Raw genomic sequence first — 60,948 nt, forward strand, 5'->3', positions numbered from 1 at the left:
CCCAATCAGGTCCTGAAAACATACAGGGGATAAGACCGATTAGGGGGGATCAATGGGAATATTCCTTGATTTGCTACCACTCAATTTTGGCTGTAAATTACAACTATAACTTGCAAGTTAGGAAGCTATAAAGCAAGCGGCCGTGACAAGAAAAACTATAAGAAATGAATTAAGGGGCCGAGGAGGAGGCGCGGATTGCTGTCCTGTTACGAGGCGAGATCACTCTTCCTCCACATCCGGCGTGTCTGGCCGGGCCCGCCACTGCTGAGAGGGAGGGAGCAGAAACCTCGAGGTGCAGAAACCTCCACTCTGATTGGGGGCGGGGGGCGGGGGGCGGGGAGGAAAAAGAGGGTTGCGTGGAAAAATCTTGTGTGTAGTGGAGACAAGACATAACCGTCCTCTCCCTCTAACAGGCGGGTTTGAACACTGAGTGGTCAACCCAGGTTCGTGGCTGCAAAGCAAAAGGCATGTAATTTTAGGCCCGAAACCCCAAACCTGTTTGTTAAAACCCTCACCTACCTCACAGACACTTCCAGATGCTGATGTGAAAGTCACACTTCTGTACTGCTAATTCCCCCAAATGCAGCCATAATGAAATGTAATTTTAGATCAGAACTTCACCCTCTCACACTGGGGATGGAACCTGCCACCGAGGGATGTGCCCTTGACGGGAATCGAACCCGGGACCCTTTGGTCCACAGGCGGACGCTCACACTGGCCAGGGCTGGGAACGTATTTTTTTTTTTTTTTTTTTAATGATCGTGATCTGATTTTTAAGTGAATAAACACTGCCTATGGAAACTTGGGGAAATTCGGGAAATTAAAATCCCATACAGTCCTAGAACTCCAAAGCACTGCTGTCTTGATGTATCCCCCCCCCACACCCCCGCCCCCTGCTTCTTTCCAGTCTTCGGCCTCGGTGCGTCTGTCTGCTGCCTGCTTTTTCGTTTAATCTCGCATAATAGACATTGTCTCATACCATTAAACTTTCCGAATAACCACCGCCACAGGTGTGACTCTGTGGCCAGAGCGGGTGGCATCCTGGCCGCCTGTCTGTGACGGCCCGTGGCGAGGCCCCATCGCCGTGGCCGCTGCCTGGGGACCGGCTGGGACACCGGCTCCTGCGAACCCGCAGAGGCGGGACCCGCACCGGCTGCTCAGGCTCTGGAGCTCCAACCGACCACCGCGGGACTTTTTAAAATATATATATTTTTGTTGATTTCAGAGAGGAAGGGAGAGGGAGAGAGAGAGACACATCAGTGATGAGAATCGTGGGTTGGCTGCCTCTTGCACGCCCCCCACTGGGAATGGAGCCCGCAACCTGGGCCTGTGCCCTGACCGGGAATCGAACCCACCACCGTTTGGTGTATAGGATGATGCTCCAACCCACTGAGCCACCTGGCCAGGGCCTGTTGCATCCCCCACAGGCACCCCCAGAAAACCCTGTATGAGCCCTCGTTGGGGAACCCCTTCGGCCTGTCCCTACAGCCCTGCTTTCGGGGACCCCCTCTCCGCACGTCTAAGCGAGAAAGCCGAGCACCGAGAGGAGGCGAGGCGAGGCGCCCGGCCTGTGCCGCTGCCCCGGAGCGGGCGGAGGTCCGGGCCGGGGGACGTGGCTGCTCACCACCCGCCTCTCATCTCTTCCCACGCGGGACGGGCAGGACCGCGTGCAGCCCCGCCTCGCAGGAGCCTCCCGACCACGTGCCCATGCGGGTGCCCGGGCGGGTCCGGAGGAAGAGGCGGCCAGGGCGGGCCTGCGGGCCCCTCCCCCCGGCCCCCGAGGCCCCGGGCGCGTCCGTTGGAGGGATTGCCTGGCGGTGCCTGGGGACCCGCGCCCGCTTCATCACCGTCCGAGGGGAGAGGGCAGACCGATCCATCAGGAGAGCACATTCATGGGGCCGGTCAGCAGCCGGCGGCTCATCCCCTCCGTGTGCGGCCGCCGCGCCCTCATCCATCACGCGGCCCCGGGTCCGCCCGCCATCGCTCCCCCGGCTCCTCCGCCCGGATTAAATCCCGGCCGGCGGCCCCCTCCCTCCCGGACGCACAGGGTGACGGGGCCGCCCAGTCATTTGTCCTCGCCCAGCCCGGCAGGCGGGCGTGTGCATTAGCGAGCAGATGGCTCCCAGGCCAGACGCGGGCGTCACCTCCGCTCGCCACCTCTCCCTCCTCCCGGTGCCCCCGGTGTCCCCGGGACACGGACGGAGTGGTGCTCCCCGAGCGGTCCTCACCCGCCTCGCCAGCGTCCGCGGGCCAGCCGGTGCCGGGCACACCCTCCCCCCCTTCAGTGCTCCACTTCATCGGTGTCAGGGCCCTTCCCAGGAACCCGGGCCTTCGGGCCAGCGGGGAGGGCACGGCCGGGCCTGCACCCCTCCCCGCGCCCCCACAAAATGCCAGAGCGGGGGCACTCAGAGAGAGGGCTGTGCGGGCCACACCCCCAGGCGGCACAGGCAGCCACAGCGAGAGCTCTGGACACAGCAGAGCTGGCGAGACCCCGGAGGAAGCCCATCACACAGGCGGAAACACTGAGGCCCGCCGAGGGGAGGAGATTCGTCAGGCTCCCTCAGGCGCATGGAGAGTGTCAGGCAGAAAAGGGACTCGGGCTAAAACGAAGCTGTGTGCACCCTAGGGTGCCGGCCCTCCTCCCTGCCCAGCGTCCCAGGAGGACAGAGCCAGGCCCGGCCCGGGACCCAGGCTCAGGGCCGATGGGGAGCGGAGAGAGCCTGCCCGGGGACCCTGTAGGCCGGCCTCCGCGGACCCCGGAAAGGCTCCTGAGCTGTCCACAGTCCCCCCAAATTCCTGGCAATGCCATCCGGTGCCAGGTGCGCCGTGCCCGCTCCCCATTTCATAACGAGCGTGGCGCAAACGGAAAGCGGCCCAAGGTGAGTCACTCATTAATCAAAACCAAAACAGGCCCCGACTGAGCTCGTCTCAGCACAAGCCCGGAGCGGGAGAGTGGGGGCAGGGTTGCCCAATCGCTGCATTTAATATTAACCACCTCGTGTTTCCCCCTCCGGGTTCTGAGAAAGCTTGCTCTCCGCCCCCCGGGTCTGCATGAACGCCATCCAAAGTCAACCTCCCTTGGAAACATGGGTGCCTGCTGCCCGGGTGCCAAGGGGAGGGGAGGGGAGGGCACGCTGGGCAGGTGCCCACGGCGGGGCTGCCTCCTCGGGGCCGAGAAGGCCCTCGTCCTCAGCCACGGGTCCTGTGTTGCCCGATGGGTACAGAGGGGAGGCAGGGGCCGGCGTGAGGACCGCCCTCAGGGGTGCACACACCCTGGGGGGGAGAGGCAGTGGCTGTGGCCCATCGGGGGCCCACACGATCATCTTCGGGGACGGAGGAGGGAGCGTGAGGTCCATGCAGCTGCAGACTCCCCTCGATCGCAGTCCCGGCTCTCCTCCTGTGCTCCTCACACGCGCCCCACGATGGAGACAGATGGAGGCGGGCCCTCCCGTTCTACAAACGGGCGCACCGAGGCCCCGAGCCTGAAGGATGCCCAGTGCTGGGCCCTTTCCACGCCCCGTATCACCTGCTACGCAGGGGCCCCTGCTTCTAGAGGTGGATGGCACTTCATGACTGAGCCTCCTTCCTTCCTTCCTTCCTTCCCTTTTTTCTTTTTCCTCCCCTCCTTTCCCCTCCCTCCCTTCCCACCTTCGTTTCCTCCCCTTTTTTTCCCTTTCCTTCCGTCCCTCCCTCACTTCCTTCTCCTCCTCCCTCCCCTCTCCTCCTCTCTTTCTCGTCCTTCCTCCTTCCTTTCCCTCCTCTTCCCCCTCCTTCCCTTCCCCCTTTTTTCCCTCCCTTTTTTTCCTTCTTCCTCCTCCCGCTCCCTTCCTTCCTCCTCCTTCCCCTCCCCCCCTTTTCTTTCCCCTTCCTTCCTCCTTCCTTTCCTTCCTTCCTTTCTCCCCTTCCCTTTTCCTCCTCCTTTCTTCCCTCCCTCCCTCCCTCCCTCCTTCCCCCCCCTTCTTCCTCCCCTTTCCCTTTCCTTCCTTCCTTCCTTCCCTCGCTTCCTCCCTCCCTCTCTCCCTCCCTCCTTCTCTCTTTTCTTCCTTTCCTCCCTCCTTTCCTTCCTTCCCTCCTTCCTTTCCCCCCTCCTTCCCTCCTTTCTTCCTCCCTCTTCCCTTCCTTCCTTCCTTCCTTCCTTTCTTCCTTCCTTCCCTCCTTCCTTCCTTTCCTCCCTCCTTCCTTCCCTCCTTTCTTCCTCCCACCTGTCAGCCATGCATTCATTCATGAACATTTGTTGATTGCTGCTGTGCCGGGCACTGTGTTAGGTTCTAACAGCCCGGATCCCTCCCTTGCTGGCGAGAATGCTCTTGCGGGAAAGACCAGTGTGAATCGAATAATCACACACATAAATGTAAAACTGCAGCAGGACCAGGGAACCGTGAGAGGCTGGGGGAAGGGGAGGGCGGCTTCCATGTGGCACGGTGTTCTCATTTGTCAAATGGGGTCTCCCCGCTCGCCCTGCCCCCTTCTGCACCTTTCTGTGGGAGGTTAGCAGGGAGCAGATTTCCCAAACATAGAAGCGATGCTTCCAATGCTGACGGCGATAGGCACTCAATAAATGCTTGCAGCATTGAATGGCTGAATTGAGTTATTCTACAAAAATAAAGCAAGGATTAGCAAGAATCCCTGGCACCAGCCCAGCATTCATTCCATTTTCCTGTTCCTGCTGACAAGCCACGTCAGAAAGACCGCCGTCTAGAATGTCAGAGTGCAGGGACTCAGAGTCATACCTGCCCGCAACTTCCCAGGACGGAAAACAGAGGCCCAAGGAGGGGAAAGGTTATTCAAGGTCACGCACAGGGAAAGGGGCAGGAGCAGGCATCCGGGGTCCCAGGACAATGGAATAGAGGCCAGACTAACAGGAAAACGAACACGTCCCAGGTGCCCGGATGCAAGGGCTGTTATCCCATCTGTGGAAAGTCCCAAAGTTAGAAATGGCCTCCAGGTATTAATGTTCTCCCTGGGGTGAGTCCTCAGGTCCCAGGATCCCTTCTCCACAGGCCTCAGCCAAGAGTAGATGCCAGGGCTGTTGTTCGGGCATTAAGAAGATTCGGCAATCGGAGGAAGGCTGTGTGTGACAGTAGTAAGCGTCCAGAGGTGAAGGATAAGTTTGAAAGGCTTTGGGGGTCAGAGGAGCCTGGCTGAAGAAAACTGGGGTTCTCCTTGTCTCAGGACCCCTTGCTTTTTATTAACACAAACTGTCCTAAGGCAAGGTGGAGAGTACACTTCAAAGGCAGGGCTTCCTACAGAAGCATTGTCGGATTGGGGAATAGCCTATGGCTGTTCAGGGGTTTGGCCAACAGGAGGCAATACCATGTAGATTAAGATCCCCTGAGCTGTCTGGCAGCAAACAATCAATTGAGTGCATCTTTTTCAGGTTTGGGGAAATGCCTTTAGCCATTCCCAACAGGCAATCACATATGTGACTCAGCAACTTGTTTGAGACCCCAAGAGACATAAACTTTTTCATCAGTTTTTGATGAAACGCTTGCAATTATGACATGCTGGCACTGGCTTCTGGCCAGTAGCTGCCTGCGTAGGTCTGATAGGCACTGACTGGGCTCCCTGTTTTCTGTTCTGATAACAGCACCCAGACTCCTCTTTGTGGGGCACCTTCTCCCTCCCCCCCTCCCCCCGCTCTGTCTAGGAGGCTTAGATGAGGTTGAACCTATCTGCTTCTGGGAAAGGTTAGCACAGGTCTCAGGTTTAGCAAATCACCGTATTCCATCTCGCTGGCCACTGTGATGGGCTCAGGGGAGGAAAAGTGACTCAAGGTGCTCCAATCAGAGTCTGCCCTGGGATATTGGCGGGACCTGTTGGGAAAGAGGCAGTATCTTTCTGTTGGGTTTTGCTAAGCGGGAAAGATGTGATCCTGGAGCTTCTGGCTACCGTCCTGCATCAAAGCCAGGGAGCTTTTCTGCTCATGAATCAGGGAGGGCCACGGGGTGAGGAAATGCTGGGTCTTCATGATATAGTTGGGCTCCTGGATACAGCCATTCCTGAAGCTGTAGACACTGAACTTTTCAGTGATGGGCGGTAATGAACTCCCTGTCACTGGTTAACCTGGCGTGGCAGAGGCAGCTGCCAGGGATTTGTGGAGTGTTTCTAGGAAGCAGTTGCCCAATCGGGGACTCTGTGCCCCAATGTCCCTTACGAGGGCCCTGGAACAGAGTTCTGGCTGATGAAACCCAGGGCAGAAGCGAAGGACACCACCGCCTCAGGAACCCTCCCCAGCAGCCCCCAACCTTTCCGACGACCCAGATCGCCGGTGGTCCAGCGACTGCTGCTCCGCGCCATCTTCCACACTTTACTTTCCATCCACTGGCTGGGAGGGCCAAGGCCAAAACCCTCACCATGACTTCGGGAGCCATGCATTGAAAGTGGCACCAGGCAGGGCCCCCGAATGATGACAGGGAAGTGGGTACACCCTCCCCCACCGCCACGTGGACTGGGATGATTGACAAGGCACCTTCTATTGTGTGGTAAGCCCGTGGTTGGCAAACGGCGGCTCGCGAGCCACCTGCGGCTCTGTGGCCCCTGGAGTGTGGCTCTTCCACAAAATACCACGGCCCGGGGCGAGTCTGTGTTGAAGAAGTGGCATTAGAAGAAGTTTACGTTTAAAAAATGTGGCTCTCCAGAGAAATGTCCATCGTTGTGCTGTTGGTATGTGGCTCTGCGGACTCATGAGTTTGCCGACCGCTGTGTGAAGCCATCAGAAAAATTCCCGGGCTTCTGGATGGTAACAACTATCATCATCATCTTCCCTCCCTCACCTGGCGTCTCCATCCGGGTCCTTAGTCATAAGAGAGAGCACTTCCTTTTGATGATGATAGCCTGCGCCCAAGGTCCTGGCACCATTCTCCGCCTGGTCGCCCCGCGTGGCATTGCTGCCATGGTGTCTTCTGGCAGGTGGTGGCGAGTGAACGGAGCAAGGGGTGCCCGGCTCCAATTCACCTCTTTCCCTGGGCCCGGGGCCTCCTCCTGAGCCACCAGAGCGGCAGGGCTGCTGGAAGCCCAGTGGGGGAATCGTTCCGTCTTCATTCTGGGAAAGGATGGGACTCGCCCCCGCCCCCCAGGGCACCCAGGCCACCGGGGCCCGTGGGCGTGGCCTCCTCGCGCACAGTCTCTCCCCGCAGGGTGGCGGTGGCGGCCGCACCGGCGAGGCCTCGGACCGGCACTCCATAAATTCTCCTTTCGTCGGAGGCCCGGCAGATAATAATTTAGGGAACTAGTCACTGCTTGCAATTAAGCACGGAGAAAATAGATCAGGCCCCATAATTTATGTCCGCGCGAGGTTAGGCCGGACCCGTAATTAATGTTTGCTCCCTTTAATGGAATGCTCCAAAGGTCTGCACTTCTGTCCTTCACCGGGGTAATTTCTCAATTGATTAGTAAAATAATACTCGAAAAGTAAATCCACCTGCTTCTTGCCCGAATGTCCCAGACAACGGGACGCGGGCGGAGACGCTAAAAAAAAAATGCCACGCGGGCCCCGCAGAGCCCCGGGCCACGCCATCAGCATGCAGAGCGGCCGAGGCGGCGGCCGGAATAGCAATCAGAGCCGCGCGGCGACGGGTCCCCGGGCGGCGGCCACCGGCCTCTGTGGCCGCCCGGCCGGCCGGCGCCCGCCTGTGCTGCCTGCCGGGCCGGCGGGTGTGAGGGAGGGGCCGGGGACCCCGCATGCAGCCCGGGGCCCGGAGCTGGGCGGGGAGGTGTCCTCGGGGAGGGCGCCCCGGAGGCCCAGCCGGACGCAGAGCCCTGGTGGAGCGGCTGGCGGGGGAGGCGGGCGGGCCAGAGCAGCCGGCAGAGGTCGGGCACCGACTCGAGGCCGGTCCCAGACAGTCCCACCGGCCCGGGGCGGCCCGTCCCCATGAACAGCCACTGAAAACGGGAGCGGACATTTCCCAGGAGTCCTCGCACGGAAGGGGTCGCGGAGCCTCCCTCATCTTGCAAACCAAGACCAGAGCGATGGCCCTGACCTCGCTGTGTGCTCTGTGACAGGGGATGGAGGCGGCACGTAACGGCGTTCAGGCCTCGAATAAAGAAACACGTGAGTGGTGATGGGAGGGCTCCTTCCGGGTTAAAATTGTTGAATTAGCCCGGCCGGCGTGGCTCGGGGGGTGGAGTGTCCATCTGTGAGCCAGGAGGTCACAGTTCGTTTCCCGGTCAAGGGCGCACGTCCAGCTACTGGCTTGATCCCCAGTGTGGGGCGTGCAGGAGGCAGCCGGTGATGGAGTCTCTCTCACCGTGGATGTGTCTATCTCTCTCCCTCTGCCTTCCTCTCTGAGATAGAGATAGATAGATGATAGATAGATGATAGATAGATAGAAATGAAAGGAATTACAAGTAAATCCAATTCGAACCTGGGTTCCTCAGTCACTCCAGCCCCATGTCAAGTGCTCAAAAGCCACCAGTGGCCAGTGGTTGCCACATCGGTGGCCCAGTGTCAGAGACCACGGCCATCACCAGCCAGCATGGCTCTAACCCCTCCCCCCCCCCAAGGCCCCCTGTGGCGCCGCCACGGTGCCCGGCTGTCCCTTCCCTAGCAGCCGGCCTGCTGCAGGCGCCTGAGCTGCCAGGACACCGTGGCCCGGCCGGGCCGCCTCCGCCCTCCGCCGGGCCTCCCGCCGCCTCCACGGAGGCTGCTCTGTGTCTGCGGCTCCTTTCTTCACAGACAATGAGGCGCAGCCGGGGACGTGGCCGTTCGCTTTCCCAGCTCCTCCCGCAGCCCCTCGCCCCTCACCGGGGGGGAGGCTGGGGGTCTCAGGTGAACCCACGTCCGCAGCCTGGCATCCTGTGCCTCCTCCGTGGGCGCGGGCAGCCCCTCTCTCTGGCTCCCTCCTCCCGGAGAGGCACTGGGCCACTCTGAAAAGTGAAATTCCTGCCCTGGCCGGTGTGGCTCAGTGGACAGAGCACTGGCCTGTGGACTGAAGGGTCCCGGGTTCGATTCTGGTCGGGGGCAGGTGCCTTCGTTGCGGGCACATGCCCCATAGGGGGTGCGCAGGAGGCAGCTGATCAATGTTTCTAGCTCTCTATCCTTCTCCCTTCTTCTCTGTAAAAAATCAATAAAAAATATATATATAAGAAAGAAAGAAAGAGAGAGAGAGAGAAAGAAAGAAAGAAAGAAAGGAAGGAAGGAAGGAAGGAAGAAAGAAAGAGAGAAAAGAAAGAAAGGAAGGAAGGAAGGAAGGAAGGAAGGAAGGAAGGAAGGAAGGAAGGAAGAAAGAAAGAAAGAAAGGCAAGGAGGAAGAAGAAGAAAGAGAGAGAAAAGAAGAAAAGAACAAAAGAAAGGAGAGGAAGGAAGAAGTGCCGGCAGGAGGAAGAAAGGAAAGAAAGCAATAAAGAAATAAAGAACTAACGAAAGTAAAGCAATAAGGCACTTCCTCCCCGGACCGTAGGGCAGCACAGCTCCCGCCCAGGCTCCCCCTCGGGGTGGGCGCGGTGCCACACGCAGCCACGGCGCTGGGAGCTGAGCCGCGGGCCCCCGGCTCCCCAGAGCCTCCTCGCCCGCCCATGACCCAGACCTGCAGCCGGCCCCCTCTCCCTTCTCTGCACCTCCTACCGCAGAGCCACCCCTGGGACCTCCTCAGGGCCCCCTCCCGCCCAACCCCAAAGGCCCCCCCCCCCATGGTCCTGCAGCCGCCGGTACCCTCCGTCACGTAATTGTGGAGACGGCACAGGCTGAGCCCTCACACTGACCAGAGCTCAAATCCCAGCTCTCCCCCTCGCCAGCTGTGTGGCCTCTGCCCTTAAAGGAAACCGACTGTCGCTAAAGTTCTGTAAGAACCACTTCCCGCCGAGACCGGTGTGGCTCAGTGGATAGAGCATCGGCCTGCGGACTGAAAGGTCCCGGGTTCGATTCCGGTCAAGGGCATGTACCTTGGTTGCGGGCACATCCCCGATAGGGGGTGTGCAAGAGGCAGCTGATCGATGATTCTCTCTCATCGATGTTTCTGACTCTCTCTCTATCCGCCTCTCTTCCTCGCTGTGAAAAATCAATAAAATATATATTTAAAAAAAAAAAAAAACAAAAAAAAAACCACTTCCCCTGGAAAGGATGGACAGACAGACGGCCGTCATCTGCTTCTGTGCAGCCCACCCGCTCCCACCCCCGCTCGTCCCCCCGGCCCCCCACTGAGAACCATGCTGCCTTTTTTTTAAGAAAAAAAAATGTTTTAATCTTTTTTTAATATATATATTTACTGATTTCAGAGAGGAAGAGAGAGAGCTAGAAACATCCATGATGATCGAGAATCATGGGCCGGCTGCCTCCTGCACGCCCCACACTGGGGTTCGAGCCCCCAACCCAGGCCTGTGCCCCGACCGGGAATCGAACCGTGACCTCCTGGCTCACAGGTTGATGCTCAGCCCCTGAGCCTCGCCGGCCTGGCTTAACCCTTTACTGTTGAGGGTATCACCGATGCCCTCCCTTTCCCCCTCCCATTACCCCTTTACCCCACCCCCCCCTCACCCGGGCCTTCACCACCATTGGTTTTCACTTCGCCTTTCTTGATAGTCCTCGTCTAAGCGCCTGTGTAACACCCCTGACCTGCAAAGCCCACACCGCGCACTCTCTGCTCTTTACAGAAACAGGCTGCTGCTCCCCAGCCTCGAGGGACGCCAGGCGGGCCATCCTCCCGGGGGCAGCCGATGGGCTCAGCATCAGGGGGGACGGGGTTCGGGGCTGGGGGTGGGGGGTCGGGGGGAGCCATTCTTCCCTCTGAGGAGCAAACCAGCAGAACCGCCAAGCGGTATTTGTTAAAAACGAAACACACCGCCTCAACTCTCCACTCCGTCTCACAGGCCCAGGGGAGACTGGCGGGGCCCCTCCCCACTTCCTCCCGCGTCTCCCCCACAACTCCTCTGCGGCCGTCTCCCCGCTCCCGGAAGCCCGGTTTCCTGGTTTAGGCCCTGATGACAGAAAGCCCGCTGCTCGGCTGCGGACTCCAAGGCCTACTTCGGCCCCGACTGTTTGCCGTGCTCAGCCCGCAGCAGCCTCACCAGGCCGTCCTGAAGAACGTGTCTTTCATAAACTGCAATATTAACCCGTCGTACATAATGGCTCTTTCCTAACCAGCACCCGCCCGGGGTCCTCGGGGTGTCTGGACATGGGGACCCGCCCGATGGGCCGACCAGCTTCGGGGGGTGCTGTGCGGGGGCCGGACGCGCCTCAGAAAACCCTCATGACGGTCCCGCCATGGACGCGAGCAGTTCCATCGGGGTGTCCCGTTAAGCGCGTTAAGTGCTTTTTGATAATTGCGCTTTGTGGTTTTTACAGCACTCCGGCCTATTCCCAGTCCAATCTCCCCTTTCATCCGGTGTTTGAGATATTGATTCCTGACAGATAAAAGCAAACCGCATAATCTCGGCCGCGCGTAATAAGTGAGTGGGACGCGGCCGGGGGGGGCCGCGGGGGAGCGGTCCCGGGCGGAGCCGTCTTTGTTTTATCACACTTCGTCAACAGGATTTACTCGCCGCTCCGAGCGGGTATTTATGGAAAGAGCCGGCCGCGGGCGGGCGGGCGGGCGGGCGGGGCGGGGGCCGCCGATCGGCTCCGCATTTAGTGAGATGAAAGACCCTCCCCGCAGGCCGGTGATGGCAGAGGCTTAAACTGCTGTCAGCCGCCCGGTAACGGTGATTTATCTCCTCCGCATCGCGCCCGGCGTGGCCGCCGACGCCACCCCCCCCCCCCAAGTCTGCATGGAAGACTGACAGCCCGTCCGTCCGTCCGGTGCTGCGGGCCCCCACCCTGGGCTCGCCGGCCCCGGAGCCCCTCTCGCCGGGGGACTCAGGGAGTGGGCGATGCCTTGGGTCCCTCGGGTGCGTGACTCCCACCGGCTCCCTCGGCCCAGCTGGGAGGGCAGAGCCGGCCGCGTCCAGGGGCTGGGGGCACGGGGATGGCGGAGGAGGGCCCTGCTGGCTCCTGGGACACCCGCGTTCCAGAGGGACGGCTCGTCTCACCATCTCCGGGAGATGCTTCTCTGGGCCAGGGCGCCCCGCGCCAGGCAGCAGGGTCCGGCTCCCCCGCCTGGTCCTGCACCTGCTCTGGTGGGGGCGGGGGATGCTCCCTCCGCGGTGCCAAGGCCGGCGTGGGCCTCAGAGCCCCCGGCCCCTCTGTGACGGCACCGGCCGGAAGTGGGTGCTTCTGACGGGTGGAATAGCGCCTGTCCCAAAGCATCTTTGTTTTTTTGTTTTTTGGTGATTCCTGACCTCAGGCTACTTTTTCCGTCGATTTTTAGAGCGTTGAAGGGAGGAATGGAGAGAGAGAGAGAGAGAGAGAGAGAGAGAGAGAGAGAGAGAGAGAGAGAGAGAGAAACATCGATGTGAGAGGGACACAGGGATTGGTTGCCTCCCGAACACACCCTGCCCACAGAGGCACCCTCCTCCCTCCCCCGCTTCACTCTCCTTTCAGACCCCCTCCCTCCGTCCTCGCCCCCAACTCCACCCGGCACTGCGGAGGGGCGGGGCCGCTGTGCCGGTGTCCCCGCACCTGTGACCGGCCGCTCCCACCCTCCATCCCCGCCCGCCCCCCACCACCCGGGCCCCCCACACCCCACAGCAGCAGCCACGCTGTCCAGGAAGCTAAAGCTCGCTGTATGGCCCCCACTCGTTTGCCGCGGCTCAGCCACCCGCTGGCGGGCCGGACGCAGCCATAATTACAGGAGAGCCGGGGTCGGCGACCTCCTGATTGCAATATCTTGTCTCCTTTGTCCCTCCCTCCACCGCCGCCCGCCCACCTGGGGACGGCATCGGGGCGGCCCCGCGGCCCCAGAGGAGGCGGCTTTGGAAACCAGCGAGGCGTGGCCCGCGGAGGTGTTCTCCGGCAATCATCTCCCCGTTTTCATTTCGTTTGATTTCATTAACGCCGGGGCTCCGGGGACAGCACGGGGGCGGGGGGGGACAAAACAGATGATTTCAGGGGAGACGGCATGTAGATCCCCCCGCCCCGGCCTTGCAGAGAGGAGGGAGCGGGAGCTGCCAGGACTGCCCCCCAGCAGGGCCTCGGGGTGCAGGGGTCCCCCTTTGAGGCTGCTGCACTGGGAAGTCCTTCCCTGACATCCCTCAAACCCGCGCTTGGGGTCACCCCCTTGGCACCACGCGTGTGCCCGTGCTGGTCCGCGTTTCCCAAGGAGCCAGTCTCACCTGCCGATGGAACAAGGTCCTGGCGGTGCTGCTCAATGGTTAGGGACACGGGTACCCAGAACTGAATTCCAGTCCTGGCTCCGCCTCCCGTTTGCTTAGGGGCGTGGCCTGGGAGCTCCGTGGGTGAGCAACGACCTGTGAACCCGGTCACGGTGCGATTCCTGGTCGGGGCACAGCCCCGGGCTGGGGGCTCCACCCGCAGTGTGGGTGGGGCGCGCAGGAGGCAGCCGGTCCATGGTTCTTTCTCCTCATGGGTGCTTCTGTCTCTCTCCCTCTCCCTTCCTCTCTGAAATCAATAAAAAATATATATATATTTTTTTTTTAAAAGCAGCAAATCTCTGAGTTCCATCTACTAGGGGTGTCGAACTCAATCAGAGAAGGGGCCAAAATCTAAAATCCAGCCTAAATCGCGGGCCGAATGGTTTACTGAACAGTCATAAACTGTCATTGTGATGGAAACGCAGCGGAGTGCAGTGATGACAGCGCGGTGCGGGCCACATTGCAAGGCCTGGCGGGACGGATGTGGCCCGCGGGCCTTGTGTTTGACACATGTGATCTACACGCTGGGAGCCACACCTCCAGCCATCCTCACCCCTCCTGCCGTGGCACCATGATCCGTCCTCCGCCCCCAGCCAGGGCCATCATGGAGCCACTGAGAAGGGTCAGAGGGCACTGGGCTTTCTCAGCAAAGCCACACCGCTCTGCCTCACCCCTCCTCCCCGTCTCTTCTCTGACTCCACGCTCACGCCCACTCGGGGCCTGGGCACCAGCTCTCTCTTGCAGACTCTCTGGGCTTGGCTCCTGCACCCCCCGCCTCTGCCCACCGAGGCCTCCTCTGCCCGTCTCACCTGAAGCGGACCCCCCCCCCCCCCCGCACCCCCGGCCTCTCCATCGGGGACTCTGCTCCGTGTCTCCGCGGCACCACCATCCCCTGCCCGCTGTCTGTCTCCCTCACCACAGAAGCCTGTGTCTCTGGGTCCTTCCTGTGCCTCAGTTTTCCTGTCTGTAAAGTGGGCATCCTTTTACTTCTCGGGTACAACTGGGATCATCAAAGGAGTTACCGTGTGCGGATCGCCCAGAGCGTGCGTGGCGCCCTCGTAAGCGCCGTGTAAGTGGTGGTTTTTGTCATTTCCTAGAGGCCCAGTGCGCAACATTCGCGCCCTCCCCAGCCCAGCCTGCACCCGTCCGTTAGCAGCTCAGGAGCCCTCGGGGGCTGTCCAACGGGTGGCTTAGGCCGGCTCCCCCTGTGGGAGTGCACTGACCACCGGGAAGCAGCTCCTGGGTTCAGCATCTGCCCCCTGGTGGTCGGTGCACATCATGGCGACCGGTCGTTCGGCTGTTCGGCTGATTTGCATATCACCCTTCTGTTGTATAGGATAATCGTGCCACGCACTGCGCTGTTCGCAGAGCCCGCGTGTGGTGAGTGACGGTGCAAGCGGCTGCATGAGCTACAGCGAAGCAGAGGGTCCGGAAGCCTGTCCCCTCTCCCAGACCCAGGCACCCCCTCCGCCTGGGCTGCCATCACCCCACAACGAGAAACCCGGCCCCTGAGGGCCCCCAGCGCATCTCCAGGAGACGGGAAGCTCATGGCTTAACGACTCCACAGCAATAATATCTGAAATTCTGGTTGCACTGGGAGGGCGGGTGCCTTCCCCATTCACCAATGATGACAGGCCCCTTTGGAAATAAATAACACGTATAATTTAAGCAACGCAAACAAACAGCGGTGTTTGGCTTCCCCTGGGGAAATGTTTTCCCTCTCTCCCCCGGGTGCCCCTGCCTCGACCTCCCCCGCTGAGCCGCGCTCCCAGCAGGAGGCCGGCCGGGGGTAGCGCTCAGAGCACAGACGGGTGGCGGGGGGAGACCTCCCTGCAGGTCTGAGGCCGGGGGCCTTCTCCCCAGAGCTGGGAAGGGGGAGGCTACGTTCTCTCTGCACCCCCACGTCCACCCCCACCCCTCTCCCTTGGGGCCCCGTCTCCCCACGGGGCGACAAACTCCCATGCCTACGGGGCAGACAGGCAGTGTGCACGGCAAACCCACGTGGGCGAGGAGGCAATAGGGATGGGCGGGGCTTGTGGTAAATGGGAGAGCCAATGTCCCTCCCACGGGGACAAATGGCGGCTCTGCAGGAACGGGGGAGTGGAGGAACTGAGGCCCCGTTTTGACAAATCTCCTGACATTTCAAAATGGATTTAGAATGCCGTGCTTTTCATGACAACACCAGCCATCGGGAGCCGTGGCTTCTCTCCCGGGAAGTGAGAACAGTGACCTAATCTACCTCGTCGGGGTTTCTGAGGATGAAAGGAGATGATGCAAGCAAGACGCTCTAAGACAGTGGTTGGCAAACCGCGGCTCTCGAGCCACATGCGGCTCTCTGGCCCCTCGAGTGTGGCTCTTCCACAAAACACCACGGCCTGGGCGAGTCTGTGTGGAAGAAGTGGCTTTAGAAGAAGTTTACGTTTAAAATATTTGGCTCTCCGTCAGCCTGGGGACTGAAAGGTCCTGGGTTCGATTCCAGTCAAGGGCATGTACTTTGGTTGCGGGCACTTCCCCAGGAGGGGGTGTGCAGGAAACAGCTGATTGATGATTCTCTTTCATCAATGTTTCTAACTATCTCTCTCCCTCTCTGTAAGAAAATCAATAAAATCTATTTTTTTTTTAATTTGGCTCTCAAAAGAAATGTGATCGTATTGTTGATATTTGGCTGTGTGGACTAATGAGCTTGCAGACCCCTGCCCTAAGACATCTGGCCCGTGGTCTGTACTCAAAATCAAGGTAGCTGTTTGCTGCTATTATTACTTTACTAGAGGCCCAGTGCACGGAGATTCATGCAAGAATGGGCCTCCCTCCCCTGGCTGCCGGCACCGCCTTCGCTCCGGCCCAGAGCCGCCTCTCTGCCTTCCCACACTGCCCAGAGGCACAGAGCGGCTGGGGCGGTGCAGAACGCCTTCATCCCGCCCCCGGCTACTCAGCGCCTGTGTATGCAAATTAATCTGCCATCTTTGTTGGGTTAATTTGCACACTCACGCCTGATTGGCTCGTGGGTGTCGCAAAGGTGCACTCATTTTGCCTCTTTCTCTTTTATTGGTGTAGATTCTTGTTATTATTTCCACCCCCTTCCCTTCCCTGGCAGGCCCCCAGCCCGTGCCCGGGCGCGTCCTCACACACACTGCCTGCCCCAGGGCCTTTGCTCAGCCTTTCTCCGCCACCTGGAGAAATGCCCCCCTTCTCTCCCCAATCCAGCCCACTCCAGGCCAGCCCGCTTCTCTTCTCCCCCAGGAAGCCCTGGGCACGGCTACAGCCCGTACCCCCTCCCAGGCAGCCCTGCCTCGGGGTTCACAGGGGCCGCCCCTCGTCCCCCCTCGGGAGCTCCTGTCCTCTGCCCATAGCCATCCCCTCCGCCCGCTGTGCTGCCTGGCTGTCGATGAGATTGATTCCAGGAAACACCACATGTCCTCCTCCCAGGCCGTGGCTCTCAGCTGGGGCAGAAGCTGGGGAGGATCAGACACCCCAGCGCACGGACACACAGACACATGGACACACAGACACACGGACACACAGACACACGGACACACGGACACACGGACACACAGACACACGGACACACAGACACACGGACACACGGACACACGGACACACGGACACACAGACACACGGACACACGGACACACGGACACACGGACACACGGACACACGGACACACAGACACATGGACACACAGACACACGGACACACAGACACACGGACACACGGACACACGGACACACGGCCCGCCATGCGGGCGTGTCCGCTCCCAGCGTCCAGAGGCTGAGCGAGAGCAGCCCGGCTTTCCGGGGTCCCTGTCCCCCAGGCAGCGTGAGCGTTCGGTTCCAGGGAATTCAGTGAGCAGGACTCACCACCCTGCTGGGCTGCCGCCCTCCCAGCCCCGGCACCTGCAGCCCTGCCCACGCCGCCCGCCCCCGCCCCTCAGAGCACCCGCCCGTCCCTGCGGATTTGTCTGGAGCCAGTGACCTGTGACCGAGGCCAGCTGGGCTCGCCTTGTTCCCGCCGAGAGGGACAATACCCCATTAGCCAGCAGGCCGGGGCCCGCTGCAGAGGGAGAGGGGGCGGAGGGGCCGGGGCAGGGCCAGGGCAGCCCCGGGCGGGGTGCAGGGCCCCTGGTCCTCACTGTCATCAGAGCAACCCGGATATCAGCACCTCCTTCCAGATGCCCAGGAAGGGGGGGGGGGGCTCATGCTTTCCTCGCACCCCTCACCAGCTGCCTCCCTCTGCCAGCCTCCTGGTGGCTTTGGTTGTTCTCAAGCCAACCAGACAAGAAAACTACTGAGGCTGAGCCGAAACCGGTGTGGCTCAGTGGATAGAGCGTCAGCCTGCGGACTGTAAGGTCCCGGGTTCGATTCCGGTCAAGGGCCTGCACCTGGGTTGCAGGCACACATCTCCAGTAGGAGGTGTGCAGGAGGCAGCTGATCGATGATTCTCTCTCATCAACATTTCTAACTCTCTATCCCTCTCCTTTCCTCTCTGTAAAAAAATCAATAAAATATATTTTAAAAAACTGAGGCTGAGAGACGTGGGGGATGGGCCAAGGTCACCCAGCAGGTGGACAGAGGGCAGAGGCAGGCAACCGGTGGCCTGCAGTGTGGTGTTTGTCACGCAGCACCCCGGCTGTGCTCAGCATGGGGAGGAGTACAGATGGGGGGCTGGTAACCCCCAGGGGTCCCCAGGCACCTGGTGAAACCCTGCCCACGCCCCTCCTCCCAGCCTCTGAGGCTGAGCCACCTCGAGGCCCCGCCCCCGGGGATTGGACCAAGAGAGTGCCTGACCAGAGTGAGCCAATCAGAACGCCACTCCGCCGAAACCGGTGTGGCTCAGTGGATAGAGCATCGGTCTGCTGACTGAAAGGTCCCGGGTCCGATTCTGGTCAAGGGCAAGTACCTTGGCTGCAGGTTTCCCAGCCCTGGTGCAGGCATGTGTGGGAGGCAACCAATAGACGTGTCTGTCTCTCACATCAATGTCTCTCTCTCTCCTCTCTCTCTGTGTTTCTCTCCCTCTGCCCTTCCACTCGCTCTAAAAATCAATAGGGAAAAAATCCTTGGAGAAGATTAACAACAAAAAGGAAAAACTGTAGACCGAGATGTCTTATGAATACAGATGCAGAAATCCTCAACAAAACACTAGCAAACCACACCCAGCTGCATATTTAAAGAACCATACACTAGGGCCACGTGGGACGTGGGCCACTAATGCAGGTGTGGCTCGCCATTCAGACATCAGTGGGTGTGGCCCTGGCAGGTGCCTCCGCTGGCTGGAGCGTCGTCCCTATACATCAGAGTTGTGGGTTCGGTCCCCAGGCCAGGGCACACACAAGCATCAACCCATGAGCGCATACAGAAGTGGAACAATAAATGGATGTTTCTCTCTCTCCCTTCCTCCCTCTCTCTCTCTAAATCCATCAAATAAAAAAATATATGTATTTTTTTTTAAATTGGTGGATCTAATATGCCACGTTAACAGAATGAAAGAAAAGGAGCCCATACTCATCTCGGCTGATGCAGGACACAAAGCATTTAACAAATCCAAACAGGAAGACAAGGGCACTGGCTGGACATGCGACCTGGCGTTTATGAAAGATTGGCAGCTGATGTCATCGTCCGTGATGAGACACGGAAAGTCTCCCCCGGCAGACAAAAACAGGTGCTTTCACCACTTCTTCTTTTTTTCTTTTTTCTTTTTTTAATATGTTTTATTGACTTTTCACAGAGAGGAAGGGAGAGAGCTAGAGAGCCAGAAATGTGATGAGAGGGAAACATCGACCAGCTGCCTCCTGCACACCCCCCACCGGGGATGTGCCCGCCACCAACGTACATGCCCCTGACCGGAATCGAACCTGGGACCTTTCAGTCCGCAGACCGACGCTCTATCCACTGAGCCAAACCGGCTTTGGCTGCTTTCACCACTTCAACTCAACGCTGGTGTCGTTCCAGCCTGGGCAATGCTACAATTTACAGTGGAATAAATTACAGGAGAGACAATGACATGACGTCATTGACAATGGAATACATTGTATTAAAAACAAAGATAATCCTCAAGAACTCGGCACTTGCTTTTGCTAATTATTTTACTACTAGAGGCCCGGTGCACGGAATTCGTGCACAGGCAGGGAGGGTCACCAGGCCTGGCTGGTGATCAGGGCCCATCTGTGGGATGATCGGGAGGCCCCCCGCTGGCACCCGCCTTCACTGGCCTGGGGCCTGTGGGCTGGGGGCAGCTCCTGCATTGAGAGTCTGCCCCCTGGTGGTCAGTGCGTGTCATAGTGACAGGTCGTTCCAACAGTAATTCTGCCTTTCAGTTGATTTGCCTATTAGGCTTTCATTCTATAGGATTACCCATGCTCTTGTGGCATTTACATCTATTTTATCTTTATGGTAAAATACCATATACCTGGGTGCTACTGGGCATCTCGTCACAGCTCCGAGCTCAGTGACATTGCCTGGCAGCTTGAACTTGGCCGTGGCAGAGGTATTGAGAGAATTATAGGCTGGCTGCCTCCTGCACGCCCCCTACTGGGGATCAAGCCCACAACCCGGGCCTGTGCCCTGACCAGGACTCAAGCTGCAACCTCCTGGTTCCTAGGCTGGCATTCACCCCCTGAGCCTGCCGGCTGGCGATGAACAAGGTTTTGACACAGAAGCTGCAGTTGTTTCACTTTTCCCAAGGACACTCGTTCGTCCGCTGTAGCCGTAGGTGGTCAGGGAGCAGGAGAGTTTGGTGAAGCGTTCTGGGAGAGTCAACGGGCCCTGGCATTTACAGTAAACAGTGCTACATCTGTGTTGTTATTTGGACATTGTGTGCTGTGTCCCTCCATGTACGTCAGCTACACACACACACACACACACACACAGAAACACACACTGACACACACACAGGCACACACACACAGAGACACACACAGACACACACACAGAGAGACACACACACACAGACACACACAGACACACTCACACACACACACACAGACATACACAGACACATACAGAGACACACACACAGACACACACACACAGACATACACAGACACACACACACAGACACACACACAGAGAGACATACAGACACACAGAGAGACACACTCACACACACACACAGAGACATACACAGACACATACAGAGACACACACACAGACACACACACACAGACATACACAGACACACACACACAGACACACACACAGAGAGACACACACACACACAGACACACTCACACACACACACAGAGACACACACACACAGACACACACACACACACACACACACACACACAGACACACACACAGACACACAGAGACATACACACACACACAGACACACACACAGACACACAGAGACACACACAGACACACACAGACACACACACACAGACACACACACACACAGACACACACAGAGACATACACAGACACATACAGAGACACACACACAGACACACACACACAGACATACACAGACACACACACAGACACACACACACAGTGACAGGTGCAGATGCGTGCTGCTCCCCTCACCCAGGTGCGTGCCCTCACACACAAAGGCGTGGGTACACCCGCTCGCTCACACACACATCCCCAGCCGACATCACAGACGCCTGCTGTCCCCCGGGGCCGAGAGACTGGCACGGGCACACACACTCCCATGCCCGCGTGCAGCTGTGTGCACACCCAGACGCGGCGCAGGCCGCACACGTGCTGACATGCAGCCTCCTCCCAGGCAGCATCCTGCGTCCCGGACCCCGTGCTGCCACACGGTGGAGAGTCCGCCCTCCGCGCCCCCCTCCCCCTTCCCCCACCGGCCGGCCTCCCGGGGACCAGGGGGCAGAGACGGGCTGGGGCGGGAGAGGCAGAGGCGGAGTGGGGGGCAGGGGACGGCCGGCAGGCGATGAAGTCACCCTCCCCAGGTCTGTTCATTTCGGGGAGAATTAGCCGTGTTCCCGGCGCCCCAGCGGCCGCCCAGGCAAGCCTGGCTCCGGTGACGGGCGCCCGCTGCTGCTGAATGCAGATTAGCATAATTTCATTACCGAGGGGCCGCACAGGTTCGATTACAGAGCCGTCTCATTAGCCCCCGGGCCTGTTAAACTAACGGGAGGAGACAGCCCGCAGCCCGAGGGGCGGCCACGGCGCCACAGGCAATGCAGGCGGGGGCCGGGGACCTGGGCCTGCCCTGCCCCGGGGCCGGCCCTGTGCCCTGAGGACCCCACCTCCCAGGGGTCAGGGCCCCGACCTCTGTCACTGAAGCCGGACGAGCAGACGCCGGGCAGAGCGCGTTCAGGCTGGATCGGATTTGACTCATCATCTGGTCTGACCTTACAGGTGGGGAAACTGAGGCCCACACAGAGGGAATGACTTGCTGGCCGGCGCGGGTGGGAAAGAGGAAGTGTGGCAGCAGGGGGGACATCCGGGTGGGGCAGGTGATGCCCACCCCTGTTTTAGGGGCTGGCCCCCCGGACAACTTCCTGGGAGCCTGTCCCACGGTGACTCGGTTTCCCTATCATCGTGGAGGTCCACAGAGACACTCGCCATCCCTGCATTCCCCGTAAGTCTTTTTTTAAACATATTTTTGTTGGTTTTTAGAGAGCGAGGAAGGGAGAGGGAGAGAGAGAGAAACATCGATGTGAGAGGGAAACATTGATCCTCCTGCACATCCCCCACCAGGGATGGGCCCTGACCAGGAATCAAGCCAGCAACCTCGGTGCACGGGACCACGCCCAACCCACTGAGCCGCTCCCCATCAATCTTTTTTTTTTTTTAATCCTCACCTGAGGATATTTTCCCCTTGATTTTTAGGGAGAGTGGAACGGAGAGAGGGAGAGACAGAGAGAAATGCCGACGTGAGAGAAACACACCGACTGTTTGCCTCCTGCACGAGGCCCTGCAACAGAAGTACCTGCCCTTGACCGGAATCAAACCCCGGACCCAGGGTTCTCAGCCGGGGAGTGAGGTTGGGAAGAGGGACAAGGCCACCCTGACGCGCCCCGGGGGGCAGCGGCTCTCCCTGCCTGGGCCGGGGGGTGGGAGAGGGGCCCGATGGGCTGTCGGTGGAGCTCTCGCCGCTGCTGGGCACCGGGACCGCGGGATGCGAACGCATCCTTATTCCGCCTCCAACTTCCTCCCATTTTGCAGATGAGGAAAACCGAGGCTCCGAGAGGCCCAATGGTCCCCCAGGGACCGCACGGGGGGACATGATGCTGAGCGACATCAGCCAGGGACAAAAAGACCGAGACTGTGTGATTCCGCCGAAACCGGTGTGGCTCAGTGGGTAGAGCGCCAGTCTGCGGACTGAAGGGTCCCAGATTCGATTCCGGTCAAGGGCATGGACCTTGGTTAGGGGCACATCCCCTGTAGGGAGCGTGCAGGAGGCAGCTGATCCGATGACTCTCTCTCATGGATGTTTCTAACTCTCTATCTCTCTTCCTTCCTCTCTGTAAAAAAATAAAAAATAAATAAAAATTAAAAAAAAGGACTGGGTGATTCCACGTGGATGAGACTCCGCGAGCATCCTGGCACCTCCCCTCGCCCCCACCCCGTTTATGTCTGTCCCCCCAAACAGGTGCTCGGACCAGGGGGGCCCCAGCCTCCCGGAGAGAATCGGAGGTGGGACAGTGGCCGGACCCAGGCCCCGGTGCCCAGCTGCCAGCCCGTCCAGCGAGCCCCGGAGCTAACGAGGCCCGGGCCGGCGCGCGCCCGCTGAAAGTGACAAACGAACGGCCTGCCAGGCCGCTCCCACAATTACTATCAGCCGGCCGCAATATAAATATGCAAATTCCCTGGGCCTGAACTTTAACACCCTCGGTAGAGACCATTCATCTCCTTAAAGTATTAATTTAAGTGGTAAAGGGGCCCATACATCACGGCGTGTCATTTTGAAAACAAATATTAATCAATTTTACCCTCAAGGATCGCCAGGCAGCGGAGGCGGCCCCCAGGCCTGGGGGACCGGGAGGCCCGGGCGGGAGATTTCCATATTCATCCCAGCTTCCGAGCCCGTGATAATGCCTGGACAGGGGCGGCCTGGGCCCCAGACCTTATCGGCGCGCCCGGCCCACGCACGCCGGCCAGCGCCATGCAAATGAGCCGCCCGCTATCTGGATAACCTTGAACGCAGGACGGACAGCGGGCGGAGCGGCTCCCGACTTTGCCGCTCCGGGGAGGGACGAAGTGCTGGGAAAGGCTGGGCTTGCTCTCCCCAACACCCAAACAGAAGTGGGGGGAGGGAGGGCAGCCCTGGCCGGTGGGGTCCTGAGCAGGACACGATGGTGATGACGTGTTCTTTTCCACTAGCTCCGTGGTCGGCAAACGATAGCTCGCGAGCCACATGCGGCTCTCTGGCCCCGTGAGTGTGGCTCTTCCACAAAACACCACGGCCTGGGCGAGTCAGTGCTGAAGAAGTGGCGTTAGAAGTTTACGTTTAAACAATGTGGCTCTCCGAAGAAACGTCCATCGTTGTCCTGTTGATGTTTGACTCTGTGGACGAATGAGTTTGCCGACCGCTGGCCTAGAGAGTGACGATACGGGCTCACGGAGATGGGAGATTCCTGTGAGAAGCACAGGAAGGGTGTATGCTCAGAGCTCCGAAGGCTCCAGGGACCTGTGTGATCCTCCGTGATCACCCCACGGACCACGCTCCCCCCCTCGCCCACCTCCTGGGCTCTCTGGCCTTGTACCTGATGCGGGTTCAGACAGACAGAGCCCCTCTCCCCTCACACCACCGCCAACGCCCACGGCCTGTCCCTCAGAACCTCCTGCCGCCCGCCCAAATAGCCAGCACCCTTCACAAGAGGACAGGGCCCACAAAGTCCTGCAGTGAAATGCGAGTCGGGGTGGAAGGTTCAAGGCCCTAAGTCCACCCCGGCTCTGCCCGCCCCGGCGTCCCCAGCCAGCTGCTGACCGGGCCTCAGAGGGGCGGACCTGGTCAGCCAGACGCGGCCGCTGTGCCCTGATCCGGCCAGCAGAGGGCGCAGTGCACCGGCCCCGGTGCCAGCGAGGGGAGCCAGCCTTCCTCCCCGGGTGCCCATGGTGGCCTGCACACGTGTGTGGGCGCCCACTGTGTGGTAGGCGTGCACACGCACACTCGTGCACAAAGGACATGGATGTGGTCCAAATCCACATCCCACCCCAGAAACAACCACACCCCCCTTCAGCCGGCCAACTGCAAGGTCGGGTCAGGTCCTCCCTGACGGAAGCACGGGGCGGGCCTGCACTGCCAACGGCTCTCCCGGGAGCATTGCACTGACCCCTGACCCTGACCCTGACCCCGCCTTCCAGGAACGCTGGGCACCAGCCAATGTCAACCATCAGAGGGGGTGTGGCCTCAGGTCCTGGCTCAGGGGCGGGACGGGAACCGCTCCCAAGGGGAAGCGCCCTCTCCAGCTCCCCACGTCAGCGCGAGAGACCTTCCCTTGTCACGTCGGAAGGGGGGCGCTCCGGGGACAGCGAGACCCCCCGAACCAATCCCTCCGAGCACACACATCAGGACGTACCACGGGCGAGTGTGTATGCGTCTGCGTACTGAACCACTTGTTGCAATTTAAAAATCAATGTTGAGCCGAAACCAGTTTGGCTCAGTGGACAGAGCATCGGCCTGCCAACTGAAAGGTCCCAGGTTCGATTCTGGTCAAGGGCATGTACCTTGGCTGTGGTCACATCCCCGGTAGGGGGTGTGCAGGAGGCAGCTGATCGATGTTTCTCTCTCATTGACATTTCTAGCTCTCTCTCCCTCTCCCTTCCTCTCTGTAAAAAAAAAAATCAATAAAATATATATATATATATTTTTTAAATGCTTTCAGCTCAGTGCCAACCCTGGAGCTGAAAACAGCAGACACAAAAATATCCAGAATCCCAGTTCCCCTTGAATCCCACGCCTCCGGTCTGCAGGCCAGCACCCGCTCCCGCAGGCAGCTCCGGGCTGCGGGTTCGGGGCTGGTGCCCTCCAGCTGCCCAGTCCCCACCCGCCCACGCGCTCCCCTCTCCCGCTGCCTGGCCTCACGCAGACCTTAGTGTGAGAATTCTGACATCCTCCTCACCCTCAGCCTGCAGCCATGGCCGGGCCCCGGTGGCCATGTGCCCCCAACACCCGCCCAGAACCCCTCACCTCCCCGCTGACCAATTCTGAGGCCACGGACCAGTGGGGCATCCCAGCTCCAGGCCCCGCGAGGCCGGTTCCCTCCCGGCTCCGTCTGGCCGGCCTTGCTCAGACGGTGGGACAGGGTCGGGCGGGGCTGGTGGTGTGTAACGTCCTCTCGCCCTCACCGTGTCCCTGGCGCTAAGGCTCAGGGAGACGTCACTCGCCGGGGAGCGGGGCCGCCCCGCGAAGCCGGTGACGGGATGGTGGTGGCCCGGGAGGATCGGCGCCGAGCGGACCTGTCGCCGAGGCGGCTGACAAACGAGGATGAAGTGACCGCTCGGCCGGTGCGATGGGGACAGACAAGGCGGGCCTCCCACCTAATAAACAGACGAGGGCAGGGGGCGTGGCCCTCCTGGGAGGGACCCCTGCATTGGGGAGGGAGGCGGGGTGGCCGTCAAGGGACAGGATGGGCGTCCCCACCGACGGTGCCCCCCCCCCCGGTGCACCTGCTGAAAAACACCTCCATCACACCCCCCCAAAACCTGCACGCTGAGTCTCAGGGGGCCCCAAACCTGCACACGGAGGCTCAGGGCACCCCGTCCCAGAGCCTCCTGGAGCCGCGGGAGCAATGGCCCCACGTGTCCCATCGGAGGCGAGGGGCCCGGATCCCTATGAAGTAACGTCAGTGGGAGAACAATGCCAGCCCCGGAGACAAGGCGCTTCGGAGGGAAGGCGGACGGTGCGGGGGTGGGGGGAGGACCCCCCGTCATCCGCCCTCGGAAGACAATGCGCCAGCTGCACGTTGATAAATATGTAACGTCTGATGGAAATATGGATAGCACCTTCCCTCCCTCCCCCCCTCCCTCCCCGAGCCCTCGCCCTCCGGCGGCAGCAGACGGGGTCTGGCCCACACCGACGATCCGGTTTCTCTCTCTCTCTCTCTCTCTCTCTCTCTCTCTCTCTCTCTCTCTCTCTCTCTCTCCTCTCTCTCTCTCGCCCGGAAAACACAAACGCGATGTTTCCCCGTCCCAGCTGTTTGCCATTGTGCCTGTTTATCAGGGTGAGGGATGCACAGTGGAATAAAAAAGTAAAAAAAAAAAAAATACACACACACACACACACACACACACACACACACACACACACCCGAGTTCGCGATGCGCCAGGCAGGCGGCATTGTCCGGAAGAAAGCAGCATTGTGCGAGCTGGCAAACTCCTTCTTGGGGCCGGTCCAGGTTTTGAGAAAAGCTACTCAGCTGTGCGATTTGTGTAATGCATGCAGAGAGACACATGTGAAATCACACGTTTGGGGGGATGTGGGGAAGGGGGGGAGGGATGGGGGGAAGGAGCAAGCAGACATTGGAGTTCTCCTCCTTGCCCTCCCTGGGCACCGTCCGCCCTCCTCTGCGGAGGACCCAGCTGTCTGCGGGGACGCGGGCCGTCCCCCGGGGTTGGGCTTGGGCCTGGCTCTCGGACTGTACTGTCCACAGCCCGGCCCCCGGCCCCGGCGCCAGCGCCTGTCGGACCAGCTACTTCCCAGGGGCAGAAGTCTGCAGACGCAGCCGGCAGTGCCTGGGGGGAACTCACCTGGGAGGCTCCCCCCAGCCCTCTCCCAGGACGATGGGAACAGGTTGCTATGGATACAGTTAGTTATGCCCAAAGCAGACAAGGCCGTCACCACAGCTCAGCGAGATGCCGCCCGGGGGACACAGGGTGCCCTCCACAGGCACCTGCCCGGCGGGGGCACGGGGCCTGAGCTGCCGGCTCGCCGGGGGAGGACCCTACTTCTGAACGGAAATCCCTTTCCGAGGCTGGCCTTGGTGGTGGGCTCACCTGGTGGACCGCCTCCCGGAGGCCCCCGCCCGGAGGCCCCGGCATGGAGGCCAGAGAGCCTGTCCCCGCCTCGCCGCCCGTCTGAGGTCTGTCCACGCCTGGCCGCCCGTCTGAGGCCTGTCCCCGCCTCGCCTCCCGTCTGAGGTCTGTCCCCGCCTTGCCCGCCACCCATTTGAGGCCTGTCCCCGCCTCGCAGGTGGCTGGCGGCGGCCCTCAGTGTGAGCGGAGGGAAGAAAAGAGACGGGGCATCTTCCGAACCCGGAACCAGGAGGTCACGGTTCCATTCCCGGTCCAGGCCCAGGCCTGGTGGTGGGCTCCGTCCCCAGAGTGGGGCGTGCAGGAGGCAGCCGATCCATGATTCTCACCATTGATGTTTCTCTCTCTCTCTCTCTCTCTCCCCCTCTCCCTTCCTCTTCTCTCAATAAAAATATAGTTTTTAAAAAGAAATGGGACATTTTGTTCAAGAAATTGCACAGAATGAAGGGGTCACCCCCAATGGGGGAGAGGGCCTCCCCGCGGCCAGTGGGTGAGGGACACACCATCTCCTCCCCCCTCATCCCTCCCCGAGCGACGCTGCTGGAGCAGGAAGGAATGCCACAGCCTCTTGTATCACCCGAGCCCAGCACCTCGCGGGGCTCCCGACTCTGGGACACGTCACGCCCCCCCCCCCTTCCCCGTGAGGCCGGAGTCTCCGGTACCTTCCGACAGGAGGGCGGGCTCAGAGCCAAGGAGCTTCCGGGTCCCAAAGCTTCCGCGGAGTCGCTGGAGGTCTCGCACCCAAACCGGTGAGTCCCGGGCCTCCGGGCCTGCGGAGAGCAGGCAGGGGCAGGGTGAGCGGGGCGCCCGGTCTCCGGCCGCCAGACCCGCCCCCAATGGCCTGGCCTGGCACCGCGGGAGGCTGGCCCGGGCCTCACCCAGGGCGCTGGCTCCCCGTCGGCCCCCTGCCCGCCTGCCCAGCGCCCCGGAGAGAGAAGCCGTGTTTCAAAGAGGAATGACACCCTGGCCGGCCGGCGTGGCTCAGGGGCTGAGCATCGACCTATGAGCCAGGAGGTCAGGGTTCGATTCCCGCTCGGGCACAGGCCCGGGTTACGAGCTCCATCCCCAGTGGGGGGCGTGCAGGAGGCAGCCGGTCCACGGTTCTCTCTCCTCACGGGTGTTCCTCTCTCTCTCTCCCTCTCCCTTCCTCTCTGACATCAATAAACATAAGCTTTAACAAACAATAATAAAGACATAAAGAGGGGTGTCCGTACCCCACCCTTGATTCCCGGGGACACAGCTCCGGCTCCCTGGAGGCGGGGCTGAGGCCGGGGCTTGGGTGCCCGCCTGGGTCCCATCAGGAAAAGCCTGGAGCGAGGGATCCAGCGAGACGGGAGAGGAGCAGGGGCCGGCCGAGGAGGGGGCGGCAGCCTGAGCCACCGGAGCGAGGGGAGCTCAGGGTCTGACTCACAGCACAGCCGGCCCCCTGGACGCCAGGGCCCCCTGCACCCCGACCAGCCAGGCCCTGGAGGCCGGCTGCCCTGGCTGCTCGGGGCCGCGTCCGCCCACCAGCTGAGGGCCATTCCCCGAGGCGGGACAGCTGGGGGTGGTTAGCATCCACTCCATTCCCATCAAGATTCCAACAGGAAAAAAAATTAATAATAATAATAATTAAAATTAAATTAAAATAAAAAAGATTCCAGCAGGCTCCGTGCACACTCGGCCAGGCAGGTTCGCAATGAGCTAGGCGTGTCTGTGTCGGGACGATTCCGCAGCTGGGGGGTGTCCCCTCCGGGCGCAGGAAGGTGGGAGAACACACGTGACCGCAGGTATTGCACACGGAGCCGCCAGAGACGGCCTGGACAGGGGCACCCGTACACACGCTCCGGCCAGGCCTCCCGCCCATCAGGGCCGCTCCTTCCCGTTAGCATCGGCAGCTGACGCGGGCGCCTGCGCCGTCCGATATCACCGCAGCGGAGTCACTGCCCTCGCGCCCGCGTGGGGCCCAGGGGCCTTGAACAGGCACCCCGCCGTGGCCGTGCCTGCGCCCGCGGGTGGGGGGAGTGGGCCTGGGACCCCGGGCGTACCCTGGCCAGGGCCCCCACCACGTGGAAAAGGAAGGATCTAGAACAGCCAGTGCCATTTTTTAAAGGAAGGCCCAAGCGTGCAGGAATCGTGCAAATGTCACGCGGACCGTAAAGCTATCTCCCCTGACCGTGACGGGGTAGGGTGGGGGGAGGATTGGCAGAATGATCGTCAGAGACACCGAGGGGTCAGAGAGTCCAGAAATAGAGCCACAGGTCCCGGGCCATTGTGTTTGCCAAGGCGCCCAGGTGATTGAACGGGGAAGTCATACTCTCTGCAACAGGGCGCCAGAGAGGGCATTTCGTACAAAAAGAGAAGGGAGGCCTGGCTGGTGTGGCGCAGTGGGTAGAGCGTTGGCCTGCGGACTGAGGGGTCCCGGTTCCATTCCGGCCAAGGGCACGTGCCTGAGTTGTGGGCAAGGTCCCCCGGGGGGTTGGGGGGGTGCAGGAGGCAGATGATCCGTGATTCTCTCTCATCATTGATGTTTCTCTCTATCCATCTTCCGTCCTCTCTGAAATCAATAAATAAATATGAGAGAGAGAGAGAGAGAGAGAGAGAGAGAGAGAGAGAGAGAGAGAGAGGGAGAGAGAAGAGACTTCCACCCTTCCTTGGTACAGAAATGCAAAAATTTTTAACTTGAACTGGATCACGAACCTGAGAGCTACAAAGAGAAAAAGGACTAGAAGACAACAGAAGACGTGTCTGCCATCTGGGTTCAGACACGTGGTTTTTGGATGGAAAACAAGACGCCTGCATCGTCACTGAAATGGCAGCACGTCGTCAGGATGGAAAACTGCTCTTCGGAGGACGCGGTTAAGAACACGGCGGACAGGCCCAGGCCCAGGCTGTGGGCTCGGTCCCCAGGGGGAGGCATGCAGGAGGCACCCATCGATGACTCTCCCTCATCACTGATGCTTCGTATCTCTCTCCCTTTCCCTTCTTCTCTGAAACCATTAAAAATATATTTAAATATGTGTGTGTGTGTGTGTGTGTGTGTATGTGTCTGTATTTACTGAATAAAAGTCTCGTATCTAGAACCAATAATGAACTCTCTCAGAACTCAATAATAAGACAAGGAATCCAATTTTAAAATGAGGCGAAAATCTGAACAGGTACCGAGAAAAATAAATGTTGGCAAACAAGCCCATGAGAAAATGCCCATTGTGGTGGGTCCTCAAAAAACTGCCTGCAGGCCCTGGCTGGTGCGGTTCAGTGGGTAGAGGGCCGGCCTGTGGACGGAGGGTCCTGGGCTCGGTTCCCGTCAAGGGCACATGCCCAGGTTACAGGCTCCACCCCCAGCGGGAGGCGGTGATGCTCTCTCATCACTGATGTTTCTCTCTCTCTCCCTCTCCCTTCCACTCTGGAATCAATACATATGAATTAAAAACAAACAAACAAGAAGAACTGCCGACGGGAACAACGTGCGACAGCGCTGCTCGCCTGCCGTGCGGCACCCGGGACTCTGGGGAACCCGCTGGGCCTGGGATAAAGTTCCCCGCACACTCGCCTATGACTCAGCCGTCCCACGGCGAGGCCCGTCCCCCAGAGGAGGGGAAACACGGCCACAGAGGCCCTCTGTTCGCAGGCTCGGGGCAGTGTGTTGACCTTGGCCTAGACTAGGAGCCACCCCCATGCCGTTAACCAGCGCGGGGCCGTGACGGGATTGCTGTGCGCCCCGATACGGTAATTACGGTAAGGGTCATTACGGTAAGGGCAAAGCGACAGGCCTGCTCCCACAGAGCCGGCACCCGGTGCCAGAGCCGGACAGCCATCCGAGAGCCACACCGGTGTCAGGCGGCAGCGGGGACAGGGACACCGATGCGGTCCGGAGAGCCCGTGCTGGGGGGACTCGATGGAGCCCGGGGGTATCAGGGAAGGCCTCCTGGAGGCAGTGACGCCCTAGCAAAGCCCAGGGGCTGATGGGAGGAGTGGGTGTGAACCAAGCCAAGGGGTTGCATCCCAGCTCCTGGAGGAGGGAGAGGGAGGGGCGGGGCTGGAGCGGCCGGTGGGGCCAGCTGAGCTCAGGGGACTATGGGAATGAGATCCTGGGAGCCCTGTGGGGGGGATGGGGGGAAGGACAGCCATCGGGAGGTGAGCGGCCGGTCTGGAACCTTCTACCCCCACCCGCCCCAGCTGCCACGAGGGAGCCCCGCGCTCCCCATTCATTACCTGACATAACGAATTGCCGGTGACATTTCCCACATTATAGACAAACGTGACGCATGGGCCCAGCTGTGTCCCTCCTCGTCACCGGCAATCGGTTGATAAATATGTTTGTTTGAGGTGAGCCGGGCCTCATCCATTAGAAATATTGTTTTTTCCGAACATGACATTGATTTAATTTAGCTCTAATCAATTTAAAATGGTTCTGACAATTAACAGGAGCTTCGAATATGACCTTAAAGTAATAGGATTCATCAGCTCGTGTTGAGGATTAAACGTACCCTAATAGGGCCATTTTTCTTCCGAGGGCATTCGGGGAGCGGCGAGGGGTCAGTCAAAACGAGATCAATTATTATAAATTATACAGTTAGAGTTGATTATGGATCCCCTGCTAATTTGTCTGAGGAGGGGTCCCCGGCGATGGAGTAATTTATTAATAACTGGCGCTCCCCCCGCCCGGGCCCGGGCCTGCCTCGGCAGCAGCTGCGGGGCCTCTGCCGCAGGCGCGGGCTTCTGTGCCAGGGCCGCCCCGGGTGTGCCGGTTACGCCCGGCATTAACTGGACCGGTTACGGTGAAAGACATTCCTGACAGGGGACTCCCTCAAAACTGGGCAAGCTGATCAGAAATGCATCGGGGAGCCTGGGCGCCCCCAGAGCCAGGCGCTCAGATGGTGAAGGGTGCCTGGAGGGACGGCTGGGGGCCGGGGAGGGAGCGGGCCGGGGGGGACACAGGCGGGGGAACGAATGGGTGGGTCACAGCTCCCACCCTGGTGGCCCATCGGGGATAAGTCACGGACAGACGGACGGACGGAACTCCATTTTCGCCAGAATCGTGCACAGGAGGGAGGGAGGAAGAGAGGAAGAGACAGAGGGAGGGAGTGAGGGAGGGAGGGAGACACATCAGTTGGTTGCTTTCCCACACAGGCCCTGACCAGGGCTGCGGATCGAACCTGCAACCCAGGTGCCTGGCCTTGACCAGGAATCGAACCCGAGACCCTTTGGTGCAGGGGCCGCCGCTCTCCCCTGAGCAGCACTGGCCAGGCCAGCCGAGGGCCCTGCAGGGCAGAGCTGGCTAGGACAGCCCTTGTGTGTCAGGGATGGAGGGACGGAGGCTCAGAGGAGGGCCCCTGGGGAAGGCAGTGGCCTCCGGTTCTGGAACCTTCTCGTCTAGCCAGGAGGTGAGGGGCCTGGCCTCACGGCTGCCCGGTGGGGCCGGGGTCAGGAAGTGGCGTGCGGGGGAGACGGGGTCACCGCGGCCGTCCTCGGTGCGCGCCCCTGCGGTGTGGGCTCCAGGTCTGTCGTCGCTTCGTCCTCTCCACACGGCGGCCGGCGGGCGGGGCGGGAGCCAGCACTTCGCCGGGTGTCCCCGCTCCGCTCGCACAGACAGCGCCTTGTGCCCTCTGGGTTTTGCTGAAGGAGGGAAGTCCTGGCCACAGCGGGCAGGGGCTCCCAGACCTGGTGTGTACAAGAGCCCCTGGGAGGTCAGGGCAATGCCAGGGCCCTGCTGGGGGCAGCCGGGCACTGGGGGAGGCTCTGGGCCTGCCTGGCTGCGCTGACGCCCAGGACTCGGAGGCAGGGCCACAGGAGGAGAGGGAGGTGGTTTGCACACTCAGACCTGCCCGCTTCCCTGCAGACGTGAGCACACGGGCAGGAGGCTCACAGGCCGGCTCCCACACCCACAGGAGAAGGTTCCTAGTGAAGGACTGGCCGCGCCCAGCAGATGGCACTCACTCACCTGGAACACCGTTTGGGAAAGGAGCCTGCCAGGCAGAGGGAGACGGGGGAAACACCACACAGGCAGACAGGCCGCCTCCGCATCCCCTCTTCTGCCACCCTCCCCCCGCCGTCCTGAGGGACCAGGAGGAAGCGCCAGGCCTCCTGGAATCACTGTATGATCTGCCGCGTGGCCCCGACTCGTTGCCACATTTGCTTTCAAACATCACCTGCTGCTTCCCCAACCTGGAGCGGGTGGCTGGCTGCAGCCAGGAGCCAAGATGTTGCCATAACCTATGATGGCCACACGATGGCGATGCTGCGCCAGAAGGAAGAGAGGCATAAAAAAAAAAAAGCATCTAAAGACATGAGCGTGCGACCAGAACACACGGTTACTCTGCACCTCGCACACCACGCACCACGCACACAGCGAACGTGGGTTCAGCGCTAAAGCCCAGGAGGCAGAGCGACAAGTTTCCACTTCGGAGAGGAACCTGGGAGCCAGAGGCCGGGGGCCAGAGCCCGGGACTTCCCATGAGACGTGGGGCCAGGGCAGTCCTTCCGGCCACACCAGCGGCAGCGAGCCACAGGGCTCTGCGCATAAAAGGCGGAACGCTGCCCGGCTGGTGTGGTGCAGTGGCTGAGCGCCGACCTACGAACCAGGAGGTCACAGTTCAGTTCTAGGTCAGGGCACATCCCCAGGTGATTCTCTCTCACCACTGGTGTTTCTCTCTCTCCCTCCCCCTCCCTCCGCTATGAAATCAATAAGAATATTTTCCTTAAAGGCTGAAGTTCCCTCTCTGACTCTCAAATACGTGCCCACCTGCTGTGTGCCAGCCCTGAGCATGGTGCTGAGGGAACGGGAGGGACTCGGGGAGTCCCTGCGTCCAGGACGAGAGGCCCCGCACACCGTCCGCGGGGGAGCCGGCCCCGGGGCCGTGGGTGCGTTTCAGACACCCCCCCCCCCCCGGCTCCCCGGAGCCAGCTGATGACTCAGGATGGTGGGGCCAGCTCCGAATGCACCCCTTATGGAAGGTAAATGATACTTCCAATTAAATAAGTTCTGTGGGAAAGCTCTGATTAAGTCACATTTAAAACTCATTGCTTCCTAATCTCTTTACATTCGACGAACTTCCGCAAGGACCAGAGGTCAGTATTCAGGCTGTGCGGGGCCAGTGTCTGTCACAGCTGCTCGGCTCTGACCGTGCAGTGCAAAAGCATGCGTGTCCCAGGAAAATGCTCCTGACAAACGTCTGTCGCAGGCGGTGCCCATGCAGCGGGGATGCGTGTGCTCCCGTGCGGCTCCCACTGGCTCTCCTCCCGGCCCCGCCACCAGGGCTCCGCACCCCCAGTCCATGCCCACCTCTGCACCCGCCCATGCTCTCAGCAAACCCTCGTGCAAAAGTTGCGTGCGCTCATTTCAGACTGAGAACATGACGAGGTGGAGGGACTCCTGCAGAGTCTCCTGGCTGGTGGAGCTGACGAGTGTTCGCGAGTGGAATGACGGGACCACAGGTGGATCGGCCGTTAGAAACACCTGCCGGTCTGAGAACTCTCTCCGCCACTTCCGGACACTGTTTAATGTGTCACATGTTCTACACACATGACCGCTCTTCTGTCCTGCGTGGCTAGGAAGGCATTCCAGGAAACAATGCTCGGAGCACACGCATGCACAGCACACGTCACGGCACACGTCACGGCACACGCCATGGCACAGACACTCACAACACCCACTGCTGTCTGGACACACATTATGGGTATCAGCTACACAAACACCGTTTCCTGCCTCTTCAGTCGGGAGGATAAGCTGCTGCTGCCGGGTGAACAGAACGGCCGTTACTTCCAGGGGAAGCAGTGAGCTTGGTGGGGGCGGCTGCCCGGGGTCAGCCCTGAACGCTGGGCAGTCCGACTCGCGTGGCCGAGGTTGGGCGCCTCGTGCATCTCTCAGGGCATGTCCCTGAGCCACGCCTCAGGCCACGTTCATCGCCGATGGCCCTGGGTGTGTGTGGGTGACCCCGTCACTCAGGCCTTTAATAAAACCGTGCCCCTCCCATAGGACAGCCTCGAGACGGGCACTGCCGGCGCCCAGGAAGCCAATGGCTGTACACGTCAGTCCCCCGCGAACGTCATTCAGAAATGGACGCTCGGTGACAAAACCCAGACCCCACAGAAACCGCCCCCGGGAAGCGGGCACTTCCCCGCCCGCTTCAGCAGCGCGAACGCCGAGGGGCCAAGCAGGCAGTCCACGCGCTTTAACAGCCGACGGGAGGTCACCTCTCAGCACCAAGCCATGTTCCTCCGGGAACCGCCGTCACAGAGGACAGCGAGGCAGGGCTGGTCCGCACAGAAGACACATTTATTCACAGCCGCCGGCCGAGAGGGGTCCGGACGGCACAGGAGGTGCTGTGCCTCCACAGGGCCACATGATCACCGCGCGGGACTCGGTTCAGCTTTAACAACTTCATTGGGCTTCTTAGAAAACGGGCAGCACGTACGTCCGGAGCAAACACTGCTGTTACAGACGTGTGGCCGAGCGGCCGTCTGAGGGCTCTCCGGCTCCTCCCGCCCGGCCCGCACGGAGGCGGACGCGGCGGCTACTTGTACAGGCTCATGGTGGGGCTCTGGTACATGACCATGTACGCGTCGCACAGCAGCCGGCGCGCGCAGCCCTGGATCCGCCGCGCGTCCAGCGCGTGCAGCTCCTCGGGCGCCATCTGCAGGTACTCCCGCACCTCGGGGCACGGCGTCACCTGCGGGATGTTGAAGCCGTTCTGGCCGCCTGCGGACGGGAAGAGAGTGCCAGGGTCAAGTTCTCCCCCGAGGCTGCCGCCCGCACGCCACCTCCCCCTGCAGCCCGGGAAGGGGACTGATTGCACTTCTGATTCCGTAAGTTCAAGCCCCTTTGCTCTCAGCAGTGTTTCCAGGAGCGAACAGAACTGGTGAGGACACAGCTGAGCAGAGTCCCCCCCGCTCCCCCCTGCGCTGAGTGGGGGTAACGGTAGTGAAGGAAGCCCCTCGGCCTGACAGGAGCTCAGGGCCTGCCGTCAGGGGCGACCTTCACCTGCGGGCAGCCCAGCATCGCTCTGAGCAGCCTGGCCGAGGGCAGCCCCAGCCTGACCCTCTCCGCTGTCCCTGGGCTTCCCGCACACGCTGTTCCCGCACACACTGTCCCCGCACACGCTGTCCCTGCACACGCTGTCCCCGCACACGCTGTCCCTGCACACGCTGTCCCGCACACGCTGTCCCCGCACACGCTGTCCCGCACACGCTGTCCCCGCACACGCTGTCCCTGCACACGCTGTCCCACACACGCTGTCCCTGCACACGCTGTCCCGCACACGCTGTCCCGCACACGCTGTCCCGCACACGCTGTCCCCGCACACGCTGTCCTCCCCGCACACGCTGTCCTCCCCGCACACGCTGTCCTCCCCGCACACGCTGTCCCCGCACACGCTGTCCCCGCACACGCTGTCCCGCACACGCTTGTCCCCGCACACACTGTCCTCCCCGCACACACTGTCCCCGCACACGCTGTCCTCCCCGCACACGCTGTCCCCGCAACACGCTGTCCCGCACACGCTGTCCCGCACACACTGTTCCCGCACACGCTGTCCTCCCCGCAACACGCTGTCCCGCACACGCTGTCCCGCACACGCTGTTCCCGCACACGCTGTCCCGCACCGCTGTTCCCGCACACGCTGTCCTCCCCGCACACGCTGTCCCGCCACACGCTGTCCGCACAAGCTGTTCCCGCACACGCTGTCCCCGCACACGCTGTTCCCGCACACGCTGTTCCCGCACACGCTGTCCCGCACACGCTGTCCTCCCCGCACACGCTGTCCCGCACACGCTGTCCCGCACACGCTGTCCCCGCACACGCTGTCCTGCACACGCTGTCCCCGCACACGCTGTCCCCGCACACGCTGTCCCGCACACGCTGTCCCCGCACACGCTGTCCCGCACACGCTGTCCCCGCACACCCTGTCCCGCACACGCTGTCCCGCACACGCTGTCCTCCCCGCACACGCTGTCCCGCACACGCTGTCCCGCACACGCTGTTCCCGCACACGCTGTCCCCGCACACGCTGTTCCCGCACACGCTGTCCCGCACACGCTGTCCCGCACACGCTGTCCCGCACACGCTGTCCCTGCACACGCTGTCCCGCACACGCTGTCCCGCACACGCTGTCCCTGCACACGCTGTCCCGCACACGCTGTCCCGCACACGCTGTCCCCGCACACGCTGTCCCCGCACACACTGTCCTCCCCGCACACGCTGTCCTGCACACGCTGTCCTCCCCGCACACACTATCTCCACACACGCTGTCCCCGCACACGCTGTCCCTGCACACACTGTCCCCGGGGGCGGAGGGCGGTTACCGTCCCGGTCGGCCATGCTGTCGAAGAAGAGCCAGGCGGAGTCGTCGCGGCCGTACTTGACGAAGGCCACGTAGTGGCTGGTCTCGATGCAGAGCACGGCGAACAGCTCCATCTTCTGGCAGGGCACGCAGCCGTGCCGCCAGTCCCAGTCCGGCAGGTCCTTGGGCAGCGACACCGGGTTGTACTTGTGGGTCAGCCTCTTGGGGTGCAGGTGGACCTGAGCGGAGCGGGCAGAGCCAGGCTCAGGGGTGCCGGGAGGGACCCCCCTCCTCGCCCTGACTCCTCCGGGCCGCAGCCCAGGCCTCCGGAGCGGGAACCAGGCCGCCTGGCCGTGAGCTTGGGTGTCCTTCCGGCCCGCCCCCCTGGAGTGCAGCCCGGGGGGTGGGGGGCAGGGGGAGGCTCACCTGGGTGTTGCAGGCCTTGCAGAACTGCTTGATGGTCCCGGCGGCGATGTCGGGGTCCTCGTAGCACTCGCGGCACTCGTACATGGCCAGCCCTCCGCAGATGCGGCACTGCCGGGGGGCTGGGCGGGACGGGGAGGGCCTTTAATGCACTCTTCCGTGGAAACGATTAAAAACTTAAGCTCCGAAAAGGACAGCAGGCTCTCCCTCCCACCCCCTTACGCTTTCAACTGGATTTCCGTGGATTCAGGATGACTTTAAAAAATGTCACACTTTCTAAATTAATATATTCTAGGTGCTCCCCCCATCGAGAGTGTACTGAAGGACTTTCGACGACGCAGACGGGACAGAGGAAGCTGAAAGCATCCTGTTCCAGTGAGCGAGATGCCACTGTCAGCACATGGGCTTCCTCCATGCTCCCCCCTCTCACGTTTACACACTCCTGTGTTCACAGCTCCTCGCCCCGAGCCTGTGTGTGTGTGTGTGTGTGTGTGTGTGTGTGGTGTGCGCTTATAGCTCCTCTTGTACAGAACATGGACTTAACGTTCCATCATCACTTTGGTACTGCGGGTCTCCGAACACAGGAAGGACACACCGGAACCCACTTAACAACTCGCCCTTGTTAGCACACAGACGGCTTCTGACTTCCCGGTCAGGCACCAATGAGCCGTGCGTGTGTGCAGCACGTATTGGCCTTCCTGATGACGTTCTCAGAACGGATTCTGCCTCCCGCCCGCTCCCAGCGAAGCAGAGCCCTCGGTCTCCGAGGAACCAGCAGAGCAGACAGAGCTCCTACTTACTGTCCTCCAGTAAATCCGTGATGTTCAGTTCCAGAGAAGGGAAGATTTTCTTAAATAGTTTAAAGTCCTTCCCAAACCGAGGCATCTGAATGATCAGGCATGACGGGGCCTGAAGAAAAGGTAAGTATTTCTAGAATCAAAAAACTTTCCCTGTGAGCCCGGCCTGCGTGGCTCAGTGGCTGAGTGTCTACCTTTGAACCAGGAGGTCAGGGTTCGATTCCCGGTCAGAACTTCCATATAAAACACAGGCAACGACCACTAACCTCGGCGAATTTCAGGTTGCTGTTGATGAAAGACCATTCTAATAGCTGCTGGATTGTAGGAACTCCAACTTTCTCATTTTTTTCCATAAAAATTTGATAGAAATAACAATCTTGTACTTTTTGGCCCGCCGACCTAGAAGGAAACATGCAGAAAACCCCACAGTTTACCTGTGAGACACTCACACCACCTGAAGTGGTTCCAACAGTGTCTGAGGACAGAGAACTACACATTTGATGGTGCAACTTCTGACGTCAGGCCAACAGGGCAAAGGCCATGTATATGTATATAAAAGACTAATATGCAAAGTATCCCTCAGGAGTTCGATCGCTCACTACAATGTGTGCTGACCACCAAGGGGCAGCACGGAATGAAGGAAGGCCCCGGCTAGAAGCTGCAGCTGAGAAAGGGAGGCCCCGGCCAGCAGCCGGCAGCTGGAAGGCCCCGATAGGCCCTGATCGCCAGCCAGGCCCAGGTACCCTAGCCATGCACAATTCTGGGCACTGGGCCCCTAGTAATTTAGATAAAATAACTACCTGCCTTCCTCCCCAGCCACCCATCAGTCCAGGTCTTGGGTTTCTGTTTCCATTCACTATGTCCCTGAGTTCATAAGTTAGCTCTGGAGAGAAGACGGTGGTGGAGATCAATGGGCCTGTGGGACCGGAGCCCATGGAGACCTAACACACGGATGTGACGTAACCCCCGAGGGGCCTCGTCGGCAGCGATGGCAGAGGGACGAGGAGCCTCTTTTCCCAGCGCGTCTATAAAAATGTAAACGTTACCTTATTTTTAACAATGGCTCCACCCTCAAAATATGGTGAAACAAGATGTTCAAGAATTCTTCAGGATCTAGGAGAAAATAAAAAATCAAGTAAGTCCCGGCCAAACCTTTAAATGATTCTATTTTTTTATAAGTAATATATCTATACTGAATTCAGTTTCATAATCAATCATATTTCAATTAAAAGCGCGGTTCTCATGTCTTCCTAACTAAAAATATAAAGGATGTGATAAAATATCAAGTTCTAATTTTGCTATGATGTCACTGCATTTGAACAATCATTCACATATGATAAAATAATTTTAATTTCAATCATCTGTGGGCAAGTCCCGTGAGGTCAGACAGTCACCTTTCTCTTCAGAGGTAAACCCTGACGCAGCCCCAACTTTCTCCAGTATTTTCCTCAGCTTCATAATCTTCGTAGCACACACATATCCGTATCTGTGTTAGGAAAAATATGAGTTAGCACTGGCATTTACACTCAATTCATATAGCATTTTATAGTCACAAATTCCTTACATAACTTCAGCATGTCATAAATCAACAGCTAGAGAATTATTTTGAAAAATACAATTATAGGCTCCTTTTTCTTTTTCCTTTTTATTGATTTATGGGGGTGAGGTTTGAAAAATTAAGAGTCTGGAATCAGAATTATCCCAGACACTATTATACCCTAAAAATAACTATCACATACAAGGAAAAATACTTTGATTTTATGATGACTGGTTAATGCCATTTGCTTAAGAAATCAAAGCTATCTTATTGAACTAAGTATATAACTTTGAGAGAAAGAGAGAGTCCCTTTAGTGTTAAAGAATGAGCCAGCGCCAGGAGGCAGGGAAGAGGTGGTGCTAAGACATGACAGTCTGACATGTGCACTCAAACCGGCCATCGCCATCAGGACACTTTGCTCGTGTCTACCTGAGCACAGGGTACACCCCACACCGTCCACCGCGACCCATTCTATTCCAGCGGCTTCACAAGAGACGCGAGAGGCCGCTCAGAACGGGCTGATCTTTGTGTAGATTTTTTATGATCGGTGCTAGGTGCTCAATGTATGCTGGCTGCGGAGATGAAGAATGCATGACACTCACTCCCCTACCAGGAAAGCTTCCCTTTGCTCGCAGATCAAATGTGGCTTACGAAGCCCGACTGTATCACCTGGACGAAGAGGACAGTGACTGCCGGGCTGGGAGCAGCTCCCGGAGAGGAGAACCTGCAGCCCGGTCCACGCCGGGCCCATCGCTCCGTGACACACACTGTGCACTATACCTCCACCGGATTAAAAATCCAAGGAGCAGAGGCAGTACCGGGACCAAAGGTTAAAACCGTCATTGAAGCTCCACCAAGACAATAATCCCACCCGTTTCTTGTTACATAAACGCCAGGCGTAAATGAATTGTTTCGCCAGGAAACAGCAACCAGCACGCCCGCTTAGGCAGCGGCCACTGTCTCTACTCACATCCGCAGGGGGTTGACGACCTCGGTCCGCAGCAGCTCCTGTGTCTCACTGTAATACTCCACGTCGTCCTCGTCCTTGGGTCTCAGCAGCACCGTGTCCAGGACGGAGCTGAACGCAAACAAGCTGCAAGCAGAGAGAGAGAGAGAGAGAGAGAGAGAGAGCTGCAAGCCCGCCATCTTCCTGAGAAGCGCGGACTGAGAGGAAGGGGGAGGACAAGCCGCACGCCTGGGGAAACACACCCCCAGAAATTCCTGTTTGTATGAATGCGGGATCCGAGCCCCACTGAGATTCCCACCGGGAACTGGAGATCCGGCCAGGTGGGGAGACTGGTTTCTTTGGGTCTTAGTCTTTGAGAGAGGAAAGGAGGCCTGCATTTCATTATGTACCATCTATACTAGGGGTGTCGAACTCAATCAGAGAAGGGGCCAAAATCTAAAATCCAGCCTAAATCGCGGGCCGAATGGTTTACTGAACAGTCATAAACTGTCATTGTGATGGAAACGCAGCGGAGTGCAGTGATGACAGCGCGGTGCAGGCCACATTGCAAGGCCTGGCGGGACGGATTTGGCCCGCGGGCCTTGTGCTTGACACATGTGATCTATACTGTCTGTACTCCTTAGTTAATTCTTTGGGAATTAAATCCAAAGTTTAACTCCTCCCCGGTTAGTGTAAAACTTACCAGAATAAGGTCGAGTCCAAGTAACAGGAGTTGTAATGGCCCTGGATGCCTTTCTTCTTCCCGATCATTATCTCCAAACCTTCCTTCTCCATCTTCGGGGGAGTATTTTCCTCCACTACTTCGCTCAGGTAGCCTCCGAAGGCTGAGAAGGAAAGTAAAGGTGGAAACAGTAAATCTTTAAACTGTGACAACAGGCATCCCAGTATAGTCTTCACTTAAATATTTTTTTGTGCCTTAGCAGGTGTGGCTCAATGGAGAGAGTGTCAGTCTGCGGACTGAAGGGTTCCAGGTTCGATTCCGGTCAAGGGCATATGCCCGGGTTGTGGCCTTGGTCCCCAGTAGGGGGTGTGCAGGAGGCAGCCGATCAATGATCAATGATTCTCTCTCATCATTGATGTTTCTCTCTCTCTTTCTCTCTGAAATCAATAAAAAAAATTTTTTTAATTTTTTTTTGCCTTTTGAGGCAATATTTGTTTCAGCTCCGGCTGAGCGGGGTGAGGCTGGGTTAACTGTTCCTCGCGCGGCTTGTAGGAAAGGTTCCTGTGTATCTCCAGCCTCACCTCCTCACAGCTCAGACAGCACTTAGGACACGAGTCATTCATGTGAAAGGCACCTGCCTGTCAGGTATCTTGTTCCCCAAATACCTTCTTCTCGTCTGAAGCTGTGTCCTTTTCCAGTTGGGAAAGACAACGAAAACCCCAAAGTGCTAGTTCAGCTGCCTGAGAAACGTCTTTCTGGAGGTTCCTACGAGGCCGGCCTGGCCCTGGACGGCTCCCCACCGCCACCGCCACCACCACCGGGGACGTGCGACGGAGCCGCCCTGCAGGGAGCAAGCTGAGCTGCTGCCTGTGAGAGCGGACAGCGTGCCGGGTGCTGGCAGCACTGCTCACTGACGCCGGGAAGAGGCTGAGCGAAGTCGTGCCCCAAACGCGCACACCTACCTCCTGCGCTGCCGAAAACTAGTCTGTCCCCCACAGGACGGACGACAAAACCAATCCCACCACGTCCACTTCTTAAGTCTCACACACGTGTTTCTTTTCTTAAACGCCCCCCGCTTAGGATGACTGTAGCTTCCTCACACCCAGGTAACACTCTGGCCGCGCCAAAGGCCTGAGGAAGGCTGGCAGGACGCGCGTCTGTCACGGCCCTCCGTCTACCACAGCCCCACCCCTCCCGCTCCGGGCCGAGGTCCCTGCAGGGCGGGCAGGGCAGGCACCTAGGGAGTTGCAGCGCTCGATCTGGTTGGACACCGGCTGCAGGGACGCGAACCGGGAGTCGGGCCGGCAGCTCTTGAGCTTGACGAAGAGCGCCTTCTTGAGGGTGCAGGTGAAGTAGCGGGTGCCCCGGAAGGTGCCGTCCGTGCAGCCCGTGCACTCGTCCTCCTGGGAAGAGACGCCACGGTCACCGCCTGCGCCGAGGGAGCATGCAGAGTGCCGAGGCTCGTGTGCTGCACCTGCTCGGCCCCCGCCCGCCCGCCCGCCTGTGAGGACCCCGGGAAGGGCTGGCTGGTCACGATGTCGGTCCACAGCTCATGTCTAAGAAATTCCCCCCTTAATCCGGCACGAAGCCCTCCTGGGTCCCCTCGGAGTCCGTGCCGGACCCTTCCCTGGCTGACTGACCTCCCTGCATCTTTTCCAAAAACACTAAAACCTGTGTGTGCTTTAGGCGGGGAGGAGAGCTGTTCATTTGACCACCCCCACCCCCAAAAGCAGCGTTAAGGAGCACGCAGACAGCTAACACAGAGCCTGTCTAATAAAAGCTAACCCTGCTCCATCCGGTTCTCCTCTCCCGGCTATGAAACGTCAAACAATGCACTGTCCTAATCGCCAAAGGGAAACCTCTCCTTCTGGCAAAGACCCCAAAGATTCCTTAGCATGGGGTTCATCTCACGGCCAGGGGGCGATGTTAGCGCTGACTGGGGGGGAGGAACACTGAAGCTGATGGCGCGGTTCCCTCGCCGCCTTCACAATGAGCCTGAACATAAATCCCATGTCCATCGGGAGCAGGTGACCAGAGCCCACTGGGGGCGGGGGAAGTCGGGCGACGGGAAAAACTGTCTGACAGAGACAGCCTGTCCCCGAGCACGGGCAGAGGGGCAGTTACCAGCTCCAGCCCGGCGAGGACCTCGCTGAGGCCCGGCGGCTGCCCGATCCAGCGGATCACCCCGTAGAAGGGCGGGTTCTCCTTGACCTCGGCCAGAGAGCCCACCTCCAGGCCCTGGGCGCTGCCGGGGGAGGCGGCCCCGGGCGGGCTGTCGGGCGCGGTGCTCAGCTCGCCCGTCACGGACTGCACGGACAGCGAGAGCGGGCTGTGGCCGATGGCGCCGTTGGCGCTGGGCAGCTTGGTCAGGCTGAAGGGCAGGGAGTGGAACCGGTTCTCGCCAGACAGCGAGTTCATGGACGGGGGCTGCAGGGGGGGCGACGCCTGGCCCAACTCCGGGGACAGCTCGGTGAGCGACTTGGCGGAGTCCTCGGCCACTGCAGAGAGCGGGTCTCCGTTAGCGGGACGCCCCGCAGACGGCCCCCCTGCCGCCCCCCTGCCCTGCTGCCCCGCCGCCCCCTGCCCTGCTGCCCCGCCACCCCACTGCCCTGCTGCCCCGCCGCCCCCCTGCCCTGCTGCCCCGCCGCCCCCCTGCCCTGCTGTCCCGCCACCCCCTGCCCTGCTGCCCCGCCACCCCCCTGCCCTGCTGCCCCGCCGCCCCCCTGCCCTGCTGTCCCGCCGCCCCCCTGCCCTGCTGCCCCGCCGCCCCCCTGCCCTGCTGCCCCGCCGCCCCCCTGCCCTGCTGCCCCGCCGCCCCCCTGTCCTGCTGCCCCACCACCCCCCTGCCCTGCTGCCCCGCCGCCCCCCTGCCCTGCTGCCCCGCCGCCCCCCTGCCCCGCCGCCCCCCTGCCCTGCTGCCCCGCCGCCCCCCTGCCCCGCCGCCCCCCTGCCCTGCTGCCCCGCCGCCCCCCTGCCCTGCTGCCCCGCCGCCCCCCTGTCCTGCTGCCCCGCCACCCCCCTGCCCTGCTGCCCCGCCACCCCACTGCCCTGCTGCCCCGCCGCCCCCCTGCCCTGCTGCCCCGCCGCCCCCCTGCCCTGCTGCCCCGCCACCCCACTGCCCTGCTGCCCCGCCGCCCCCCTGCCCTGCTGCCCCGCCGCCCCCCTGCCCTGCTGCCCCGCCGCCCCCCTGCCCTGCTGCCCCGCCGCCCCCCTGCCCTGCTGCCCCGCCGCCCCCCTGCCCTGCTGCCCCGCCGCCCCCCTGTCCTGCTGCCCCACCACCCCCCTGCCCCGCTGCCCCGCCGCCCCCCTGCCCTGCTGCCCCGCCGCCCCCCTGCCCCGCCGCCCCCCCTGCCCTGCTGCCCCGCCGCCCCCCTGCCCCGCCGCCCCCCTGCCCTGCTGCCCCGCCGCCCCCCTGCCCTGCTGCCCCGCCGCCCCCCTGTCCTGCTGCCCCACCACCCCCCTGCCCTGCTGCCCCGCCGCCCCCCTGCCCCGCCGCCCCCCTGCCCTGCTGCCCCGCCGCCCCACTGTCCTGCTGCCCCACCACCCCACAGATGCCCACACACCGAGCCCCGCACCCGCCGCTCCCTGGTGGGCGTGACCACTCCTCAGACCCCCTGCCTCCTCAGCACCCAGAGAGATGACACCTCCCAGCCGTTAGCTCCTCAAGGCTCCGCATTCACCGGCACCCCATCCACTCTCCGTAGGCGACATATTCCTGGGACTGTGATCACCACATGTACGCAGGCAGCCTACAGACTCATTTCCCTAGCTCTTCCCTCTCCTCTGAGCCCCAGATCTGTATCTCCAATCACCCCCACCCCCACCCCCGCCCCGCAGGTCAGCGCCGTTTCTCCCCGCCGGCTTAAGGCGATCGCCTACCTTCATCCATGTGCCACGAGTTTTTGGACTTGAGTTGCGGCTGTGAGTCCACAGAAGAGCCGTTTAAGGTGTAAAATAACTCAGATCTGGTCCTGCTTCCCGGGTCTGAGGTAGAGCCTGGGGGGCGAGAGAAGCTGCTTTACACACAGCGGCCAGGCGGTGAGGCCGCACTCCCGTGATGAGCCAGACCGGCCCGGGGCTAAGGCTCACACAGCCCGTCCGCGCCGCCACCCCGGCTCCACCGGTGCCGTCTGCTCCTGAGCCTAAAGAGTCTTCCAACCGCCGAGACCGGTTTGGCTCAATGGATAGAGCGTCGGCTTGGGGACTGAAGGGACCCGGGTTCGATTCCGGTCAAGGGCATGATGTACCTTGGTTTCAGGCATATTCCCAGTGCGGGGGTATGCAGGAGGCAGGTGATCAATGACTCTCTCTCATCGATGTTTCTAGCTTTCTATCTCTCTCCCTTCCTCTCTGTACAAAATCAATAAAATATATATTTTTTAAAAAGATTCTTTCAACCGAGACTCAACGCAGGAGGGGAAACGAGTAAGTTTAAAGAAAACCATATAAGTTTTTAAACAAACTGCTTTTATAAAATGTTGTGGGGTTTTTTTTATTCATTTCACGGACTATGAGAGGCCCAGTTCACTAACTTCGTGTAAGTGGGGGCCTTCCTTTCCCGGCTGTGGGCACCGCTGCCCCCTGGCACCGACCACGCACTTGGGCTGTTGGTGCGAGTGAGGGCGGCATGCTGGAGGTGCCCTCCCGAGACCTCTAGGTGAGCACAAAGATACGCCCTCAGCCACACATTCTGTCTGATTCTCCGTGTCCCGGGGGCCCACGTGAGGTAAGCTATTTCTCAAGCGCAATTTCCTTTCCAATGAGCCAACACAGTTTTGTTCTCCAGGTGACCGAGGAGAAGACATTTCTCCCCTAATCCGCTTCTCAGTTAGCGAAGTTCCTGCAGCTTTTTAAAGGAGCTCCTCAGCTTACATAACCACCATCCATACATCTATGAAATATGTGGCAGCTGCCAGAGAGAGCTAAGAAGCCTGCATCTATTTTGGGGGAGGTTCTGGAAGAGAGATAGAAATGTTTGCTTAGCAGTTTGGAATTTCATGTGTGCATATCTCGTTAGCAAAACCCTCATAATTAACCTCTACTTCTTATCCATGCACAGGGTGGGGCAAACACAGGCTCACAGTTGTTCATATGACAAACAATACCATAATTAATCAATGATGATAGAATGAGAATAAACTCTGCGTTTCAAGTACTTACAGCTATAAAACTATGTTAGCCCGCCCTGAAGGATCCATTTGTCCAGCTGCACCTCTCAACAATGGACACATGTCAGGAGCGGGGAGTCCCACGAGCCCTCTGACACGGACCAGCAAGACACAGGTCCTCAGCGGACACGCTTCTCCAACCACAAGGGGTTGGAGCAGGACTGGATCAACATCATCCATAAAAAGTTTCAGGGTCCTGCCGAAGCCAGTTTGGCTCAGTGGTAGAGCGTTGGTCTCTGCCACTGAAAGGTCCCAGGTTCGATTCCGGTCAAGGGCATGTACATTAGTTGTGGGCACATCCCCACTAGGGGGTGTGCAAGAGGCAGCTGATTGATGTTTCTCATCGATGTTTCTAACTCTCTATCTCTCCCTCTTCCTCTCTGTAAAAAATCAATAAAAAAAAATTTTTTTTAATCAATAAAATATGTATTTTTTTTTAAGTTTCAGGGAACGAATGACCCCCGCTGAAAGGCAAGCGGCTGTCCCATTATAATGCAACCTGCGCGCCGGCCGTCCTACCTGTCACCTTTGGTTTGCTGTGCCCGGAGGAGCCTTTGTCCCCCATGCCTCTGGACGCGAAGGCCAGCTTGGGAGGCCTCCTCTCCTGGGTCATGCTATCTGAAACAGAAAACACGGTCTTTAAAGGCGCAAGCACATCCTCACAGGAGAGAAACAACTAGCAAATAATGACATACAACAACAATCTCTTCCAACAACAGAGCGAGCGGTATTTGCACAGCAGTTATACAGATGATTAAGGCCCATCAAAAGTATCGGGAACAATGCCGTATCCCGAAGCGGAATAGCTACACGATAATACACCCCAAACACAACTCAGCCAACTGCTCTGACTTCTAGAAGATGTACCACCTTCATCCCTCCGCCCCCGGCCTGGCACTGCCCTCCCCTCGCCTCGCTTCCCCCTCCCCACCCGCACGTCCTCTGCCCTGTGTGTCACTGGGGAGGAAAGCTCGTGTGGCAGCTTCATGTCTTGCTTCGTACCAGACCTCACCTCCTCCCAGAAGCCCGAGCGCGGGCCTACTGCGTCTGAATGAACGCATGGCCTCTTACAAAACTGCCTTCTACACGTAAGCGTGTATCCCGACATTATGAAGTACTTCGGTTTATCAGCTCACAAATTATGTTCTTCCCGTAAACAGGCTTCACAAGGTCAATTACAAGTTCCTGGGTACCATCTGACCGCATATGAATGCACCCCCAGCTTCCACAGAAGCAGAGGAATCGCTAGAAAGCCAATGACAGGGAAGTAGGAACTGATTTCACAGAAATCAGGATCACAGCATGTCACAAGGTATAACTGGGTGCAGCTCACGTCAACGCCTCCGACTAAGCCACCGTCCTCTCGCCGGAAAGCTAGAGTCGAAATGAGAAAGCACTTCCTGACGCCCCACACAAGCATCTAATACTTGTCAGCCCGCGGGGAGGGGAGGACAGACCGTGCCGGCGAGAGGGACTCGCAGGACCGCCCGGTACCGGCCCCGTGGTTTACAGGAGAAGAAGCCAGGCCTGGGGAGGCCGGCGGGACCTGGCAGGGCCCCGGGTCAGAATGGGCAGGGATGGACAAACCGGAAGCAAACACACCGCCTGGTTCACTTGTCATCCTTGTTCCAGTAAAATTTAGCTTTCATAGAACTAGACACAAATACATCTCCATGGAAACGGAACCTTGGTGGAAACGGAAACGAGTGAGGCGGAGAAGTATATGTGCCCATGCTGGTCCTCACAGCCCAGGGGACACGCAGGAGGGGTGAGGCGGCCATGGAGCGGGGCTTTCGGATCTGACAGGTCTGGACTGGACCCCCGTCAATCGTGGTCCCCCTGGGCCTGATCTAAGCCCCCATTTTTTTTTTTTTTTTAATCAACAAAATGGGGATAATTCAGACCTACCTTGTAAGTCTGTCAAGAATGCAAAGGAGTGTAAGTTGTCTGATTTGGGGGATCACACACTTGTGGCTACCATACGCAGGCAAAGAGCTCAGTAAGATGCCCCACCACCACCACCCCACACACCCACAGAATGGGCAGTGAAGAAAAGCGAATGACACCCGCACTCCCATATCTTTGGGAAGAAAACTCGGTCAGTCTTGTTTTGATGTGGGGTAAGAAAGGCTAGGCCAGTGGCCGGCAAACTCATCCGTCCACAGAGCCAAATATCAGCAGGACAACGACTGACATTTCTTCGGAGAGCCGCATTTTTTAAACTTCAGCTTCTTCTAACGCCACTTTTACAGCATAGACTCACCCAGGCCGTGGTATTTTATGGGAGAGCCACACTCAAGGGGCCAGAGAGCCGCATGTGGCTCGAGAGCCGCAGTTTGCCGACCACGGGGCTAGGCTATTGAATAGCAATTCCAATTCCATAAAAGCTCCGAAAATGGCCCTCGAAGCTTACAGGTGCGTCCGCACAAGGAAGGACGCCTCTCCCACGCCACCCACTGCCCACAGCGCACTCAGACCTGGGAGGATGTCGTTGATGTGCAGGAGCAGCGTGCTCTCCACGCTGGCGAAGCTGCAGAGCGGCACGCCGTCGAACCTGCCGTCCCAGTTGCCGATGGGGTTGTCCTAGGAGTGAAGTGACAGGATCAGCCTCCGAGCCCCCAGTAAACGCCGCAGTCAAAGTCCGCGCGCTCCATAAACAGAACCCCCCGCCTCTCGCACTGCAGTGGGGCAGCCAGAGAACTACGCTGAGCTCCATGCGCGCACACACTGATGTCCCCGCAAACAGGAGGAACTGAAGACGGTGCGTTTGCCAGAACTGCCTTCCAGGAGCGCCTGGAGGGGTTTGGAAGGATGCTTGCACAGCCCAGCCCGCAGGCGCACAGCCACAGGCGGGGGGGTCTAGAGGTAAGGGGTGGGGGTGGGGGGCGGTAGGAGGGTCTCCTCTGGGCAGCCTGCCCCACTGGGCCAGGCGATGCCCAGACTGCCAGCTAAGGAGGGCAAAGCTTTTGCCAGGTGTGAGGTCCAAATGACCGGAAGCAAAGGGAGACTAACCCAATGACCAGCGGCCCTCTTTGTCCAGCCTCCCTCACCCACTCACCGTCTTTCCTCTAAATTAATGCTGAGTATTTAAAGGATAATGGTTTGGCCTGGCTGGTGTTGCCCAGTGGTTGAGTGTCGACCCACAAACCAAGAGGTCACGGGGTCGGTTTCCGGTTCAGGGTACCTGTAGGGTTGCAGGTGCAATCCCCAGTAGAGGGCGTGCAGGAGGCAGGTGATCAAGGATTCTTTCTCATCATGGATGTTTCTCTCTCTATCCCTCCGCTCCCTTCCTCTCTCTCTCAAATCAATAAAAACATATATTCCAAAGAGAAGAATGGTTTGAAGGCGGACTTCACTGTAGCTCTCCTGAGGGACCCACAGGTTTGACTCTGGCTCTGACTCGGTTCATGTGAAATGCTTGTCTAACTGAGGGCTACGGAGGAGAATTTACTAGAATTTCCCAGCACAGGGACCAGAGAAACTCAGGCTGGAACATTCGTACCTGCCAACAAGCACATCTGAGCAGAGGGGTGATCCTGCAGACGTGGTGGGCACAGGCCGTGTCTCACATCCGCCCGGCTCAGGCCAGTGTGTCATGCTTGCATATGGATTTCTTCCTTTATCCCTAACAAACCCTTGTCCCTATCTTCAATCTACGATACAAATGTCCCAGCCTTTCCTCCTCCTCCGCTGAATCCCACAGGCCTCATTCAAAGCACTGACTGGGAATGTGCCATCGCTAATAGATATGAGTGCAGGGGAGCATTAAAAATGAATGAAACAAACAAACAAAAAAACACAAATGATTCACTGGATGATCTGTATGATTCATTTCTATGAGGAACCTCGAATCGGCAAATTCCCGGAGACAGGAAGTAGAACGGGGGTTACCAAGGGAACGCCGGCGGAGGGGAGGGAGCCTGGGGAGTCAGGGTTTGAGGGGCACAGAGCTCCAGTTTGGAAAGATGAGAAAGTTCTGGGGATGGGTGGGGCGGTGGGTACACAACGGTGTGAATGGACTTCCGGCCACTGACTTGGACACATAAAAACAATTAAGGCTGTAAGTATGTCCTGTGCGTTTTATCAGATAAGTTTTGTTTAATTTTTTGAGCGAGTTTATCCTAAGAAAATGCTGTACTGGTCTCCTCCTCTGGAACAAGAGCTAGTCCTCCAGGCAGGTGTCTCCACCGGTGACTTTCCTGCTGCCATGGAAACCACATCAGCCAATCACATGTTGCAAAATATTAAATAAAGAGAAACAGAACCCCACCCCCTGCAAAAAACACCTTTTCAAAAGAAAGGAAAATAAGGTACTATGGAATATGTGTTGGTGTGTTTTTCTGTCTGCTGTCAGCTAACATACAGCAAATTTAAAGACAGGAAACGTCACTTTCGTTTAGTCACCTGATGAAAAGAGGAGACGCAATTCTCCATCGAGTCTCCTGTCCCATAGCCATCTCCTTTACCAAAGGCCCCCTAGAACCTGCTCTTCACATGACTCCAAGTCAGTCCGTTTGACATATCCGAAGCATTGACTCGGCCCCTACGTTGGTCACAGAACTAACGGCGGCACATCCAGGGAGATGATGTAACCCACAAGCGTCTTACCATGTCCACGCCGACGAAGTAGCCCAGGCTCTCCTTCCCCGGCAGAGTGCCGCAGAAGATGACCGTGCCGGACTCCAGGCTCTCGCCGATCTTCAGAGACACCCGCGAGTTGATTTCCAGCGGCGGCAGCTCGGCCTGCGCGGCGTCGGGGCCCGCGTAGTCGCTCTCCGGGCCGTTGTCGCCCTCGTCGATCTCCAGCTTGTCCAGCGCCACGAACACGCCACAGTCCTCCTCGCACTGGAAGAGCTGCTTTCCCTGGTACACCCCGTCCGTGAAGCCCTGGCCGCGGCCTTCTTCCTGGTTTTTCAGGTTGGTTTTTTTTAAGGGAAAAAAGATAGATCGATAGACAGACAGACAGACAGACAGGTAGACAAAGATAACCCGTAAGAAAAAAATACCCACGCTGGGATTTCAGGGAAATCACTGAACGTTTTCTAAATGACACATAGAAGGAATAGAATTATTAGCAGCTGCTTTTGGATGTAGGATTTAAAATAATAATAATAATAATAAGGAAGAAGCTGAAACCGGTTTGGCTCAGTGGTAGAGCGTCAGTCTGCGGACTGAAAGGTCCCGGATTCAATTCCGGTCAAGGGCATGTACGTTGGTTGTGGGCACATCCCCGGTGGGGCATGTGTAGGAGGCGGCTGGTCGATGTTTCTCTCTCATCGATGTTTCTGGCTCTCTATCTCTCCCCCTTCCTCTCTGTAAAAAATCAATAAAATATATTTTTTTAAAAAAAATAAGGAAGAAGCTGTATCTGATGCTTAAATAAAATTACTTCATCATTTAAAATTGTAATTCTATTACGAGAGGGCTAAATTGAATTCTACATCGTCATCTGAACAATAATTCTGTTGCAGAAGGAAAATTTGACTTTAAATAATGGTGACGCAAGCTGTGTTTATTGAGCACATGCTATGTGCCAGCTGTGGGCTACGTCCTGAATTGATGTGTCACTAAAACCCCACACGTCAGGTGCTATTTGACAGGAGAGGAAGCCAACTTAGAGAAGGAGCTTGGGTAAGTAGCCTGGTAACCCAGCTAGGAACTGGCAGAGCTGGGATTCAGATCTGCAATTTTTTCACCCGCACTGCTTTAGACCGTTAAATCAAGAAGCAAACAAGGCCTGAAGTTCTATTTGCATGACTGTCAGACTGAACCGGACATGTGAGTTCTCAAGAATTAATATTCATTTTGAAAACCTGTCACGAGTTCTTGGTTCTCTTTTCAGCAGAAATAAGTTCCCAGATGACTTTCCCATAACAGGAACAACCATCAGCAGGCTTAAGTTGCCACGACGTATTAAGAAAAAAAATCTTTTCTCCAAATTCCATCACTTACTGACACACAGTAAGAAAAACTGAGCAAGCTGCAGAGGATAACGCCACAAGATAACTAACCACTTTCTGATGTGATTAAGTCGTGTACAATCAGTAGAGCTCCTTTTGAACACAGACAATATTAAAATTTCTGCCTCGCTGGTGTGGCTCAGTGGTTGAGCGTCGACCCATGAACTAGGAGGTCCCAGTTCGATCCCCTGGTCAGGACACATGCCCAGGGTTACAGGCTCCATCCCCAGGAGGGGGCATGCAGGAGACAGCCGATCCATGATTCTCTCTCATCATTGATGTTTCTGTCTCTCTTTCCCTCTCCTTCCTCTCTGAAATCAATAAAAACACATATTTTTTTTAAGAATTCTAAGACATGCAAGTCTTCAATGATCTGCTTGTACCTCCTCCTGCAGGAGGAAGTTGTTAAAGCTTCCAACCATCAGTGGTGGCATCACCTCAATTTATCACCAGGGAGTCAATTCTCAGGATTATGAACAGTAAAAATTCTGGGCAGATATTTGGTATTTAAAGGGGGAAATGCACACACACACACACACACACACAGCCCACTAACGTGGTGTCTGGCGCTCACCAGTAACTCTACCCCGAAGAAGATGCCGGACACCGTCCTCTCCACCAGCAGGGGGCCTCGGAAGCGCACCACGCCCGGGAACTTCTCCTCGCCGGGCCGCAGCTGCACGCGCACGGGGCTGCCCACGTCCAGGTGCAGGCCCGTGCTCAGCCGGGCCTTGTTGTCCAGCAGGCTGAGCCGCTCCTCGCAGCTGGTGATGGCCAGCAGCAGCTCCGTGAACTTCTCGCTGATCTCCAGCACGTCCTTCTCGTCCACGAGCAGCACGGCGTGCGGCTGCTCCAGGAGCTTCAGGCCGATCTGGCTCTTCTTGGCCTTGGCCGCCGGCCCGCGGGCGTGCCCCAGGGCGCGGTCCTGGACGTACTGCCCGATGGCGCCCTTGGGCACCTTCAGGAGCTTCTGGGTCTGCTTGTCGGTCACCGTGTACTCCTGGAGCAGCAGGTAGAAGATGCGCTCCTCCCAGTAGGGCGACGCCGCCTTCTCCTGGCTCCACAGGCCCGAACTCATGGTGGCACGAACTCCGGAAGATTAACGCGGGGAAAGGGGAGCTGCGGTGTTGGTGGCGGATCGGCAAACCGTGAACTCGCTGGCCGTCCCCGAGCGTGGCCTGAGCGCCGGGGTGTCCATGCTGCAGAGCGGCGGGAAAGCGGTGCCTGGGGGCACGCAGGCCGCAGCTCTTCACTCCGCATGCGCTGGAATCAAGGTCACACAGGCTTTAGACCTCCCTGGGCCAGGAAAACACGCTCAGAGAGATACTTCCCGCCATAGCTAACCAGGTTAGAGACATGGTGTTTGTATGTGCCGTAGTTTCACGTATTTAACTAAAGAGATCCAATGGTAAAGTATCTTCAAAGACAACATAATAACGTTTGTTTTCAAGGCACTGAAGTTCATAAAATCAAAGTCTAAGTAAAAGATAACCCTATACGCATATCCCGACATTTCTAAACTTTAAAAAGTAGCACTCTTAATAGAAACTGCCTAATTTAAATGGCTAACCTGCTATATTTGGACAGAAATAATATAAATCAAATAATAAGTCAGCTATTATTTCTGTATGCATACCCAGTTTATGTAAAAAGCTATCCATCATAACGATTATGTTCAACATCTTTTCTCAATTAAAGAATCATAAAATCACATTCTGAACCACAATTCTCTTATCTATGTGCCATATTTTGATAATGGAACATTTTGTCTCTGTTTCTTTTCCTTAGCTTGTACATTAGATAGGCAAATGTTAATCATATTAACCATAGCTGTCATTTCCTTTCTCACAATCAAAATTATCAGATACAGTAACTCTGGTTATATTAAAGGTATCTGAAAAAAATCAGTTCTGAGACATCAAAACTTAGACTATGTACCAAGGAAATATAGCCATATAGTATCAAATATAAATGTTTTTATACCACAATTTTAACTATGTATACTAGAAAGGAATACACAAAGGATGATTTTCAGTTTCCAATTTTCATTTAAAATGTTTCAAGTATACTAATCTTTTGAAATTAAAATAGCCTACTCAACTCTGATTGATGATTAAAAACTATACAATTTCATTCATTCAAATGAGGACTTTAATCCATTATTTTAATGAATCATCTTACTGCAAACAATGGTTCCTAACTATTCTCTGTCACATGAATGGGACTCTGGTTTTTATTCCATCTCCCCCCTCCCTGACAGGTATCCATGTCCATTCTCCAGATGACAGGGGCCGGTGACAGCACTATCATATTCACCTCTCTGCTCTTGGAATGAAAACACACACACTCCTAATACTGAAGGACCCAATGCTAAATGTCATCGCTTAACGATGAAGGGATCTGGCAAATCCACCCAGAACCGCACTGCTTTTAGGATGCGCCGTAGGATAAGGAGGCTCTATAACGGTAACTATTCAAAAGCCTGTGTCGACACAAGCCAGACAGCGCTGAGCTGTGTGCCAGCACGCGTGAGGGCGGGCGGGCGGGCAGGGCCAGCATCGGCTGCTGCTCTCCCTCCCCGTCCTTTGTCACCGTGCATTTGTCTTCGTTCCACTTGAGGGCACTGTCTGCTTAGCGGGAGTGAGTCCATTTATATCCGCCCCTTACATAAGACACCTGTGGACACCGGATCCAGCACCAAACAAAACCCCGTGGGGTGACCCGAACAGCCCAAGCCTCCATTCGCCATTCGCAGCTGTCTCTATCAGGCACCAGCATGAAGGGTTTGTTATTTCTGACTACAGTTCTTTCTAAATTTCTCAACAAGGAAATGGCACTATTTTTCTTGCGCCTCGAATGATCCATCTGAGCAGAAAGGGGGATCTGAGCCTCTCAGAGGGGAGAGGGCGCCCCCTGAGCCTGGGTCAGCCCCCGCAGGTGTCCCGTGGCTTCCTGCAGCATGCAGGCCTCCTTCCGCGCCTGCTGCTCTCCAACCTCCTGCTTCCAGTCCCTTCTAGAAGCCAGGCGATGGGACATTGATACCGCCCGGGACTGGCTGCTCTCGGGGGCTGGGATGGTCAAACAGCAGCCTCTGGAATGCCAGTGCTTCTTTTGTTCTCGGTAACACGCATCCAAATACTTCTGCCCCCACCCCCACCACCCGCACAAAATTTTTTTAAGTATGGCAATTCTATTTTGAAAAGCAATGTTTTAATTTCTAAAAAGTATTCCTTCAAATAGTAAAATTAAGGACTTCTTGAGTCTTAATACTTATTAGATGCCAACAACTCGAACTCTATTGATTCCCTGGCTTAACAGTTCATGTCCCAATTCAAACTAAAACCGTCAGTGCCAATGAGCTATTACCAGGACTAAACTAAATTACTAGGTGAATGCGTTAGGGTGCTCTATTTTAAACAAAGTTTATTATAAAGTGTTTTCTACAAGCATTTAAGACTGGTAAAAACGGGACATAATGCTCTGGTTTATAAAAAGGTTGAGGACAATTTAACAACAGTTACCCAGAACCTTCTTTCTAGCTCGCATTTGCATTAGTGCGTGTCAGCTGAGGCTCCATCACAGGATAAGCTATAAAATATTTAAGCAGCATTCTCCACAACCACAAAGGATGTGGTCTCTCTTCTTTCAGAGAGAACAGGTGAGGAACGACCATATTAAAAATGGATTCTCTTCACTGCCATGGGTCGTCAGAGAAAGGTGAAAGGGGAAGTTCAGAGCTGCAGGCTAGGGTTACACAGGCTGGTGCACTTCCTGGTCTTGACCATCTCAGTACGATGTCATTCCTGCACAAGCCTGTCCATAAAGAGGTTCCCAGGATGCCTCTGGTACATGCAGAACAGCCATTAAGTCTTAAGAAACCCAAGCAGGAAGCACTGACTCCAGATTATGTGGGAAAGATTGAGATCATCTTGTCAATGAGTTCTTTCTCACGGAAGGAGGTCTGTCCGGTTAGTTAGTATTTTTAGGCACTCAGCACCGTGCTGGACCCTGATAGGATGGCCTTCATGTGCGTTCTCTTATGCCTTTCAAGTCTCGTTGCTTAAAAACTGCCTGTAATAGCACACTCCGCTTTGAGTGTTAATATACCACAGGTGATTCATCGAAATACCATCGCACTTACTTCAGGCTGGAAAACTGAGTGATTGCGAAAAGCCTGATAATTACTATAGGTACTAAATGCAGATGACAAAAGAACTGGAATGCAAAATGCACTTAAGCTCAAAACCGGATTGAACAGAAGGCCTTGCTTTTGACAACATTCGAGAAGAGCAACAGTTCAAGGTCACAAAGATTGGAAACTCTATCTGGTTATCTGAGCTTGCTGATAGTGTGAATCCTGAGTGAAGGAGAATTTAATTCGATTAAAACAAAGTCATTAAACTAAGATGAGGGTTGGGAGACACAAATATTTACCAGTCGATCAAGAAGTCTTACCCACTAATATTAAGGGTCAGAAGCACCGAGTTCTAGAAGATAATCCCTAATGCAACTGAACAGCATTAGCGACAAAGCACTGGCAGTGGTTAACTTTCCAGAACACACTGCGTCACTTTGATTCTCAGGTTATCAGGTTATAATTGTTCCGAGAACTTCACTAAAGGAAGCAAAGACAGGTCTCTGAAACCACAGGAGGCCTCTACACGAGAACAAAAATGGCCACGCTGACACACCGCCTCCGACACGCACGGCAGAGGGACGGTCAGCCTGAAGACCATGGGCTTAACCCAAAGGCTTCTGGAGAGCTACAGTAATCACCATGTTGAGAAAGAATATCTATCTCTCTTAAAACAAGTGGTTATATTCCCAAACAGCGAGAGAATGGAAATACAGAGATTTGATGATAAGAAAACAGTCAGCTTTAGTCTTCCTCTTGAGTTAACTCATGACCCAAGCAGGCAAGTGTTCAGTCCCTAAAGCAAATGGGATTTACAAGGTTTAAAAACAATACAAAACACCCGGTTCTCCCACCTGTAAGTTCATGGGAGACAAGCAAGGCCTCCTGCTGTCGCACTAGAGCGAGCATGTCAAACTCAAAGGCTAGCGCGGGCCCAACAACCGCAGCTGTGGCCCGGGGCCGGCACTTGAGTGCACTTCCGTGCTGTGACTTCCCAGGTCCTTCACGTTTGTATTTCTGGTCCCCTAACCCAGCCCTGACAATAAGGCAGGCCCTGAGGGCATGCGAAACGAATGAATGAAAGAATGAGAATGAGAGAGAGAGAGAAAGAGAGAGAGAGAGAGAGAGAGAGAGAGAGAGAGAGAGAGAGAGAGAGAGAGAGAGAAAACGAAAACCACTTGTTTGGGTTCATTTGAAACTGGCTTCCTAGGTTCTCACGCCGTACGATGGAAAAGACCTCGGCAGATTTCACGCGGAGTGTGACAGTCGGGAACAAAACATGAACAGTCTGACGAGTAAGATAATTACTCCTTTCTCTCCTCTTTCATGGAAGACTTCCTCGAGTCAAACAAAATCACAACCCAGGCACGGCGCAGCCGCACCGACCGCTGCTGCTGAGCGTCTGGTGTTTTGTACCCAAGGGCCCGGCCCTAACCGCTCTCCCCTAGTCCCGCCCAAAGCAGGCTGCTTCCCGAGAACTCCGTAAAAACCTGTCGCCGAACTCAGAGAACGTTCTGGGTGTGACCGCCATCCGCAGTACGGGCACTGCCACAAGGACTCCCAGCAGGCCATCTTCTCCTGATACAATTCTAGTTCGAATCCGCCCACTGACGGCAGGAAACTGGCAGCTGCATTCGTAGGGCATTCAGTCTACTTGGGACAGAGGGGGGTGGACGGGAAAACCAGAACTTGAAGGAACACCCTCTCTCAAGGCCTGGCTTTTTCTCCTGGAGCCCAAGCCCACCAAAGGGGCAACCTTAGGAAGATCCCTATTAACCAGAATTGGAAAGCAAGGTGTGTGGGGGGCGGCGGGGGGGTACGCCTCAGCTAGGTTTCTGGGGGGCTGCAAGGCTTGGTGGCTGGGAGATGACAAAGGCTCCAAAACACGGGCTGGGAGAGAAAGATGCCAAGGGCAGCTGACCCAGTGGAGGACCCACCTCAGCCAAGCCCTAACCGGTGTGGCTCAGTGGATAGAGCGTCGGCCTGGGGACTGAAGGGTCCCGGGTTCCATTCCGGTCAGGGGCATGTACCTTGGTTTCGGGCACATCCCCAGTAGGGGGTGTGCAGGAGACAGCTGATCCATGTTTCTCTCTCATTGATGTTTCTGACTCTCTATCCCTCTCCCTTCCTCTCCGTAAAAACAAAAAACAAACAAAAAAAAAATCAACAAAATATATTTTAAAAAATAAAATAAAATTCTACATTTATGACTTCTAGATCTTTGAAATAAAATATAGGAAAGAAGAAAGAAAAAAACCACGACAGCCCAGACAAGCCCCAGGAAGGAAAGGGGAAGCGTACCGGGTTCAGCAGGGCGCACCTGTCATGGGAAGGAGTCCGGGCCTGGGAGAAGCCATCCTCTCCCTGGAAACGCGGAAACTGAAAGAAAAAGCAGAACACGCCATGAGCCAGGCCTGAGCCCCGCTGCTCCTCCTGGACCGGAAGCCACAGACGCCCCGACACCGAGGGCCCCGTGGATGATGCGAGAGACGCCACCCCACCGAGGGGAGAGGTCCCGGCCTGGCGCTCCCGAGGCCAACCCGTGCCTCAGTTTCCCCGTTTGTAAACCCGAGGAGGGAGCGGGAGAGGGATCCCTGCGCTGCTGCCCGCACTCCACGGCCTGTCATCTCCCGGGGTCCCATCCCCGGGAGCCCCCTCGGGAAGGCCGGGGCGTGGGGGGAAGCCCCTGGCCGGGGGAGCCGGGCTGACGTCAGCGGGCTCGGGGTCCCGCGGGCCTGTCGGGCTCCGGGTCCGGGCAGCTAACGGGCCGGCGCCCAGGGCCCGGCGGTCACGGCCGCGGCCACGGCCGGAGGCGTCCCGGGGCCCGGGAGGGGCGCCCGAGGGGCCCGGCTGCCCACCGCTCGCTCGTTCCCCCGCCCCCTCGCTCACTCACCTCGGGCGGCGGCGGAGCGGCGTCCTCCCCGCCGCGCCTCGTTCGCTCGCGTTCCGCCCGGGCCCCTGCGCCCGGCGCCCACTGCCCGGGTATTTACCTCCGACGCCCGGCCCCGCGCAGCCGAGCCTGCTACCTGGGCCCGCCCCCACCTGCCCCGCCCCCGAGGCCCTGGAGGGGGAGGGAGAGAGCGGGGGAGTGGAGGGCGCAGCCGCCGCGCTGGCCAATCACAGCCAGAGTTCCGTTCTTGCGCGCGCTCTGATTGGGCCTCCCGGTGACAGCGCTTCCACCAATGGTTGCAGAGCCCCGGAGGGACTTTCCGCTCCGTCAAGCTAGGTGGAGCCAAAGGGAAAGCGGAGGGGAGGGGCGGGGCCGCGGAGGAGGAGGAGGGCGGGGATTGGGCGGAAGACTCTGTGCTCCGCGTCACCATTGGATAACACCCGAGCGGGGGCGGGGCGTCGTGCTTCCCCTGGCTCCACCTCCCATGCTCGGGTTCTGGCAGGAGGCTGAGCTGTCAAAACACTTGCAGACTTGAGCTTGGGGCTGCGGGTAGGGAGCAGCAGTCCAGAGGAGGGCTGGGGGTAGCGTTTCAGGATTCGGGGGGTGGGGGGGGGGGAGGGAAGCAGAGCTTTGGCATCAAACCTAAGTGTGACTCCCTTTGTGATTTCAATGAGGAGACGCGTGGCACGGGGAACTCCCAACCACGCTGAGCCTCAGTGTCTGCGTCTGTAAAGTGGGGATAATCCTATCACATGTCTTGCAAGGATTGCTGTGAAATGCCGCTTGTGCAGCTCCTGACGCCCGGGCAGGCGATCAGTCATGTCAGATCTCTTCCTGGGACCTCCGCTGTCTCTGAGCCTGGGCAGCCACCCATCCCGGGTGGGAGGTGCTGAAGATGGGCTGTCGACGCGCCGCCTCAAGCAGCTCCGCGCCCTCTGGCTGCCAGCCAAGGACTCGGGGTGTAGTTAAGGATCTCTCAATTACAAGGGAGGTTTGTGATTCCCAAAAGTGCCCCCAACATATTT

General features: G+C 58.1%; 1 protein-coding gene across 3 annotated transcripts; it reads right to left on the reverse strand.

The window, feature by feature from the left end:
- Positions 1 to 33,640: 33,640 nt before the first annotated feature.
- Positions 33,641 to 60,084, reverse strand: CYLD (CYLD lysine 63 deubiquitinase). Of its 3 annotated transcripts, none has more exons than XM_045582879.1 (19): positions 60,024 to 60,084; positions 59,335 to 59,412; positions 53,473 to 54,161; positions 51,547 to 51,843; positions 49,416 to 49,521; positions 47,458 to 47,556; positions 45,650 to 45,766; positions 43,895 to 44,268; positions 43,008 to 43,173; positions 41,792 to 41,933; positions 41,113 to 41,235; positions 40,000 to 40,091; positions 39,652 to 39,718; positions 38,872 to 39,004; positions 38,609 to 38,717; positions 37,812 to 37,930; positions 37,408 to 37,624; positions 35,615 to 35,806; positions 33,641 to 33,650 (listed from the first exon to the last, which is right to left on the reverse strand). In XM_045582879.1, the coding sequence occupies exons 3-18, from the start codon at positions 53,974 to 53,976 to the stop codon at positions 35,622 to 35,624; spliced, it is 2,850 nt and encodes a 949-aa protein (XP_045438835.1). In that variant the 5' UTR covers positions 53,977 to 54,161; positions 59,335 to 59,412; positions 60,024 to 60,084; the 3' UTR covers positions 33,641 to 33,650; positions 35,615 to 35,621. The 3 variants fall into 3 exon arrangements, with proteins under 3 accessions (XP_045438835.1, XP_036296553.1, XP_045438836.1); XM_036440660.2 differs by having other exon boundaries at positions 59,927 to 60,058; XM_045582880.1 differs by lacking the exon at positions 47,458 to 47,556 and having other exon boundaries at positions 59,927 to 60,058.
- Positions 60,085 to 60,948: the final 864 nt, after the last annotated feature.

Source organism: Pipistrellus kuhlii, unplaced genomic scaffold, assembly GCF_014108245.1.
Source record: "Pipistrellus kuhlii isolate mPipKuh1 unplaced genomic scaffold, mPipKuh1.p scaffold_m20_p_17, whole genome shotgun sequence".
NCBI classification, from domain to species: domain Eukaryota; kingdom Metazoa; phylum Chordata; class Mammalia; order Chiroptera; family Vespertilionidae; genus Pipistrellus; species Pipistrellus kuhlii.

Excerpts from the sequence above, each read along its gene's own strand:
- CYLD (XM_045582879.1), bottom strand. The coding sequence starts at position 53,976 with ATGAGTTCGGGCCTGTGGAGCCAGGAGAAGGCGGCGTCGCCCTACTGG. Across the intron at positions 40,092-41,112 it reads GTCGTCAACCCCCTGCGGAT|ATACGGATATGTGTGTGCTA; the intron begins GTGAGTAGAGAC and ends TTCCTAACACAG. Across the intron at positions 37,931-38,608 it reads CACGGATTTACTGGAGGACA|CCCCCCGGCAGTGCCGCATC; the intron begins GTAAGTAGGAGC and ends CGTCCCGCCCAG.